The sequence below is a fragment of the Etheostoma cragini genome, chromosome 16 (genome assembly GCF_013103735.1).
Source record: "Etheostoma cragini isolate CJK2018 chromosome 16, CSU_Ecrag_1.0, whole genome shotgun sequence".
Lineage (NCBI taxonomy): Eukaryota > Metazoa > Chordata > Actinopteri > Perciformes > Percidae > Etheostoma > Etheostoma cragini.
In genome coordinates, this window is record NC_048422.1 from 10702050 (window position 1) to 10773543 (window position 71494).

The 71494-nt window shown below is 38.9% G+C and overlaps 5 protein-coding genes across 8 annotated transcripts in view; 1 reads left to right on the top strand and 4 right to left on the bottom strand.

Annotated features, from left to right (window-relative positions):
• Window positions 1-4785: 4785 nt before the first annotated feature.
• Window positions 4786-8527, top strand: LOC117959322 (T-box-containing protein TBX6L-like). Its single transcript, XM_034896385.1, has 9 exons — window positions 4786-4934; window positions 5319-5463; window positions 5638-5740; window positions 6414-6578; window positions 6698-6844; window positions 6949-7025; window positions 7720-7793; window positions 7942-8149; window positions 8272-8527. The coding sequence occupies exons 1-9, from the start codon at window positions 4919-4921 to the stop codon at window positions 8465-8467; spliced, it is 1131 nt and encodes a 376-aa protein (XP_034752276.1). The 5' UTR covers window positions 4786-4918; the 3' UTR covers window positions 8468-8527.
• Window positions 8528-15264: 6737 nt separating this feature from the next.
• Window positions 15265-26373, bottom strand: crkl (v-crk avian sarcoma virus CT10 oncogene homolog-like). Of its 2 annotated transcripts, none has more exons than XM_034896386.1 (4): window positions 25808-26373; window positions 25114-25426; window positions 23915-24389; window positions 15265-17951 (listed from the first exon to the last, which is right to left on the bottom strand). In XM_034896386.1, the coding sequence occupies exons 1-4, from the start codon at window positions 25818-25820 to the stop codon at window positions 17817-17819; spliced, it is 936 nt and encodes a 311-aa protein (XP_034752277.1). In that variant the 5' UTR covers window positions 25821-26373; the 3' UTR covers window positions 15265-17816. The 2 variants fall into 2 exon arrangements, with proteins under 2 accessions (XP_034752277.1, XP_034752278.1); XM_034896387.1 differs by having other exon boundaries at window positions 25114-25631; window positions 25808-26372.
• Window positions 26374-29298: 2925 nt separating this feature from the next.
• si:ch211-222n4.2 (uncharacterized protein LOC101885505 homolog) lies at window positions 29299-34349 on the bottom strand. Of its 2 annotated transcripts, none has more exons than XM_034895716.1 (7): window positions 33678-34349; window positions 32774-32821; window positions 32360-32477; window positions 30829-31021; window positions 30581-30681; window positions 30413-30472; window positions 29299-30084 (listed from the first exon to the last, which is right to left on the bottom strand). In XM_034895716.1, exons 1-7 carry the CDS (start codon window positions 33970-33972, stop codon window positions 29958-29960), a joined length of 942 nt encoding a protein of 313 aa, XP_034751607.1. In that variant the 5' UTR covers window positions 33973-34349; the 3' UTR covers window positions 29299-29957. The 2 variants fall into 2 exon arrangements, with proteins under 2 accessions (XP_034751607.1, XP_034751606.1); XM_034895715.1 differs by having other exon boundaries at window positions 30829-31024; window positions 33678-34347.
• A 717-nt stretch (window positions 34350-35066) lies between these two features.
• ulk1b (unc-51 like autophagy activating kinase 1) lies at window positions 35067-59587 on the bottom strand. 2 transcript variants are annotated; one of them, XM_034895713.1, is made up of 27 exons: window positions 58921-59587; window positions 57787-57879; window positions 57110-57151; window positions 53181-53213; window positions 52342-52378; window positions 50732-50905; window positions 49119-49192; window positions 48606-48707; window positions 47464-47522; window positions 46820-46902; window positions 45605-45655; window positions 45060-45151; window positions 44692-44857; window positions 44430-44481; window positions 44146-44232; window positions 43589-43732; window positions 43319-43467; window positions 42511-42770; window positions 42151-42356; window positions 41435-41556; window positions 41048-41173; window positions 40261-40445; window positions 39675-39859; window positions 39300-39418; window positions 39018-39175; window positions 38442-38577; window positions 35067-37939 (listed from the first exon to the last, which is right to left on the bottom strand). In XM_034895713.1, exons 1-27 carry the CDS (start codon window positions 59008-59010, stop codon window positions 37884-37886), a joined length of 3081 nt encoding a protein of 1026 aa, XP_034751604.1. In that variant the 5' UTR covers window positions 59011-59587; the 3' UTR covers window positions 35067-37883. The 2 variants fall into 2 exon arrangements, with proteins under 2 accessions (XP_034751604.1, XP_034751603.1); XM_034895712.1 differs by having other exon boundaries at window positions 44430-44484.
• A 10801-nt stretch (window positions 59588-70388) lies between these two features.
• mmp17a (matrix metallopeptidase 17a) overlaps window positions 70389-71494 on the bottom strand; it is a 75997-nt gene continuing 74891 nt past the window's right edge. Inside the window, exon 10 of the mRNA XM_034896992.1 lies at window positions 70389-71145. Within this exon, the coding sequence (XP_034752883.1) occupies window positions 70820-71145 (326 nt within the window). The 3' untranslated portion in view covers window positions 70389-70819. The remainder of the gene's footprint in view (window positions 71146-71494) is intronic.

Consider the following 71494-nt stretch of genomic DNA (forward strand, 5'->3'; position numbering starts at 1 on the left):
TGTGGCTTAGCTTTTAAAGTTATATTAGCTTAGACTGAAAAAGAATGTAGAAACATCTCATTTAAATTAGTCTTAAAACCATTGCAAAGTATGCATAAAAGTCAAACCTATTGTGCTAAACATATTTTTGCCTTTAGTATTTGTTGGCGCTCTGCTCCCCTCTGTTGGTGATGAAATATAATATTTTTACCTGACTTGGTGAACCAGCAGGAGTCGGAGTCTGGTTAAATGAAACATGATCCTAATAGTCTAATTCATTTTAAGGAATAAACAGTGTGTACTGTATTTTGTTTAATTTAATAGTCCATACTGAAAACAGTAACTGAAAAATGCATTGTTGGAATAGCTGCACCTTAACCCTGTTCAATGATTGATGAAAGACTTCTCTCTATCTGCTCAGACCAGCTATATGTGAACGAACAGTATTGGTGTACAATACAATGTTTTCCAAGTCATTTTAGACTCATATTCCATGATTATGTTGTAGACCATAAACTACTTGGGTTCAAGCAAGTTAAAGCCCTTTCAGTGTTTCGCTCATACATTCCTTCAGATGTTTCCCAAACCGACCGGTGCAGTGTAGGTAGCAGACGTATCTGCAGGAGTCTCAGCTCTGATTGCCTCTGTGTCTCATTAAATATGCCTGTGGGCTTCTTACAGTCTGCCCCCTGGGTCTTCCTCTGTCAGTTTTTCTTAGATCTACAGCCACTGACCTTCCACGTTTTATTATTGATAAATATATTATATATAGTATTATATATCATACTTTAGAAACATGCAGTATTTTTCAAACAAACATATTTGCTCTTAACTCTTTATCCTTACTTTGTAGGCCTCTTTTCTTTGTCATTGTCTTTTTCCAGTGTGAAATAATATCCTTTCGATTTCTGTCTACCTTTTTATCTGCCACTCCCAGTCTTAATATGTGTGTTCTCTCCTTCTGTCAAGGGTTTATTCCTCACCTTCAACCCTTTCCCCTCTGCCTTCACTTTTTCTTGCCCTTTCCTTTATCTTGCCTTTCCTCCTCTAATTTTGTCCGTTGAATTGTTCCATTAGCTTCTGTCTTTCCTCTCCTCGTCTCTTTTCATCACTTCCTTTTCAATTCCCTTAAATTTGTCACACTTTTCACGCTAAAAGTCAGAGTCATCATTCCCCTTCCATGAACAGTTTCAAGATGCCCTTGATTAGCCCTTTACAGCATTTAGAGTATATGTATTTTCCTCCATGTTAAAATCTTCCATGTATCAGTGTAGGTTTTAGGAATGTTATCAACATTTTAAATGCACAAGACAACATATGAGAATGCAAACAGCTCACGATATAGTAATATCGATACATGCAACACCATCAAAAGAGAGTTCCTCGGGCAGCATGATATTGAGCTGAATATTGTCAATTTGTCGCTAAATTTGTCTTTAGAGTCATTTAGAAACCTTTAGCCTTAAAGTCAATTGCATTAAACCCAATATTATCACAAAAGTGAGAATTAGTGGTGTAATTTGTGGTGTACTATGTTAGTTGTTTGCAGATGATTAGTGCATTCCTCATGCCTCTGACTAAACTCCTCTCTACGCTGAGACTAGAGTACAAGAGGGAAAAAAATGTAACTATGTCTTTATCCTTAGAGTTCGTTTTGGCATTAGTATTACCTTCCTCCTAATATTATTTTTGCTCCTGTAAAATAGCATTATGTGTTGTTAAAGCCCCTTCAGGGAGAGTACTTTGCGTTGTTATATTAGGTGAAAAAAAGCTTGTTTTCTCAACTGAATGTGTCAGCATGCTTAGCAGACCAGGGAATTACGTCTGCAGAAAGAGCTGCTTCCTACCACAGGCATTTTTAAAATCCTTATGTAATTTGTTTGAATATGTTTATATTGTACATGATTAAGTGTGTATTGGCTTAAATGTTGTTTTCCAATTGTTGTGTATCGTCATGTTGTCTCACATGACTCATTTTATATATATATATATATATATATATATATATATATATATATATATATATATATATATATATATATATATATATATACATATACATATAAATATATATACATCACACTCAGTTGTGATGGATCATGATCCATCAGTTGTGATGGATCATTAGTACTCAGTTGTGATGGATCATTAGTTCACTGCAATTGGAGTTTTTAAAGAAAACATCCAGTAGGTGGCAGTATTAGAAAATAAGAGCTTTGGTGAAACTGTAAAAATGTCTCCTCATCTCTATAGTTGTGGGGCAATGGTAAATATTAATACACCACAGATGTGTGTTGATTGTATCGTAAAACTAAAGTAAAAGCAAGTGTATATTGGCCTACATTTTAGATCTATTTTTGTGATCCTTATTACATAACAGCATTGGAACAACTTTAATGTCAATGCAGCTTCAAGATTCTCTCTTATCTTTGCACAGATCAGTTATCAGTTCTGTATCTTAGGCTGCCACTGCAGTTGTGGGTGTTGTTTCTGAGATGTTGTAGGAGATTGTTTCCACCCTCCTCACACAAACACACATCTCCTTCTCCCTGGATTTAAAATGACTTGCTTGGGGAGTACCTCAGATTATTCATCCCACACAACTCAGCCACTCACCATACCACTTTATCTGAAGCGGTGTACAGATCACAGACCCACATCTTCGAGCTGTCACATGCGCTGGTCATGCACTGCATCTTCCAGCTGCAGCGCCGATTAACTTTTCAAAACTGTTGAAACCACTACATTTCCTGTGCCATGAGTTATTTTTACTGCAGCAGCACTGTTGCATTACAGCAATGAGACACAAAACGAATGCAACGCAGGAGAGATGTTACTCACCTAACTCTAGGTCGCCTAACTCCCATGTGATTTCTGGTGAGCAGCAGTTCACTTTACTATTTTAATCATTGCAAATCGCTGTGTAAAACTGTGAAGCAAATGACCTAAAGTCCAATGCAAAATGTTGACAATACTTCATTTGCATTCCCATTTCAGCACTGCCCAATCATGCTGAAATACCATTAGCAGAAGCAGATGTTAGTGATGTCTTTTTCTACACAAATAGTTGCAGTTGTGACACATGCCGCGGGCCGGAACAGACTGAATTCCATCTTCAAGCCTGAAGTTGATTTAAGCAAAGGAGAAATGTTTCAACTTGTCTGCAGGTAGAGCAGGATAGCCTCACAAAGGCAGCGAGCCACTCTTTCTAAGTGTGCTGTAAAATCAGGAGAGGTGGATCTGGTGAATAATATGTTAACACATCCTTAGCCTCAACTTTCCCAACATACAACATACCCTCACACCATCTCATCTGAACCAAAAATTCAAAAGAAGGCATTATATCGAGTCATAAACAGAAAAACGGTGAGTAAAACCAACTAAAAACTATTTAAAGAATAAGAAAAATATTGCACATAATTCACTTCTTCCCAGTTTCATGGTCTTTCTGATGCCTGATGTCCAGTTTATTTTAGTTTATCTTGACAAAGAGTGCAGCTAATGGCAAAAGCGAGTCATAGCTGATCTGGATCTCTTCCCAAATCTGAGCTCCTGAGTTCTTAAAGGCCGATGAGACATTAAGGTCAAACAAATCTGTTTGAATGCTCAGAACAATTCAGCTGTAATGTTGGGTTTTAGTTAACTTAACCTTTATACTACGTTCTTCATTTTTTGAAGTAAGTAACCAATTATAAATATTTTTTTTAGATACTTGAATCTGTCTTGAGAATGGTAGAGTTTTAACCCCTCATCTAGTTTTTGTTCCTTTTTTTCAACGGTTGCATAATTCCACTCTGTCTGACAGTATGTTCTGTATCCGCTCATTCTAATTTTTCATTGAAGCTGTATGATGTTTACACTGATGAAAACATTCAAATCCTTAAGGTTCCACGTTTTATATGGCTGAATCGTTCCACCAATTGGAAACGTTTAGGATGTTTAGTGAATCATTTCGTAAACACATTTCCCCAAATCTCTTCCTAACACATCTGGTATCTTTGGAAACTTTGAGACCTCCACTAGAATTTTAAATTAAATTCTGTGGGAGAAATTGTCCATGATGAAATTCATGTCGGATTAATTCAGGGGCTGTACCTTATGAACATTGTATTCTAAAGTACCAAGCTGTTACTCTTCCCCTCCTCCCATCAGTCTTTCATGTTAACGGGCTGCTAACTGCTGGCTCCATCAGAGGGCCCGCTCTCCTCCCAGGGCACAGGAGGTAATACGGTGGAGAGGCTGAGGAGGGGGGTGGGGCCAAATGGCCTCATGGGATTAGCCGCATTCTCCCAACTCCAATCGCCTCGGTAATCTCCCGATTGGTTCTCAATACACAACCAGAGCTGCCAGGACGGGACCTGTTTGTCTGCTCTTCCATCCCCCCCGGGCACTTTGAAATTCAGCACACTGTCCTTCAACTTGGACTCAAAGAGAGAGAATATTTTATACATCACACATGCTTGCACAATGATAATAAAGATATTCTATTTATGTATTCTACCACTGAGTCCAAGGTAGAGAAGTATGTCTTTGGCAGCAGGAAGCAACAAAAAACATGTTGTTTTCAAGTCCAGAGAAGTCTGTTCAAGTTCGCTCATAGCAACAACAACCAACCCAAGGTATTGCAGTCTATGTTCCAATTTAAGGGATTATCTTTGACATCTCTGTAAAGATAGTTTTAGAATAAAATCTACACAGTCCCATTAAATGGCAACTGAACAACATCAGGTAATATTCTTACCTGCCCCCTCAGTCTGCTCCAACTACACACCCCTTGGCTGTTCAGACCCCACCCTTTCTTTGGTGACCAATCAAGTTCAATGCTCAGACTTTTCAAGGATAGGGACCCCTGGTGTATTTGACTTCAGTGTTAGATCATCTGAAAGCAGAACATTGTCTTAAGACTCCTACGTAAGTGTTGATAACAGGACACAGTACCATGCAACACATCTCTGGTAAGTTTGATCTTGTTAGATGAACTGTTATGTATGAGCATGCAAGTGCAATGTTACGCTGTGCTGTAATGACTTGTTGGCTTTGGTTTGATATTACATTGACCCAGATGCCATGCAGTATAATATAGGTTTTTGATTTTGTGTACTTTACTTTCAACCTCAAAAAAACACTTTTTCAATAATATATAACTGATTTGAAGAGGAATTAAGAACTGAAATAGCGTGTGCAAAACCAGCCAGACCTGATGATGTGGCAAGGTCTGCATGCTTTGTGGGATTGTTCCTATTTTTAGCATACCATAACTTAAACCCCTTACTGCTATAAACTAGTTTTGATGTCCATGTCTGATTTTGCCAAACTGTTTCATGTGTATTTCTCCATAGATTCCCAATCGCATCTGTGCATGCCCCGGTCCCCAGCAACTGACTCATACCAGCAGGGCTGCATCAGGATGACCTTAGAGAACGCTGATCTCTGGAAGTCTTTTCACAGCATGGGAACAGAGATGATTATAACAAAGCATGGAAGGTAACAGCACTGGCCACTGCTTTGTTTCACTAGTCACGTAGACCAAAACCTACAAGAATTTGCTTATGCTAACGTTGCTGAGCAAAGACTGTGACTTCACATATTTTACAAATTGTTGTAAAAACATGTAACAACCATTCAATGACTCATCGTGACTTTGTGTGTTTGTTTCAGGAGAATGTTTCCACACTGCAGCATCAGTCTATCCGGGCTCCAACCTTTTGCCAATTACGTCATTATGATGGATATGGTGCCTGCAGACAGCTTCAAATACAAGGTAAATTCATAATTCAACACACACTGAATACTGTATGCACTGTTGTTGACAACATTTGGGAATCAAATCCAGCAGATTGCAGAATCTGAAATGCAGCCAGGCATTGGACTGCCCTCTCTGGGCTGTTCCCCGCTGCATATCAAAGCCTTTCATTGCTTCCTGTTTGTGCACTCTCGGCTGGAGGCCCAATCAATTAGCATCCCTCCTTATTCAGAATGAGTGAATGAGGAGCAGTCAGCCATCCATACATTAAACGGCTCTTACACCTACTGCTGTGGCCCATTTGGTCACAGCTATTGCTTTTAGCACAGGCTTGGTAAAAAAGAGACACACAATAAAGGGAAAGTACTGTAATTGGGACAGTACATTGAGAGAGTTTGGGTTGTGGTGAATTCTTTTGAATTGTTTTTTTTACAATTTTACTTTATTCTATAATCATTTACATGATCAGAAAGATAGAACCCCTCTGTATATTGCAACAATGTGAATAATAACCCTGTAGCTTAATCAATTCTGCAAACAACAAAGTTTTATGCATCACTGCTCTCATGCATTTCATTTTGAGATGAAAAAAAGAGGTATTTAATGCTTCATGAAGACTTCTAATGGACCAGACATGTCCTCAGGTCTCTTACACTTTTGTTAACCTTGCATCCCCCCCATTTCTCTGTAGTGGAAAAAGGAGCAGTGGGAGGTGGCAGGTAAGTCAGAGCCTCAGCCGCCTTGTCGGACATACATGCACCCAGACTCGCCGGCCCCAGGATGTCACTGGATGAAGCAGTCTTTATCTTTTCTTAAGATGAAGCTCACCAACAACACCTTGGACCAGCATGGCCATGTAAGACATAGTCTTACATATAGAGTTAAAACAATTCAAATATATTGCTATGTAGTGTATGTTTTTGTATGTTTTTATTTTTTTTTACTGAATTCAGTTTTGCTCTTCTTACCCATCAGATCATCCTGCACTCCATGCATCGCTACTACCCCAGGTTTCACATCACCCAGGCAGACAGTCCTTACACTGTCCGCTGGGGGCCATTTCAGACCTTCTCCTTCCCAGAGACAACGTTCACTGCTGTGACCGCTTACCAAAACCCAAAGGTGATAAAACTCTACAGCAGTTTTACCAAACACTAATCCAACACAAATTTGATGGTCTTGATGAGAACTGCAACACCGACAACAATTTGTTTTTGCTTTTTAAGATCACCAAATTGAAGATCGACCACAACCCCTTTGCCAAGGGATTCAGAGAGGGAGGCACCCATTCCCACAGCAAAAGGTAAGAATACTGTGAATAAAAATAAATATTACTTTTCGATATACTGTACTAAGACTATTTATCCCTTTTTTTGAAAACAAATACTATGAATTTTGTCATGGTATAATTTTTCCACATACCATGCAGACTTCTTCTGACTTTTTTTGACAGAGTTTACCATGACTTTTTCAGATTTTTTTTCAACAAAATATACAATGACTTTTTTCGACATCCAAAACTATCACTATTTTCCACCAACTATGACTTATTTCAGATGTTTGTTACAATATTTTATAATTCCTTTTCCCATCATAATATACTATGACTTTTTATGACATACTATAACATGACATTTTCAGATTTTTTTATGACATACTGAACTTGACTTTTTATGACATTTTTCATGACTTACTATACTATGACTTTCTTATGACACACTGTGCTCACCTTTTTTGATTTTTTTTTTACATACATATTATTATAAGAAAGAAATTCTAAAAAGTTGGAATAGTTTGAGAATTGATCATTATGGCTGTTTCAACATACTGTAATATGATTTTTTTCATTACATTTATCAAGCGTAGCTAAAAATAAAAAATTCTGAATTTTTTTTACTATCGCTTTTAGCCAAAATAATTACAAACAACAGGGCGAAATTAAACCAGATTTGGCAATGAAGTGTTATAAATATTAAACGTTCTAATTTTTTCTAAAGGTGTCGTTCCAATAGAAGCCCTCCTGCAAAAAGAACTGCACTGGACAGAAACTCTCTTTGCAACAGTCATCAAGGTAAGTTTGTAATTATTAAGTCATTTTTAAGTTTTTTTTACTCATACAGCTTTTATGAAATCACACTACACAGCAGTTCAAATTCCTGCTAGTGTGCAAACTTTAGGTCAATGTACCAGACCTATTACACATTGTATTTCCCTTTTAGACCTGCAGAGGATGCCCTCCCTCTCTCAGTCAGTGGAAGCAGGGAAGGATCATGCTTCCACACAGCAGCCATTCAAGCGGGGTAGCCTCTCAGCCGTGGAGCAGGACCCATCTGAGAGTCTGCACGCTGAGCCCTTGGAGCTGCACGAGTATGACTACAGTTGTGAAGAACAGACGGTGCCTGCATCTGTGCCATATCAGCCCTACAGGTATGATTTAACATACCCAGGATGAGGTCAAATCCAATGACTCTTGGACAGTACAGAAAAGATAAAATGCAAATTGATGATCCACGAAATTTAACCTCCATGTCACTCTTACATTTCTATAGATCTCTAGAGTATTCCAGATATCCACTGCCTTCTAATGACGTAGATGCAGCGCACAACGTCGTTCACCCTCCACCTCATCCGCTCGCCACAGCTGAAAACAACCCCCAACAACATGGCTACTACCACCATCCTCACCACCACAACCATGCCGCAGATTGGAGCCAGTACCCTCTCTTCTCCTACTCCTGTTGGTGAACTTTGACCCACTGAAATATTCTCACCATTGACGGAGGATAAAACTACTAAAGCCTTGAAGGATTGTTGCTATTATGTGTGGACCAGCAACTGACTGACGGGCCACTCCAGCAGTTTATGTTTAAAGTGTATAATTGTGTATAATGTGTCATGTATTTCAACTGGGCTTTTACTGTATGTGGGGGTCACTTAATGTTTTGTCCGATTCACCGGGGGCTCATGATTTGACACACATGGTAGTTCAGTATGCATGTTTGTCTGTACTGGAACCCACCTTTAATTATACTGTTATGGTATCATATTGAGGCATCAAAGTATTTAAAAAAGTTGTTCTACTCATCTACAGCCAACAGATGGAATTGCTTATAATATTTAAATGACCAGAATATAATGCATAAATAATTTGCTTTTATTCAAACAAAATGAAAGAATATATTGTTTTAGAGACATATCAGCACCATATCATCATATCATCATATTATGTCAGAACAAGTATCTGAGTCAAAAAATGACAAAATTGTACATGGTTTAACTGCTGACAAATCTGATTTTTATTGAGATGGTCTGTGCTGAATACATTTGATCCAAATCCATAAACAAGATTAAAAGCACACAGCCTTGTGAGGCTGTAATGGGGCGTAGCGAGGCTATGGGCAAAAGGCATCACAACAACAATACTAACGTGCTGATGTTCAGCAGGTGTAATGTTTACTATGTTTTCCAACTTAGATTAGGGTTTAGGCATGCTATAATATTATTTTGACCATTAAACACAAGCTACCTGCTAATACTACAATCTCCAGTGTTCTTAGAATTCTTCCTGTGAATGTCTTTGCCAAACTTCATGGCAATGTATTCAAACGTATTTGACTCAAAACCACATATCATCCATTATGGTGGCAAAAGAGAAACAAGTTGTTCCTTTTCTGGGAATCGTGAAACTCCATCTTGTAGATGTTGAGATATTCCACTGTATGAGTGAATAATTTTATCTGCTGGTGGAGCTAGAGGAAAACTCAAGAGATCACAAATGTTGTTAGGATTCACCCTGTATAGACTAAAATGTCTTTACAAAGATTCATGTTAATGCATCCAATACATGTATTCGATATGTGACATTAAAATGCCCTGGAAATGTTGTATGAGTTTTGAAATTAAATGTGACAAACACACAAAGGATGTCTTTAAAGGCTGTGTTTTTTTGGGCAACCACTAACAAGCATTACACAACAAAATCATTTAGGGGTGAGAAATAGCACAAGAACAATGAGGAAATGAGAGACTATCCCACAGCAGCGAGTCTAGCATGTTAAAGCCATGAAAGACAGCTAGTGTGGGATTCCAATCATAGTCTGGCATAGCTTCCGCAGCAGAAGGCAGGAACTTCTGTGCTCTAAATGTTTTATGAGACAGCGAGAGAGAGAAATCGTGTCTAGGGACATGTACAAAGCTTCAGGGAGCAAACATGAAAAAAAAAATTCTAGACCACTTCCACTTTTGCGTTTTTTGTGTGGTTTACTTTTTATTGACAACATCACTGTAAAAGCAATACTAAGTTGTCAAAAAGTCATGGTATATTTTGTCAAAAAAAATCTGAAAAAGTCATGGGGAACTGTGTTGAGAAAAATTCATGGTTTACTAAGTCAACAAAAATCGTAGTATATTATTTTCAAAAAAGGGATAAAAAAGTCTTAGTATAGTACGTTGAAAAGGTCATAGTATATTATGTTGAAATAATTCATAGGATAGTATGTCGAAAATAATGATTAAACAATATATCATGTCAAAAAAGTGATAAAAAAGTCATAGTATAAGGTGTCAAAAAAAGTCATAGCATAATATGTCAATTTTTTTATAAAACAGTCATAGTACAGTATGTCTAAAAAGTGATAAAAAGTCCTATTATAGTATGTCTAAAAAAAGCATATTATGTTGAAAAAACTAATATTACAGTATGTCAAAAAAAGTGTTAAAAATGTCATAGTACAGAATGTTGAAAAAAGGCATAGTATAGTATGTTGAAAAAAGCAATATTACAGTTTGTCAAAAAAAGTGATTAAAAATTCGTAGAATATTTTGCCGAAAAAGTGATAAAAAAGTCATAGTATAGTATGTCTAAATATGTTGTAGTGTAGTATGTCAAAAAAAGTGATAAAAAAGTCATGGTATAATATCTCGAAAAAAGTGATTAAAAAGTCATAGTATAGTATGTCGAAAAAGTGATACAAAAGTCAAAATATGGTATATGTCCAAAAAGCCATAGTATAGCATGTCTAAGAAACTGATGTAAAAGCATGTTGAAAGACGTCATAGTATAGAATGTCAAAAAAGCAATGAAACATTCATTGTACAGTATGTCGAACTAATTCATAGTATAGTATGTCAAAAAATGTGTTAAACAGTCGTAGTAAATTATGTCAAAAAAGTGATAAAAAAAGTCATAGTACAGTATGTTGTCAAAGTCATAGTATAGGTTGTCAAAAAACTTGATAAAACATTCATAATATAGTGTGTCAAAAAAGTGATAAAAAGTCCTACTATAGTATGTCTCAAAAAATCATCAAAAAGTCATAGTATAGCATGTTGAACAAAGTGATACAAAAGTCCTAGTATAGTATGTTTAAAAAAGTCATAGTATGTCTAAAAAAAGCATCAAAAAGTCATAAGCATCAAAAAGCATGTTGAAAAAAGTGATGAAAAAGTCATGGCATGTTATGTAGAACAAAGTGATAAAAAAGTCATAGTACAGTATGTCGAAAAAAGTCATAAAAAATTAAACAAAAGCCGTGCTATAGTATGTCAAAGAAACTGATAAAAAAGTCACAGTATGGTATGTCAAAATAAGTTATGAAAAAGTCATAGTACAGAATGTTGAAAAAAGGCATAGTATAGTAAGTTGAAAAAAGCAATATTACAGTATGTCAAAAAAAGTGATTAAAAAGTCTGAGAATATTTTGTCGAAAAATTGATAAAAAGTCATAGTATAGTATGTCGAAATATGTCATAGCATAGTATGTCAAAAAAGTGATAAAACAGTCATGGTATAGTATGTCAAAAAAAGTGATGAAAAAGTCATAGTATAGTATGTCAAAAAAAGTGATAAAAAAGTCATAATATGGTATATGTCAAAAAAGCCATAGTATAGCATATCTAAGAAACTGATGAAAAAGCATGTTGAAAGACGTCATAGTATAGAATGTCAAAAAAGCAATAAAACATTCACAGTACGATATGTTGAAAACAATTATGAAAAAGTCAAAGTATAGTATGTCGAAATAATTCATAGTATAGTATGTAAAAAAAATGATTAAACAGTCATAGTATAGTGTGTCGGAAAAGTGATAAAAGGTCCTTGTATAGTATGTCTAAAAAAAACCATCAAAAAGTGATAGTAAAAAGCATGTTTAGAAAAATTGAGGAAAAAGTCATAGCATATTGTGTTGCAAAAAGTGATAAAAAAAGTCATAGTATAGAATGTCAAAAAAAAGTTATGAAAAAGTCATGGTATAGTATATATCAAAAAAGCCATAGTATAGCATATCTAAGAAACTGATGAAAAAGCATGTTGAAAGACGTCATAGTATATAATGTCAAAAAAGCAATAAAACATTCATAATACAGTACGTCGAAAAAAAGTGATAAAAAAGTTATAGTGTAGTATGTTGAAATAATTCATAGTATAGTACGTCAAAAAAATGATTAAACAGTCATAGTAAATATTGTCAAAAAAGTGATGAAAAAGTCATAGTATAGAATGTCGAAAAAATGATAAAACAGTCATAGTATAGTATGTCTAAAAGGTGATAAAAAGTCCTAGCATAGTATGTCTAAAAAAAGCATCAAAAAGTCATAGTGTAGTATGTTGAAAAAAGTGATGAAAAAGCCATAGTATAGCATGCCTAAGAAACTGATAAAAAAGCATGTTGAAATGAGTCACAGTATAGTATGTCAAAAACAATGATGAAAAAGTCATAGTATAGTAAGTCGGAAAAAGTCATTAAAAAGGTTAAAAAAAGCCATGCTATGGTATGTCAAAGAAACTGATAAAAAAGTCACTGTATAGTATTTCAAAAAAGTTATGAAAAAGTCATAGTAAAGTATGTAAAAATGTCTAAGAAACTGATGAAAAAGTATATTGAAATACGTCATAGTATGAAAAAACAACAACAAAAAAGTCATAGTATAGAATGTCAAAAAAGCAATGCAACAGTCACAGTACATTATGTCGAAAAAAGTGATAAAAAGTCATAGTATAGTACGGTGAAGAAAGTAATAAAAAAGTCGTAGTATAGTATGTCGAAAAAAGCCATGCTATATGTCAAAAAACGGAAAAAAAAAAGTTACAGTATAGTATGTCGAAGAAAGTGATAAGAAAAGTCATAGTATGGTATGTCAAAAATGATTAAAAAAAATCATAGTACAGAATGTCGAAAAAAGCCATAGTATAGAATGTCAAAAAAAGTGTTAAAAAAGTCAAAGTATAGTATGTCAAAAATAATGATTAAAAAGTTATAATATAGTATATTTAAAAAAGCCATAGCACAGTATGTCTAAGAAACTGATGAAAATGTATGTCGAAATACATTGTAGCATTAGTATGTTAAAATACAATAAAAACGTCATAGTATAGTATGTAGAAAAAAGTGATTAAAAGTCATAATAAAGTTAAGTGTTATAAAATTGTCATGTATAGTATGCATAGAAAAGTTAAATATAGTATGTCATAAACGTTTTGTGAAAGTACGTCATAGAAATGTCATAAAAAAAAATGTCATAGTATAGTAGGCCAAATCACAATGTCATAAGAAATCCATAGTATAGTATGGCATAAAAATATGTCAGAAAGAAAGTCAATATAATTTGCCATTGAAATGGCCTTGCTGTTGTTTGCTTTGCTGTAAAATCAATTGTGCTGGGAAGAGAAATACAGTTGTAAGTGAAAGTCATCTTATAGATGGCCGTGAAGAATGTCCTTAAAGAAGTCAGAGACTGTGTCATAAATAATGTCATAAGTCAAAGTATAGTTTGTCACAGAAATGTAATGATTGTATGTCATTAAACATAAATCATGAAAAAGTCCTACTAATGATGTCATACAAAATTGATATAATATGTCAAACAGAACCAAACGCCGTGCTTCGGACAAAAAAGCATGCATGTATCTGTCTTTTTGTATAGACACCGTTTTAGTCATGAATGTACGGTTTTATTATTATGGCCCTTCCTGTCTTTTTGCGTCCCATAGTGTCCTTTTTTCTGCTAGCAACATTGATGACAAAATTGATTTAACATCTTTTAATACTTTTTAAGAGCATGTTTAAAATTAATAATTTCTGCTAAATATTTGTTCTGCATTTAAATCAGCAACATTATTCATTGAGGTCTGAATGTTTGTTTACTAAAGTAAATCCTCTTTTTAATATGAATCAGTTATTCCCTATTTTTAAACAGCAAAGATTAACTACAGCAGGCCAGCTGCCATCACGTAGTTGGGGGGCGCTGGCGGTGCTAATGGATTGTAGGAAGGCTTTCATCGTCCATGCCACACACACGCGCACGCACAAATGTGCACGCACACACACACACACACACACACACACAAACACACACGCATACACACTGCCCCGAGGAGAGGTCAGACTCCGCTTGTTTGATTCATTATGGTCATTCTCACTGCAGCCACCGCCTAATACAGTCCGCCGCAAAACATCAATTGGCTTTAATGACAATTTAACATGGCACATGCACACAAAGCATCCAGGGGCCAGCGAGTGAATCAAATACACAGTCTCCCTGTGAGAAGAGCTGTAAAAGGCACAATTCAAGGCATACTTTTTTTCTGTTTGTACTGCCATCATGAGCATTAGCTGTGATTTAAACGTGATTGTATGTTTCTGTGACTTTACATAAGTTGTCCATGTTTCAGAAATTTAAAATGTTATAAAAGCCAATGGTAAAGCCAGGTCTTGATACAGTATGGTGCTGATGGATACGGAAGCATTTCTAGGCTGCTCAGTGAGTGACTAGTCGCAGACATGTTGTGCATGATGAAGATATGCTTTATGGCATTAGAACCATTGCTATGCGTATGGAATGATAGCATTCTAGAGGCATTACAGGTGCATGTATGCTCATGGCTACTACACTATGGAACAGTAGCATAACCTAGCATATGCTTCAACAACGTCCCCATCACTGTGAATGGTTTGAATCCTCTTACATTTAACTAAAGCCCCATTTCCCACAAGCCCGTCTATATAAGTCACCTTTTTCTTCACCAGAAGCATCTGATCTAGAGTCCATTACCTCGTAAGGCATATCGGGGCAATAAGGCTTTTCCCAAAACGATTTGAGACGTGCTTTTCTCTAGTGGTAAAAGTAATTGTAAAGCAATGCTAATTCTCAACTACATCTTTAGAAATTTTTGTGTACACGTCGTCAGGTTTTACATATTACTTCTTGCATACCTATTGAGTTATACTTGTTATTTTTTCCTGGTTTCAAAAGTGCTTAACGGTCACAGCCTATGCCCATCTGACATGCCCTTGAAAAGTTTTTCATTCCCCATCTCGAGGTCAGCTGACTTTCTTTTATTAGCACTTCATTAAAATTCATTAATTGCTTCCTTTCTCCTGGGTACAGCCAGAATCAAAACTGGAACTGTCAAAAATTAGAGCAAGAGCAACTGTCCTGTGCTCTAGATACACAACCTGTGACGCCAAGCTGCTGCAAACATCTCCACACCCACCTGTTAAAAAGACAACATGCAGAGGACAAAGACACCAGACAGAGCAAGCTAAAGAAGTAGACGTAAATTTTATTTACTTGTTCTGTACATAAAGGGTCAATACCAGCACAGGTGTTAACCATGGGAATATTAACACATGTAAATGGTATAAGAAAATAAAAGGCACAATTTTCAATTCTTAAGTAAAAGACAGGCTTTTCTAGAATATGAGAAGAGAGCACAGTAATACTGTTAATGCCATTACAAAACAACTCTAAAGCACGAGAAAAGCAAGTTCACCTCAAGAAAGGAAGTAATCAGGGTGTATTGCTTAATTAGTCATTTCATCAAGTTTGATGAGAAAAACCAACGCTGGTTTGTTTGCACAGACCAGGAGGGATTAAAATAAGAGAAACCTTTATTTAATAAGGAAATAAATGACATTAAGCAGCATTTGGCCAGGTAGAACCATCTCCTTGGCCAAGAGGCCATGCACAGAGGCAACCAGCAGGCATTTTCCCTTTTGTAAATGTCACCGTAGGTACTGTTTATTTAATAACATTATTAATTTTAACAGAAAAGCTTGATTTACTAGCCGACTATAAACTGACAAAATAAAAATAAAAAAGGGATGCAACTAAAAACTGCACAATATTACTCTGAGTGAACGGCTGAGCATTGATTTAAATGGAAAGCAATAGGCTGAGACACGGTGTGAAATGGTCATTACACCCCAATTTTACAGCAGAAGTCTATATGTCAGCACGGTTCGCATCACAGTAAGAACAAAGATGCTTTCCACAAATCTGATAGAGCCTGTTTGCATAAAGAGAGACAACAATTGTGCACAGACCAAATATTAGGTGAGAGAGGGGATTGCATGCGCTAAAATGTGCATTTAGCTTACTCTCTGAAAAAGGCATTGACGGGATTTTTACGGACTTGCTGAACCACTTCCTCCTTCCCTGACCTATGCCACTGAAATGGGAGTTTCTCACCTCAGTGGAAAGCCTGCAGTTCCCCATGCCCACACTGTGACAATGCATTTTCAGCTAGCCTTATGGTCAAATGCTTGTGGGAAGCGAGGGCCAGGGCAACGGGCGTTGCTATTTGACTTTTGAAAACCTGTTCAAAGCTTCGCACTACAATGTAGAAAGTTTAAATATATCGTCTAGTCCTCGGTGCTGTTGGCATTTAAAACCTGCTAATCTCTAAGCAATGTCCTTTAGTTCAAAATAATGTAAAAGGAGAGTAAAGAGGTACCAAGTGGACATGCAAAGTTATCCCTCTACCATACATCTTCTCCAAGCCACAAATATATATAAAAAAAAAAAAAACACTATCGTTGATCATGTGGCACAAATAGGAAAAAGATGAAATCACGGATGGCCATGTCTAATTAACAGATAAATAATTTTGAAGATTGGATTTGCTCATGGGATCTCTGTCACAGTACAACCTAGATCCTCAACAAACCCATCGCTCCTGCTTTTTCTTGACTCCAGTCACACATCACATAAACAATAAAAATAAACTGTCAACCTGAATAAGTCATGGCCAGTGTGTGTTTGCGTGTGAGAGATGGTTTAAGTACAACAGTGACTTGATTGTTTGGAGAAATAAAATTGGAGTGGCTGGTTATAATACGTTCCATTAGTACTCGGAAGTCAGATTTTTTTTAGGTCAAAGTCAGAAACAAGCCCCTGACCTCGGATATCCAAGCTCGGAACTCCAACAACCTCACACTACCTAGAGGTTAAAATCCAACATGGATGCTCTGCGTGTCAACAGTTGTGAAAGCTGTAGTCACATAGTTATCAGCACTTCTGTCTCATTAGTGTCTCACTAAATGAGTCGTGCACACAGTCCCGTCCGACTTCTTTCTGTGGACATTAGGCTGTTTGTATGCAAAAACAGAGTAATGTGCTGTTATTAACTGGTATCGCTAACAATGGCTAACCTGGCTAGAGCTAACCCCACAAACAAAATTGGACTTGTAAATGATAAATGTGTTTAACTCGGGTGTGATGTAACTCCCAGCTCCGGCTTCCGAGTTAAATGGAACACACTATTAGCTCCTCATCGCCTCAGTGCTCTTCCAACTCCATAGGGATATTGCTGATCCCCACTTTGTACAAAAGTACTCACATCAACAAAACAAACACACACACACCAACACTTTATGTCCCCAAGACTTCAAACGTAACAAATATTCAGAGAATTCAAATAATAATAATAAAAAAAGACATTTTGTGTGTTTTGTGGTAAATATCTTTTGTGAACACACATGCACTTATACATACGCACACACATACACACTCGCACTGATGCCCAGTGATCTGGAAAGGAAAAGGACACAAATGCAACAAATCCTGCCCAGTCTGGAACCAAGTCATAGGAAAGGGAACTGGGAGAAGTAGGGTCAGGTTTGGAGCCAAAGTCCAAAGCTGTAAACAGTCAGAAAGCCTTGCAACGGTTGGCAACAACAGAGGGGTCGCTATCATGGTACAGCCCCAAGCAGGCAAGCATGTAACCGTGGTGACACTGGCGGGAAAGGTGGAGGCAGCCAGCGGATACAGGTACAGGTTGATTCTGGCAAGAAGGTGCAGTCGCACTCTTGGGTCAGTCACTCTCATCTGGATTCTGGGGGTCTATGATTTTGACATGGGTGAATGGAAAGAGACCCCTGCGTCCATTCACCTCGCCCTCCCACTGACCGCTGATGTTCATCCGTAGAACCTTGACGATGTCACCAACCTGAGGGCAGAAAGACAGGAGGCTGAGTTACAGGAGGAGGGGGGCTTCTTTGCATAGAATCTAAGTGAGTTTTAAAATTACATAAAAATGCACTTCAGGCCAAATTAAAATACATTTGATTAACTACTTTAGACAGAGTGTAAAATTTCATACCACAATGGCTTTACAACAACCAAGGACCACATTCAATGCCTTACAGTGCAATAAGTGCATACACTTCTTGTTCATGATGTGCATGTACCTCAACCAGCAAAGGTTATTGCTGTGCAATGTCTGTACGACAACTTACTACAACCTCTTGAAAACCAAGGACACAAGAATATTTGGGTGTAAATTAGAACATGATGACCAAAAAATTCAATTCCGCATAGCCACTTATCAAATATCAATTTCTACTTTAAGATGAATACGCAACTCCTCAGCATGCTACACTACTGCATTTGCTATGACATAATCAATAAAGTTAGATTATGTGTCTTATTTGGTAAGTGTAATGTTTAACACTATCTGCAGGAAAAGGTCAAGTCAAAGGGTTAATTTAAATTTCAAGCTGGTGATTAACTGCTGCCTACTTAAAGATGCAGAGAAAAAAAGAATATAGCAATAGCCCAAATAAAAAACTAATTGCATTCAACACACGGCCAATAATTAGTTTTAAAAGCTGCTCCAACTACACTGTATGTGTGTATGAGCTTCAACAACATCCAGCACAACTGATTTACTAATACACACTTTACAAAAACGGTTTGAGAGATCTTTACACCCACAGAACACTGTGGTTTAAACAGAAGACAGCAGCACAGAGCAGTCGCTGGGCTTATGACACTGAACATGCCCCAATCTGTTCTTTATCTGGATTAGAAGGGAAAAGTGTTCATAGTCAAAACCATGATGAAAACATGAATGGGAGGGCATTTGTAGCTTTAACTTGAGAATGAGGCTTCAAGGACATCTAGTCCGAGACATCATCTGTAACACGAATCTTTTACGCCGTCCAGGAATGACAAGCATGCTACTTAGTCACATAAAGCTTAGTCATAAAAAGCTTCCATGGAATCTGTCGGGCAAAGAATTATAAACATCTTCAATCTGCCTGTTTGAACAAATCAGGATGTAGTGAAACTAGATCACTATCACTTAGTTAACCTAGTACTTAGAATTGTTTTTTTGTAACTAGAATTAAAACAAATCTTACAATATCAAAATTACTGTGAAAACGCAGAAGTTTGCGGTATAAAATTAGGTACAGCATAATCACAAAAAGAAAGAATCATATCAAATTATTAGGAATGCAGTAATGAAGAAGCAGACTGGTTCTATGCAAATAAACTAACAAACAAACAGTCCCAATATCAAACCCTTAAACAACAAGGACACAAACTAAACCCTTCTTGGGCTACAAGGGCTCCAAAATAGTCATAAGCCATGACCTATTCTGATGCAGAGACAGACAGAAGAGACATGATGAGACGCAGTTAGGTATGTGTCTTCAGTGCAGGGCACCAGTAAGTAAAAAAATACCACAGGAAATGATAGGAATTCTGCTAGCTTTTTTTCTAGTGACTGGTGTCTAGGGTTTCTGGTTCCTTAAAATCGTAAATAATTGTAATTACAACACCGATTACTCAATATTAAGTACAGTGATCAAAAAATAATTTTCTGGAAAACTAAGTTTTAAAAATATACAGTATGAAAAGGGCAAGTGCCAAGATAACATAACATCTTGTGAAGCAAGGAGTGCATTTTAACGTAGAATTGTTGGTTAAGACAGAGTAAGGAGTGTCCCTAGTGCTCCTGTTTTAAGCTAGGGTTACTGTGAAGGGAAGTGAGGAATATAGGCATCCCAGAAGAGCAGCAATGGTACCTGCACTGAAATTCAGTACTTGCGCATTTAGAAAACCCCTACCAATGCCTATAGCATATGTTTCCTAGTCATTAGGGACCTTTAGCATTCATTTATCTCAACTAAGTGAAACCTGCCAATGGTTGTGGGAAGGTCTGTCCATCTTTAGGCTGCCCCGGTAGTATCAAAACTAGGGGTGGAACGGTACACAGAGGTCAAGGTTCAGTACAAGTACGGTACAATGGAGGGAAAAGATAAACAAAAATTAAGAATGCAATATTTTTTTATTGTTTCTGTCTCAGGCTGTACCACCTAGTGACATACAGTCTCTCCACTGAGCTAGCTACAACAGCCTGAAGTATGTTAAGTAAAATGTAAACAGTAAAAAATAAGTACCCCACATCATCGCCAGACTCCATCTGTATACAAAATAGGACAATCAGCTATAGAACTTATGAAAAGCATCTTTGTTCCCTGCAAAGACAAACTTAATCACCCGATTAATGCAACGTTATCACGATGTCTCCAGGCCAATTTATCACAGCAGAAAGCTGCTCCCTGCCTGGCTAAAGCTAATATAGTTAGCCTGAAGAAACAAGGTGTCTGTGCCAACTAATGTTACAGTTTGTAGCTGTGACGCAGGAAACGTAACAATCTACAACAGCAGTCTTATCCTCCACTCTCTCGTCTGTACTACTGTAACTGACTGGAAGCACCCAAGCGTTCCCAAACTTGCCATGTTAAAAGAGGCCGGCAGGTCCTCTAACCCTTCCATCACTCACCCTTAGTGCTGCTATCTCTGACTCACAAAAACTGCATGCATGCATACACGGAGCTCTGCTACATACGGCACGCGAATCAGAGCTTCAGCGCTAAGGCGGGGCTACAGATTAGCTGTCCCTGAAGAACCCGCCTATCCAACAATAGTTCCACATTACAATAGTTCTGCATATCATTGTTAATTTGCACACAAGTTTTATTTATTTTCATACCGTGTAATCTCTGTGTAAATTCATGTGTTAAACCGTGATGCCCGTCATGTCTAGACGGGCCAAAACAGACATGTTTGGAAACGATGACGGAGACACCAGATTAGCCCCCCGATTGGGTCTCATCAATCATAATGTGGCCTTGCTGATTCCTTCTGTGATTCTGATGGTCTGTGATATGCGTCTTTATGCATGTCGGTATGGAGATTGCTTTTGTTTTAAAACAACGTTTAAAATGAAAACGTAGTACTGTGGATGAACCCTTAAGACCTAAAAAAAGATTTTTAGAATCAAAATGAACAATTCAAACTCAATCATGTAACCTATTAACAGTGGGCAAGCTAAGACTATGCGTTACAGTTTTCCTTCAGATGCACCCTATAGTCTTTTGTTCGTGCCTGTGGATAAGGTAGTAGCCTATTAGCCGGCCATCTACATTCCCTGGACTAGCAGATTATGAAAGTGCAGATGCAGTTTCCACAACAGCAGCCCAAGTAGCGGTGCAGATGTGTGGTAATGCAGGTCTGAAAAATTATGAAAAAGAGACAACGTGAATACTCTTGTCTCACAGCAGCTCTGGTCACAGATGAACACTGACGGGCTGGCACTGTTAGCTCTCATATTGAGAACAGATTCTAGTGATGGAACGGAATACTGGGCCTATTTTGGCAGGTAGCTTAGCCAGGGTGTAATGGCTAATTACATAAATTAACTGGGCTTACTTACTCACTATGATTAATAGTGATGTAATGACATAGTAATGACGTAAATAAATATCTTAAATCCACAAAAAAAAAAATGCTGGGGAACTTGGGACATCACTAAAGTGGAGCAGGCATCAGAGTTGATCAAAATAGGGCTTCGACGGGTCCCTGGTGTGACAATTATAAATGTTAATGTGAAACAGTGTTCAGAATAGTCTTTCATTTGGAGTAAAACTTCCACTTTTTCCCCCACGAGTTGACACTGTTTACACAAGTCTACTGAAGATGCAATGATGAACAGTGCTGTGTGTAATGTATCATGTTTTGGACTTAATTTGCAAATTAATAAAAATGCCAAAAAATAAAAATACACACACATTTAATTTGCCTATGACCCATTCATACAGTAAGAAACCCCAGTCACGGGTTCATCTTTAGTTGCCCATAAACAGAATCCAATCTGCAACTCTAGCCGCTCCACCATACACCATACGATTACACTGAATTGCATTAGTGCCAAATAAGTCATGTGTTAGTTTCAGTTCTCAAATGCTCGCCATTTGTGAGCACTATCTCCGTCTCTTTGTGGAGTTGGTTAAGTTAACCTGTTGACAAGGCCAGCCAACATGTCTTGTTGACCCATTAAACTCATCTCACAGCGTCAGTCTGAATGATGTATTAGGCATTTCCTGCAGTGATTGTTGATATCAATTGTAAAAAAGAACACAGGGAACAGAGTAGAGAAGTCAAGACTGATGTTAGAGAGATCTGTCTAACCTTTAGCATGAATACCATTCACTAAAGTTCAAAATGTACACCTCACTTCAGTCATAGGGACAACGTGTATCCTTGTACCCAGCTGTAGCAGCCTTTCTAAATTCACTGACAAACTGATGCCAGTGAATAGCAGCAGAAGTAGGCCTTCCTTTTTCCTCTCTCAGCTGTGGGCATCACTACGGTTTAGTCTGCTATCAGAGGGGAGCATTTTAGAGCCCCGTATATTCCTGAAGTGCACATTATGCAACATAACATGCACCAACATGTACATGCAACCAGAGTCCAAGCCGATTTGTATTAGCCAGAGTGCACTGCTGAGAAATGCAACCGAACATCGCTGCTGACCATTTAGCAGCTAGTTGGCTAGCAGGAAGATGGACTCTAAGCCCGAGTTGAGGCTATCAACAAGTATCATCACACCACCAATGAATCAGCATGCAGAATGCCGCCAGTGTCCAGAGCCACAAGTGTAAGTTGACCAGAGATCAACCGGCAGGTAGGGTCTAGAGAGGGTATACCCTACCCGTTCCAAACCTTTTGGTGTGACCATGATGAAACGTCTTAAATGTAAGGTGGATTCCAGAAGAGCAATCTTAAGGCACTTTCACACATATAACCAACAAGATTGCTATGGTAACTGTGTGAAGCACTGGTGTTTCCCCCTCTTCTCATTACTAGCTACATAATCCTACAATTGCAATGCAGAATGTAGTTAAACCTAACAAGAAATGGTGCAGTGCTATAAATATTCTGCTTTAGGAGTAAAATCGAAAATGTATATAATTTTCCTGTTACAACGCATGTGTTCTTTGAGGACGTTTTCGGATAATAAAAAAATTATAGAGCAAAAATAAATTATGTTGCCCCATTATCTATTATTGTCTCTTGGGTTGACTTTGTCCAAGCCAAAGCATACTGCTTAGTACTGTTAACAATGAGTACATGTTTGACATGGGAATCTAACAACATCTCCTACTAGAGATGCCAGTCAGGATGTGATGATTTGAAGAACTAAAAAATCTTTCAAACTTTAGTCTGTCAAACGGAAATATTGTAAACTTGACACCTCCTGAAAAGTTTGTTTTTTTTCGGGCCTCCTGTGGTTTGAATTCTCGCCTCGTGATGAACAGGTGGATTCTAAGACCCTGTACCATCACTGTTGGTTTAACACATCATACTTCTGACCACAACCAATGACAAAGGTCAGAGGCGAAAACTAGCCTGAATCTTTTAACCAGAGAATGCAGCAAAACACTGCTGTTCAGCCTGGTGTTAAGAAATGCTGAGTAGCCTACAGCAACTTGGCACAGAGATTTACTGCACAATGTTGCATTTTAATTCAAAAAGGTATCTCTCAAACAAATATCTGATACACTGGTTATGTGACAAACAAACTGGACTTCTCTTGTCTTGTATTCTAACTACATGTAAATTATCCCCAGAATTTATTATTTTACCTACTTTATAGAAAGCTATAAGTGTTAACAAGTGTCGTTAACAAAAAACAAAAATCCAATAAAGCATACATTAAAACAGCTGATGAAATCAATGGTATCTCCTAGCAAGGCAGGGAGGAAGAGAAGGGAAGGAAAGAAAAAAAGCACAAAAGAGGAAACACATTTTTTAGATAAGTGACATTTTTTACAATACCTCTAAAGCAAGAGCTGTTTTATCATAGGCACATGGCACTCGTTTCTGGATGGCCTTTGCCATGGCAGGGCCGTTCTGCAGGGACGGTAGAGGGGCGATAACTGCTCCAGGTGTGCCAGGGGGTAATGGCGATGGTGTCTGGGGCTGGGCATAGGCGTGGACAAGGGCGTGGGAGGGCTCAGGGATCCCATAGCTGTTGGAGTTGCGAGATCCATAGGAAGGCTGGCCAGGATGAGGTGATGGTCGTACCAATTTTTCCACATAGGGCACAGGGATCATCCCAACACGTCCCTCTTTATTCTTGGCACTCCACCACTGCTCCTCAGGCTTCTCCAGGATAATAAGGATCTCCCCCTTCTTGAAGGGAAGGTCTTCTGCATCGCTGCCAGTGAAGTCATATAGAGTCCGCACATACTCCAAGTTCTCCTCTGGGCCACCAACAGGCTGGATGGGACCGCTCACTGTGCTTGGATACCTTGAGAGATTATTATAATTAAATTAATAATGAGGCAAAGTAAGAAGACCTAAGGTTACCATTAAAAGAAGACCACTCTCAAGTGGATATTATGAAATGGTTGGACATGTGAAATCAGGAAAAGGTTGCCTTCTAGCATAAGAGATATTTTTGTTCTATAAAAGTGGATTTTAGGTGAAAGGGCACATTTTATATTTCTGAAATGGTAATCAACATGGGTCTCTCAAAGAAACACTTGCACATGAGAGTTTACTAATGTAGAGTATATAAGTAGTTGGCAAAAATGTTTAAATAGAATATCCATGGTATTAATATCCAATGAGAAACTGCCACATTCAGAGTGATTTAAAAACACTCATCTGGACGGATGTCGCAAAATGACTCGGTTTAAGCAAAGATTGCTAAAAGAAGCACATAAATATGCAAAACAAAAACTTAACCAGCATCTTGGCTTACTCAACCCTTAGTAAAAACAGTAAACTGGATGTGTGGTGATACTGCTAGTGTTCCCACCAGTTTCAAATTTGAGTTTTGTCAGAATACCTCATTATATATATATATATATTAGCAGTGCACTGAAGTCTGACTGAAAGTGGGTTAGTTCTGATAAAAATAGACAACCGAGCTACTTAACCTAGATCACCCAGTTTCGTGGTAATACATATCCATGAGGCCCAAATGGTACTGCATTTTATCATGGTGGTTTATCATGGTGTATTCCTACCTGGGGGCTGGCTCTATCAGCGTGGTCGTGTCCAGGTAGTGGATTTTGTAGAACTCCAGGAGAGCAGGGAGGTGCTCAAACTCTTGGTCACCTATCTTAAACCTCTTGCTGGGCAAAGAGTTGATGATATAGTGAGATACTTTGGAGTTTTCAGATACTGACAGCACGTAGTCGCCAGGGCAGGTCGAAGAGTCTCGAACAAGAAACATGCCATGTCTCTGTCCTTGTAACCTATTCTGTGCCTCTTGTCGTGACACGGGTCCAAAATACCAGGCGGACCGATCAGCTGAATCAAACCGAGCAGTTGACATTTCTGTTCAAAATAAGTTAATATTAGTCTAACGGTACAAATAATAAAAAATTACAAAAAGTCAAGACAATAAGTTAAAACGTGTATGCTGGTTGGAATTGTCCAATCACAGCAAATATAAGGGTTTGGAAGATGCAGGGCAGGGCATTCGTCGTCCAGTGAGGTTTTCGAGTGATTGCTGCACGAACGCTGCAGGCTCCGAAGACCTCTGATGAAAAAAAAAAAGAACTTAAAAAAAAGGAGAAAACAAAAACAACCTGACGTTTTCAGAGACAGGCTGCGACAGGCTTGATCCAACTTTGGAACATAATGTGGTTCCTGTGTTCAGCAGTCAATAGCTGAGTGATTGTTTGAGCGGCCAAAATAGAAAAACTAAAAACTTACGACAGACAAACATCGACGGAGAGCGGAGCAACAACTGATCAATGAAGCTTCCCTTTTTCGTTCCGCCTTCCGAGAAAAACACCGGGCTTCTCTTCAAATAATGTATCTCCTCCAGTCAGTGCCAGTAATGAGAACGGAAAAGGTGGCCTCAGTTTTTCATCTGTTTCTCGGCAAAGAGGCCGCCAGTAGCCGCGGGTCGGAAATGAAATGATAGTTTGTATCTTCTTTATCTTACGGTGAGGCACACGTCATGGAAATGCGTTTTTGAATCCCCTTTCTCGAGTCGGAGCAGACTTTTAAGGCAGCACAGCAAAAAAATGGCGGCCCGCAACACGTCTTCACACACCAACAATTATTTTACAGCCGCGACCTGCGCGTGCATCTCAGGTGCCAGTACGTTATGCTGTAGCTCTCGCGCGCATTCCTGACTTCTTGAGAGGGATCCCGTTTTACCGATTCTAAATGTTATACTTTCCCTTATTTCTGCTCTTCCCCCCCCTCACCCGAGCCACTACAAGTGCGAGTACGAGACCGAAAAATGGCGACGGGAGGGCAGGTCCCGCTTTCTATCCGCACGTCACGCCTGGAGGGGGAGGTGGGAGGAAGAAAGGGGGTGGTTGGGTGACGAGTCCACGTCCCAGTCCCCCTCCCTCTCCCCCGACCGCAAAGTGTCAATCATCTTTCCGTGACACAGCTACAGAACATTTTGTATGACAAAACGATAACGTTTTAGCAGCGATGTCATCATCACAGGGCAAACAAGCAGCAACAGAAGAAAATACATTACAGGCCTATTTGTAACAGTAGCACGACCCTATATTGTTGCTGCTGTTTTTTTTTAGTCTTCTGCTTTTTTTAAACAGTGTGTAAATGCAGTTTAAAAATGTGCAAACACGCATATTGTATAACGAACTTTATCATGAACATGTTCCCCGGGCTTAATAAACAGAGTTTAATTTCACTTTAATTACTGAATAATGACGAATCAGTGACTGCAGACATAATGCTTAACACTGATGTGTTTTGTACCTAAACATATCTGACAATTCATGAACAATTCATGAATTGTCAGACATGTTAATAAATAACCAGTAGGGACGTTCCCTAAACGTTAGTTTCTGGTTTGGTTCGAACTAACCTTTAGAGAACCAAAAACTAACGTTCCCTAAACATTCTGTGTTAGTGGGGCAATCATCTCAAATTGGTTCCCTGATGACACATGGCTGTCCTGTAAACAAGTCACATGTCTTAATTTGGATATATCATTTAATGATGCATTTCTTTGTAGCCTATGATATTGTATATCTGTAGCGTACTGTGGTTTCATTAGTAGATCTTACTGTATGTTCAAGTTACAGTATATTTGCTCAGTCGACACGTATTTAATGCTAGTTAATGCCATACATTTTGACATTTCTAATTTCCGGTTGTTCTTTAACTTCCCTTCCATTTATTCTCATATTAAGTAGGATCTGGCACAGAACTGTGACACATTAATGTGGATCTCCCCAACTTACAACAAATTATGTTGAAGGGAAAGAAATAATTTAAACGGAGGGTGTAGTGTCTAAAAAATGATACAATCCAAAGAATGGGACAGAAAACACTGGTTGAGCATGAAAAGCTGTCCAATGTGGCGAGCCGAATACTGCTCATTGATGAAAGTTAAATATATGAAGATGTAGTCCTGTTCCTTTGGTTATTGAGGTTTTAATGACAATTCCATAGAGGCTGCAGATGGCACATACCAGCCCTCATCACTGCAGCTCTGTCTGAATGTTAATAGATTCGCACCCACTGGGTCTTTATAGCTAATGCCTGCCAATTCCCACATTTCCACAAAGACGCAGTGATGTAACAAATTGGAAAGACCAAAACAAACAGAGCTTTTTCCTCCTCAGAAGTAAAACATGTGGATATTTAGAACAACACATGCTGCTAAACCTCAACTGCTGTTATGTATTTTCACAAAGTACCTTTGCAAAAACCATATATTCTGATTTTGTTACCTAAAGGTAATACCAGCCATTCATTAAAAGAGATTTTTTGGGGATGTCATAATTTGGACATACATATATATATTGCCGTTTTGGAAAAGAGGCTAAGGTAAGTTAAGTCATACCTGTATGTCAGCTGATGTCAAACATAGGGTTTGACTGAATGGACGCTCACTGAGAGTTTTTCACAAACAACACCATCTAGTGGGTGCACGCAAGAGAGTCTTTTTTTATTTTTTTAAAACAAACATTCTCACTTCAGACTGTTGCAAGGAGATAAAAATGTTATACAAGTTGACAGGCACAGAGCTGTCGAGCTCAATGGAAGGCTTGAGCACAAATGAATACAAAGGTAATGGGTATGGGTACATAAGGGTATCTGACTCACTTCTCTGATTTAACAAATGTCTAGGAGCAGAATCAGTGCCCCTCAGGCACAGGATTGCTTTTGTAACCATTACCCCCTGGCTGTCCCTGCTGTAATAATAATATGACTTATGGTATGTAACTATCCACCAACAGACAGCACATGCCCTCTCAGGAATTGCAACGATGAATTGTTCTGCATTGGAACCATATTCTTGATTGTACTATTATTAATCAATGTTAAATATGTATTGTCAAAGATCATAATACTATACTTTCTTTAGAAGATATTCTTTATATTTCAGAGGGAAAATAAATAATGGCAAATGTAGCTTTTTATCATTTTGTTTCCCACTTAATGAAACACGTGTCGTTAAACGTTCCTAAATTGTGCAAGGCACATGACAGTTGAAGGACTTCATTTGAAAGGTATAGGCAAAACTACACATTAAAGCTATGGGTTCACATCGTGGATGCTTCATTAAGTGGATTTGTAGAATGTGTGGTAGTTGAGCTTTGAACTGAGTTACTTAAACCTGCTGGGTCAGCCATCCCTACTCTATTGTTGTTGAGATTAAGGGTAAAGACAGAGTTACTGCACGAGATGTTGCTGACAACATCTAGATGAACATAGGAGGCATTGTGAGATGTAGTTTGAGATATGGTTTACTGTGGAGCCTTGTCAAGAACTGAATTCAGTAACTTCCTTCTTATTCATTGTGTGAATACACCAGATTGCAGTAAAATCATTTGATTATGGATTTCCTCTGAAAACTTTTAGAGGGGGAGTATGCTACTTCTAGCCCGGCTCCGCCCTCCTACGCACTTCCGCACAATTTTCATTTTCCTTCTGGGTGCAAGAGTCTGGTAGGACCCGGCTATGCTACTTCAGGTTAATTCCGGGATTTGTCTGCCCCGCCTGGCTGCTTGCAGTTCTTATCCTGCCCTACATTGTTGCACAACTACAAGCTAAGGTTTGATCAATGTAATGAAAATAAACCAGCTGCATTTACCCGGCTGTGTACCATGTAACTGATAAATGTTTTCACGATTGCCAAAGCTGATGTTATTTAGTTAAAAGAAAAAAAAAAGGCATCAGTCTAGGAGGAAAGAAAATAGGACAGAACTATTTTGTGTCAAGACAATTTAATAGAGTTATGTATTTCTGCACTTAGTTTACCTGTAGGTTCACTGGCCCGTTAACACGACACTGTTCCATACAATGTAAATAAAAAACCAATACAAAAAAGTGCCTGAGAAATTAGCCAGGTAGTTTCTTCTGTCTCATTTACTGCATGTGCTTTTAAAAAGGGATTACCTTTGGTTGTTTGCACTGACAAAAGTGTTGAATACTAAGCTGTTTTAAAAGTAACAGGTGTCTAGTTCTTTACAGTTATATGAAACACAACACTTCCACCATAATTTTGGCAGAATGACAACAAATGTGCAGTGAAAACTAAACTAAAACTCACTCAAATCTGACTCAGTTTGGTGGAAATAAGCAGTCAGTGTTAAGTTAAGTTAGAGATGCTGAACTTTAACAGTCCTAAAATGCATTGTTTGGTAAAAAATAAATAAATAAATTTACCATTCATAGTACGAAGCTAGATTTGAGATGTGCAAAATTAAAAGCTTTTAAGTTTCTAGATCTTTTTGATGAAAGAAGAACAAAAATCAAGTCATAGGATATAAATATTTTATATGGATATCCATACCTGCACACCCAGTTTTTGTGAGTAAGGTTTTTCAGAACAATTGTGAAAAGCTGTGTGGTAGTTTGGATTCTATCAATGCACCGTCCTTTTGAAACGGTCTCTCTGCACAGCACGGGTCCTCCTCTGTCTCTCTGCAATGGTGGAGCTGAGGCTCTGTTTGAGGGCTGGGAGGACCACCCCAGACTGAGAGGGTCCAGACCTGGGAAATGATATATGTGTACATTTAACTGAGAGGACCAAGATAGCTATTTCTACATGGAAATCATCCTGAAAAGCCTCTGCGTTGGTTACAAGAGACAGTAAGTAAGTAAGTAAGTAATTCAACTTTATTTATAAAGCACCTTTCACAGACAAGAAGGGTCACAAAGTGATTTACAGTAAAAACAAAACAGCAACACATAAAATACTAAGCCATATTGCCAGTTAAAAGCTTGTCTAAAAAGATGTGTCTTGAAGTGTTAATTTGATATTATTGAAGTTTCAGCAATCTTTTACATAGAGGCACAGGGAAAGACAGATTTACATACATTCTTTCTGGAAATGTTTGAAGACCAAGTTTTGGAAATTTGTTTTCTTCTGAAGATTTGCTGAGGAGTAACAAAAAAAAAAAAAACTAATCATAACAGTGCTAGTTGTTTCACGAAATACTGTATATTGGTGATAATAAAAATGATAAACAAATTGTGTTACTTTACCGAGTGCCATCAACAAGAAAAGCCTTGGTCAGAATGTAGTTTTCTGGGGTGATTTTCTTGCTCAAAACAATATCTCTCAGCAATGCCTTAACACGTATAATCTAAATGACACGGAGTTAAGGTTAGGGTACAGAGTTGTAAAGTTATGAAACATTTCCACAGAAATTAATATATTCTGTATTTCCAAATTCCATAACTTTGTAAAGCAAATGTATTCAGAGTAATACTTTCTAATGGTGGGCACTTACCTCTCGGGACTGTAAACTGTTAGCATTGTAGAGCTGCCGGATGATGACCTCACACTCCTGTAGAGTGGGGGCACGCGGTGGATGGGCGGGATTGCTGTGAATTCGTAGAGGCTGTAACGAGGTGATGAGGCCCCCCTTCCCCTCTGGGCCATGGTCCTGTCTGGCAGATCCCAGAATGTTGTTGTCCTCTTCAAAGCTTTTCCCCCAGCAGTCAGTGAGTAACATACAAACTGTTAGTTTTGGTTGTAAATGCCTAGGTGCTACACCTACAGGTATGGACCAAGATTGAAATCGGTATCTGGTTTTTACAACAAGACAAGATGTGCAATAGAGCTTTTCCTGCCTGGGCTCTACTGAGCTTTGGGAATATTAAAAACTTACAATCTAAACCTGATCAACCAACGACAAAAATTTGATTGTGTGACTCTTAGCAGCTGTACACAAAATGTCTCATATTTTGCACTGAAAAAAAAAAGATTGTGACATTTCTTCAAGCCACATGAGGAAATGTTGCTGGAAAGTGGTCCGACATTTCAGTGGTGACAAATCGAATGTAGTCTTTACATGACTGTTTTACAAAACTAACTACACTACAGTAAAACCAGTCGGATCTTTGCATAAACACACACTAAAGACCCAAGGTAAACATTATTTTAAAACAATTAGAACTCTTTGAGCTGGGAACACCCAATTAACTATTAAAATAATAATGTAGTAATAATGTATCTGTTTTTATGAAATAATACATGGTGTGAGTCCTTCCATATGCCCCTTTTGTTAAAATAAGAAGAGAAGGCACTCATTACTATATAATCAGAGAGTCAACAAGGTTAGGACTGACAAAGAATTAAAGATATACTTGCCATCTTTACATTGGAAACATAAAACTTCTGTAACTTTCTATCTATAGATTTTATCAACATGAAAACTATATGCTTCACACGTTGTGAATGTGTCTTGTGCTTCTTTGCATGCTGTGGCTGTGGTGTATCACTGCATGTAGATATTACTGTGTGTTTGCTTTATTTCTTCTTAATGTGAATATTGCCATTGTCAATATAATTTTACATGAATATTACACTTGCGTTATGTGCCACAGTATATTATTCAGTACTGCACAGTGTGTTTCACCTAAAATGTGCTTAATGTTGCTGAATTTTCCCATTTAACACATCTTAACCAACATATTAATTCCTATCAGTGTTTTGCTATAATTTCATCCACAGCTGAACAGTAATATCGTGAGATGAGATATTGTCTGAAATATTTGTACGATCATAACACAACTCAGGTTAGCGTTTTCTTAAATTTGAATTACAGTTGAGTGACACAAATGTCTGAGCTGACCTAGCTGCGTAAAATTAACAATGAGTGACGCTACCTGTTTTGTCATCATATACATTTCACAAATGATTTTGTCTTTAAATCATTTGTTTGTGTTAATATCTTCTAAAAAAAGAATTCCTAAAATCTAATCACACTATGTCAGTATTGAGGTAGTAAGGCAGGTGAAGGCTGCACGGAAATCCACCTTTTTGCTTGGTCCTGTGCGGGCCGCGTGTCCTGTAGGGGCTCCTCCAGGTAGAGTCCTGTACGGGCTTCACTTCCCTGAGTAGGTGGTCTTATGCCTCGTCGACTGTGTGTCATTCCTAGAAAAAAAGAGGATCCGAGACTTTTGATAGATGCATTTGTACTAAAGATGGGCAATATAATGATATACTGTACATTGTGAGAACTGTCCTCTTTCAGAGACTTTGCCACACTATCTACACCAAGGTAGCATTGCTTGTTTTATCTCAGTATCAATGTCATGAAATAAAATTGCATATACTGTGATATAAGATTGTGTTTATATTGTCCACTACTAAATGATCCCGCTCTAAAAGAACATTGGCTGTGCATAGCAGGAAAAAAACAAGAACAGTAAATCAGAATTACATCTTACCTTTTCTACTTGACTTGGGAGGCTCCATTATCAGCTTATACTGCAACTCTGCAATATCCATAATAAGAGAATTTTAGTGTGCGACACACTGTAGGGAGGCACAATAGAGGTACAGTCTTGTAACACAGTCCCCACAAACAGCCCATGTTTCCATTTGGGCCGGACTGCTGTGACGGCGCGAAGACAGATGACTGAGGAGTCTCCTGGTGGGTGGTGAGATGCATTTAAATGAAACAGCATGTGACCTGTTCAGTAAAGTGACACTGGATCTCTGTCCACCTCCCACTGAGAGACCATCAAAACCCTGTAGTTGCTATGAGACCACGGTAGATTGAATGTCTCTCTTTTCAGCACCAGTCGTGGACAGTCAGGTCTTTGTCATTAATTTAAATTTATTCCAGAAAGGGTGTGGACACAACAGGTTACGAAGTTCACCCCTTATGGATTCCATACAGTACCCAATTAATTGATGAACACTATAACAATGCAATTTTCTCTTGGGAACAATAAGGTACAGTTTACATCAAACTATGAAACAGAATATTGACCACTAAGCATTCTTTGCTGTTTTACTCCTTAATTCAAAAAAACTTCCTGAAAAGAGAGAGGCCAAATCACATCTCTTTTTTAAACTTTCATATAGTGCGTTGTTTTTTGAATTTTCTCTAATTTCTGTTTTTCTTTTCTCCCTTTCTGTAACGTACTTTGTTACTACAGTTTTGAACTTATTTCTTTACGTTATACTCTTCTGATATGAGCATGGTATAGCTGGTATTAATCCAAATGATTAAATATTCAGGTGACCTCAATTATAGTCTTCATTAGGTTACTGGGTAACGTTAGAAATGACGTTCATTCTCTAACAATAATGGCATTTTTTAAACTACCATACTGGTTCCTTCACCTTTATTATCCCGCCTGAGATACTCTATCTCTGCATGAAGTTTCTCAAGAGTTTCCTTGTGTTGTTGCTGAAGGAACTGGATATTTCTCTGCAGTGATGCGACGCGGGGGTCCATGTCGCTGTGAAAGGACACCTCTGCTGCTCTCCACATTCCTGTATCCGCTGGCGGGGCGACAGACAGCGGCTGCAGATGGTTCGCCGCCGGTAAACGCCGAGGGGAGCAGGGCTTCCCGAGGCGCCCAACCCGTGTCCATTGTGGCAAATGCCGCACCGGTGGAAGGTTATGACTTGACATTGCTTTGGTTCATTCAGCTAGCCAATGAACCATTCTAGCCTCATCTGCTAGCAAGCAGGCGACGAATTGTTTCTGCACAAACTCACTGTTAACTAGCTAACTAGCTAGCTAACAAACTAGCACCATTAGCTAACTGTTTTTTCTCTTACCGTTGTATTCCAGTAAAGACAGGTCAACCTAACATCACATTGTTATCCGACATAAGCCGACTGACTAGTTTGCTAGTGTGGCCCGGGGCTTGTAAACACCTCAAGTACCATATAACCTTAGCACTCGTTTGACATGCGCTCCACACACACACACAACGTTGCCGTGACAACCAACATTTAACGATGCTAGTTTTCGCCCAGAGTTGAGGAAGCTCAAACTCAGTGAGCTGCCGTGAAGTCCCGCCTCCTTGGTTAGGATTGGCTGCGGCATGGTTGAACCATTTAAACATAGCCGTTTGATTGGTGGAGTTTGTTAGGTCAATTTAAGATTTCAGTAGTTACACAACTAAAAGAGAAAGTGTATAAAAATGTAAGTTATCCACTCGCAAAAGGGGAAACGGTCCCAGTACTAGGGGTTCTCAGATATTCCCCAATAGCCACACGTGTTGGAGGCCACCCTTTTCATTACTGTACATACAATTTGCTATATGAAATAAAAGGAAATCACTCACTTATTGTGAGAAACAAAATACACAACAGTTTGTTTTAGGAAATGACCAGCAGTAATGGTGAGTACATGTGACTTTTAATGAATGTTCTAAACTATGCCAAACACACTGGCATGCTCCTTTAATTAGACTTAACGTTAAATCCCCAAGTTTAATTGGTTAATTGGCGAGTTTACTAGGTCAGCAGCAGGACAGTAGCTGTACCCGCATTAATGCTAGCCTACTACTACCTACAACTATTCCATAGCTATGGGGGCTTATGAGAAATGTGGTTGTTAAATTGTAATCTGCGGTCTTAAAAAGCCAAACTGACTCAGTATGGTTAGGATTATGATGAGTAAATTCAGGCTCAGGCATATGGGATAATAAAACGTCTACCTCCATAACTGAGATGTCAGGACAGCAGAGAAAACTAATGTCATCTAAAGACAAACTACCTTTCCTTTCACTTTATTCATGTTGCAACTCAAACAGTAAAGGTTACATCACACACAGGGACACTGAGATAGTGTATCGGTCATAGATATGACAACATTAAAATGCTTTTCAACAGTGAGAGACAAAATGGAAGATCAGCAATAGAAGCTTATTCTTTGGAAATGTATAGGTGGTATGGTACTGTTTTCTCCATGCCTGCAGCGTAATATGTACAATAACAACAATAACTTAATTTACAATATTTACAGGTAATACAGAATTTGTAAAGTCAAAACACAAAATGAAAACATTCGGGTATGTTCTTAGCAAACAAAAAGAATAATCCAAATCAACGACAGATCTATTATGTGAGTGAACACATACTTCATTTGATCTTTATGGGATCAGAACAGTTGCATTAAAGCTGTGCTCAAGGACACTTCAGCAGAGTAGATACCAGCTTGTCAAAGGGCACCGTCTCCACACTTCCTACACCATCCTGCTGTACTCTTTAATTACTTCAACTGCTACACACATTATTTTATGACTCCTACCCCAGAATACTCATTAAAAGGATGGCCAATAGCAATGATTGTAAAGGACAATTAAAAGTGACACATGCATCAGTTTTTTAAAAGTAAGATGTCATCGCTTTCTGCTATCTGTATCAGCATGTATCAGCAACAGCATGTGTAACAGACAGAGAGGCTGTGGATGAGTTGATATAAGGAATGTACAAACAAACATTACATTACACATACAGAATGCTCTAGGTAGAGATACCTATGGAAAAAATAAAAAGTTATCTGACAATGGACAAAAGGCCACAAAGCAAATACACATTATGTATATTTAGGGAAATCTTCACTGAGACAAAGCCATTCTGTTGTGCTGACAGTGCTACTGTAGCCTTCAAAGTTCTCAGTGTAAACTATTTTCAGCACTGACCATACATCCACACCCTATTCTAAACCATCTTTAATAACTTAAAATAAAAAGGCAGAGGAAAATACACCTCAGGAAAAAAGAAAGTTGTACTGGGTCCTGGCAGTGGGTTACACCAGAGGAACCCTTGCTTTTCAGCGGATGTTGTTGAACTACATCCACACCTGGAGTGAAAATCATTAGTTCTGAACCGAACAAATCCACTATCCATTAAAAGATCAATCACCATCACTTCACCCATGCATGCACACACATTTCTCTTTGACAGCAACCAGAACAGACGTTGACCCTTCCCATTGACCTTATTCCAGACCAATTTAGGAGAGTATAAGTATCCTGTTAGGACACATGTTTAAGATCAATATTGACAATACACAAACTTTTCAGGCAAAACACACTAGCACTCCAAATCAACCGGTCACTTTTCAAATTCAAACACAATCGCCACCCGTTGACTACTCTGAAACAGAACACAACCAATGCAAATTATATTTCAGTGTAAAGCAAATTTTTCTTTCTAAGGTTTCCTAGCTTATACCATCTCTTTGTCAGCATTCTCACATCTAACACACATATTTGGACAGCAACTGTAGTAGAACTTAAACTGCAATAAAAGCATGGAATACAAATCTCTAAGTAAGCTTATCTTTCTTGGTATCTACAAAAACTGGACATGTTCAGCATGTTCCACCCATGATCGTTCTATACAGTACTTCAACAGTGCAAAAACAATCAGACGTTAACCCTGGGAGGACCCTAAACTTGATTAACATTTGGCTAACATTAGCGCTGTTTCCCTCCCGTCAGCCCTCAAATTTGATTAAACTTGCTAAACTCCTACGTGATTTACTGATGACATATAATCAGACAGAATATGGAATTGGTGAAGAAATAACAAGCAACATCAGTACATAAGCTGAAGAATACATGCCAGGTTATTGCAGCATCTATAACATGATTGGGATCAAGGATGTTAACAGGCCAGTTTCAGTCCCTCTTGAATTAAATGCTATATTTGTTATGTAGAAGTGGGGTAATGACTGTTTCCTGGACCCATTTTCTGTCTGTTGGTGCTGCCATTAAAAAAATAAATAAATTCCTATTACATTATTGTTTCAATGATTAAACATCCGACATTTTTTCTTCTTCTCCAAACCAGCATAGTTACCTGCAGTGAGTTTAAAATAAGTCATTTTGGCAACAGTTTTGTAATAGTGCTTGTATGCGCTTCTAGCCACCCACTGTAGCATTGCTACTGAAATTTTTCTTCAGCAGAGCAAGTAACAATTAGATAAATACCAGAAAAATAAACACAGGAAAGCAAACAAGGAGTATACCACAAACATACATTTGATGAGAATGATACTTGGCCGTTCCCTATCTTCCTCAGAACATATCCTTACTGTATTTGTAGGTGTACAGCAGATACTGTGCTTTCCATCCAGCTACTGATCTTGGTAAAAGATAACATTTTGTCTATAAAGTCTACTGCAAATTCGTAGCACGAATATTTGTCCATCATAAAAACGCTATCTGTTTATGTATAGATAAGTCATGTATGTATGTGGGTATGTGAATACTTAGCAAAATTTGCTCCTGCAGGTGTTGCTCCTAGTAAAGGGGTTCTTCTTCCTGGCAACACATCCGATTATCGGTGCCAGAAGCCATGTACTCTCACATAGTTTCTAGAGCAGACATTCTCCCGAACTTGAGATGAATGGCAAGCCATTTAAAAAGCACAAACCCTTTAGGTTCTGTGAAAACTAAAGCCTTGTGGTTTTCTTGTGAAAACGAAAGCATTCCTAAGTGAAGACAATGAGGTTTGGTTCATTGGCGATGTGCAGGGTGCAAATGTCATCATATGCACAGTCCAAGAGGCAGTGCAGGGCTCTCAAACACAGAGTCCTGACTGCAAAGCTGTGAGGCGCCGTTCAATGCATTCCTTACCTGCGGACACAGGGAAAAAAAAACATTGAGTGTGTCAACAGGGTTAGTTTTTCAGTTTATAGATGAGACTTTCAAAATAAAGGGATGATCTAAATAGATGGTAATGGTTAATGGTTTAAAAATATAATCAATAACATTGATTGTAATTGTTTGTATCTGTATCATATAGCTCACATTTCTTCAATCATACAAACAAACAACAAAACAAACAAAAATTATAATAAATACGCACTATAAACAGAAACAATATAGACAGTTACGGCAATAGTGCATACTCTAATGAAGAGTGCAAAGTATGCAGGAGTAAATCATTAATATGATAGCTATGGTTAATTTCATTATGGAGCATAGTGCAAAGGAAACTGGAATAAATACTATTATGTTATTATATAAGTATTACATTACATATATATGTGCATGGACACCACACAACAAACTATAGTGCTGATGCTGAATGGAGACATCCCTTTTCTTTGTGTGAGGAGCTGACAGCCATTCTTACATTTGCTAACACTGAGGATGTCGTCCTGTTCAGTTAGCAGCAGAGACAGGCCTTCCATCAGCAGGAGAGCTTTATGGTAGCGCAAGACTGATGCTTCCCCCTGGTGGAACATCTCGTCCAGCGCAGCAGTCTGAACCTGATGCAAAAACAAAGATGCTTAAGTTAATATACTTACAATTTTAGTCTTGATTAAAATATGAATATGGGACATGCAAAAAAAACAGTAATTCTGTTGTTTACCAACATTTGTTTTGTTATTCTTTCCCGAGCAAATATACAAACATATACATATGGCATTGCCTTTTAACCATTTATATAACAATCTAATGAGCATCCAGTTACTTAAGTGGCTTTAAAATATTCATGTGATCATAAAGCAATCATTTTAGAGTACATACTTGAATCCTGTGTGTGTTTTTTGGCCATACATGCACTTATGTTTGTAACATACATTAGGGTTAACTATTTCTTGGATGCCCACACATACAGTATCTGAGTGATTAAGCGGTGGCCTGCTGGTCAATAGCCCCCATCTCCTTCTTTGCTTACCAACTGCCTAATTCCCCCCTGGCTTACCATCTGCACAGTGTGGCTGAAAAGCAGGCGCTCAGCTGTGATGGAGGTGATTTGGTCCATTAGACGGTGTTTCCTGGAAAAGAAGCGCTCCAGACGGGTGCTGAGTGAGCGACAGGACGCCACACTGGACTTGTACAGCTCATTCAGCCTCCTCACTACTGTATATGGACAGAAATTATTTTAATATCCTGCTAAGATGCTCACTGTACATTCTGTTTAATATACATGTCAGACGCCTTAACAAGACCCTCCCCCTCACAAAATAAAAATAGCAGCTCATACTTTGTTTGACTGTAGACGATGGGTAGAGTTTGCCCTGTTTAACTCGCTCCATGGCTGTGTGTAAGGCAGTGGATAAGAGTTCTGCAGTCTTCAGGAAGAGAACCAGCTGTTCTGCATGACTACACATCCGCACACACAAATGAACACACACACACACACACACACACACACACACACACACACACACACATTTTGACATATGTAAGTCAATACTCCTGAATAGGCCCTAATAATCCACAAACTGCAACATTGAAGTCAAACATGGTGCAGAGGCAGGATAACCGTGTGAAAATTACTTTCTATTTTCTATCCAAACTGGATAAACAGTATCACCGCAATCAACAAAACTTGCAGCCGTAGTTGATACGGCCTTACCTCCACTCTCGGCTCAGTGAGCTTATCTGATCTGCTACCAGGCTCTGCTGCTGAAGGAGAGAGGGATGAGAAATTTGGCCCTGCTCCCCCCACACCGCGACGCCACGGGCTCCAGCCACCTCCATCAGACAGCGGGTGAAATCCAAAGTGAAACGCAGGCTTTGCACGGTGTCTGTATGCTCCTGCTGCAGTCCGACAGAGACGTGAGAAAAGAAATGATTGTGTGATCGAATTTTAAACGGAGGCAAATTTCACATTCAGTCTGCATTGGGTTAATGAACCCGAGCATTAACAGGAGACAGGTCATTTAATCCATTTCATTATTCCATTTTCAGACACAACCTTAGGTTATTGTGCCATGATGACCTGAGCTAAAGAAACTTCAACTACATTATGCTCACTATTTTTTTCACTGACACACTTTCTAGAGGGAGTATTATTTCAAAAGGTTCTTGAGAATGAACCCCTGATTGATGTACAAAACATAAGTAGTCATTGCTGCGTAAAATACAAAGAATACACAGGATCCAAGGGATGACTCTTTTTTTCCTACTTTCCAGAGATGAGAATAAAACCCTCTTCTCACCTCCATCAGCGTTTCCTCGGGCAGCTCAGGAGCTTCGAAAGTTACATGACCGCCCATGTTGGCTGTGATAGGATCTGTGAAACTGTAGCGAGGACTGGAAGGAGCCTCAAAGCCATCCAGATAGGTTCCTGTCTGGGGGTAGCGGCTTGTAAAGGAGCCAGCGGGGCTGATTGAAGTGAAGGAGCCTGTATGAGTCAGAAAAAGTAATGCCAAAAATAAATTTACCTCATTTTATTTAAATAAACACATATTTTTTCATCAAATACATTTTTATTGCTGTACCATAAACAGCTAAATCTACCAAGACAAGAATGTATAAATACATTGTAATGGCAGTGTGTGGATTACAACTACCAACTATATTACTTGTTGTTTTTGGCATTCACACTGACCCATGTATTGAGTGGAGATGCATTTACGTTAATGATCATGCTAGAAGCTATATTAATTTTTCTCTTACTAAATACTAATAGTAAGTGCCAATTACCTTTTCAAATTTTTTGTGTTTTTCATTTGGGTTATTCCTCTCTAAATGTTTTTAAATCTCTCCAAAGTTAGTCTTAATGAAAAATAAAATAAAATCAACCTTTAATGCTTAACTCTATGACATTTAATTAAGTTTCCACATCCTGGAAAATAAAAAGTAATACCTTGCCAGTGCTCTATGTTGCATGCTGTGCAAAGCATAATACTAATGCTGCTGCTCAAGTTGAATTTTAATTCCCACTAGCAGCAATAGGGATGTGGAGGAAAAGGTTTTTAGCTGTTTTGGAGGTGCATGTACTACCTGAATATTTCCTCTGTCTGGATGCATGAGGTGGGGTGTTGCCACTGGGAGGAGAGCCCACAGTGAAAACCACCTGTGCTGGGCTGATGGAGCCGGGTGCAAGGACTCCCCCACCACCGGGGGGCACTAGATGGCAAAACAAAGCAATGATTGAAGGTATGCCTGGGTATATCATAGAACATTTTCATTTTCCAATAAATACTAAAAACTGCATGAAATTACTTTAAAAAAAGCTCACCCTGTAAATTAAAGGGTTAAAAGTTTGCATTGCAATTGCATTGTATCACATTCTATTACTTTGCAATATATATTATAGACACACGTAAATAAAAGAAATGTTCCATTGCATACATATGTTTGTAAATGTGAATGGACAAGAGTTCCTACCTGTTATGTCTATGGCTTTTTCAGAGGTTAGGTTCTCTGTGCTGCCTCGGTCACCCACAGGTCCACCTGGTCCAAATGCAGCCATCAGCAGCATGTCAGACAGACGACCTGCACTCTGAGACCTGCACCAGACAGACAAGAGACAGGGAATGATGGAAGGAAAGATGAAAGGAAAGAAAGTGATTTGAAATATACATGTATTTTGTTGTTGTTGCCATTTTAGGCCTTTGATTGACAGGCCAGCTGAAGACTTGAAAGGGGAGAGAGGAGAATGACATGCAGAAAGGGCCGCAGGCCAACATGGGAGTAAAACCTCTATATATGGGCGTCCACACCACCAACTGAGCCCTCCGGGCGCTCATGAATTATATATGTTTTTCACAGCCGCCTATTTCCTTCCTTCATTTAATTACTTCTTTCCTGCTAGCTACAGTATGTTTAACCTTTTACGAGCTTAATTAGGTATATTATCCCAGTGTTTTTTCTCCATATATGAGAAGAATGAATGAAAGGGGCTATTATAAATACTACAGATCTCCAGCTTCTACAATGTTATGTAATTGATGTATTGCAAAAAATTAAATAATACATAATACCACTTATAAGTAGTTTGTTTTAAACTTCAGAAGCACTGCTGTATATCCTGTATCTGTAGATATGCAATTCCTCCTAGATACACATCACTTGCGTGGGAATAATACAAATAAAAATCTAACCTTCCAAAGCCTTTGGTATCATCATTCAGTCTGTGGATGCAGTGGGCAGGCTGGGGGACCTGTGCAAGCGCTTGTTGCCCTGCGTTTCTGGGCTCTGCTGGGACAGTCCTGCTGCACGGAGAGCCTATGATCAAACCCTGTTGTGTCAGGAAGGTCACGAGGTTCGTAGAGCTTGGAGGCTTGGGGAATTCAAAAGGAGGGATAGCCTGAGGAGAGAGACAAGAGGGAGAGGGTGGGGGTACCAGAGGTTTGTTTGGTAGTCTTTTCTCGACCTGTGTATCTCCACAGAATTAAACACACACATTAGTCTCTCTCTCTCTCTCTCTCTCTCTCTCTCTAACACACACAGAGCTGACTCACCCTGGAAGGGGAGCCCAGGATGGTGGGGAGGGGGCTACGCTGCATCAGCTCACTGAGTCTGGGGGACGAGTGTAGAGGGCGGACAGTCTTCAGACCTGTTGAGGGTGCCACCATCGGGTCTGAGTGCTGCTTCCTGATCTTTTGCCGGACACCGCCACTGGCACATTCCAACAAACAGGGAGCACTGTGGAGCCGTGTGCCCAGTCCTGTCGTCTGTGGGTGTTGCTGAGAAGTCGGCCGGGGTTCAATGTGCTGAAGAGCTGTGGGACAAAAGGAGGAGGTCAGAATGTTTCTGCTTTTAAACGGCAGGTGGCATCGCAAAAAAAAAAATGAGACGGCAAAACAAGAAAACCACCAAGAGACAGCAGAGATTGACAAAGCTTGCCTAACTGCCCCGCAGCCAAGTTGGATGTCCAGACAGATAAGGGACTGTGCCAGCATGAGGCACAGACAAGTAGAAAGCTACTGGTGGTGAGAAGGAGAGTGTTTGTGTACGTAAGAGATTTTAATATTTTCTCAACCAACAACTTTCAAAACTGACCATGTTGCCTTGGAAAAACATTGGCAAATGCTAACCACAACTGTATTTCCTTTTATCCGTAGCTTATTATATGGGCAACAATCGCATGCAACAGGCCAATCGCCTTTATAAGGCTGCACCTGTTTTTAACCTTATAATGAACTGCTCTGTTATTTTTTGACAAATCAATTTTAGCAGTCTATAAAAAAATAAAAATGTATATATCGAAAGTAGTTTAGAGAATACTGGGGAAGTGGTACACAAAACAAAGCAAAGCCTCTGAGCTACCTTGAGGGGATAGCTGGAAAGGTCTGGCACCTCCCAGAGAAAATCTGCGATTGGTGGTGACTGCTCCTTGCCCATATGGTGGTGAAGGCCCGGTTCGAGCAAAACCCAGCAAGCTTCCACTGCTGCAACGACGTACTGGTGTTGACATCCTAATAACACAAAGTTCATGAGTCTCTTTAGTCAGTTCAAGATGTGTAATAAGAAATTTACATAAGAAGCATACACATGTCCCACACATGTGTATGTGTGTTTGTCTTTGTGGATACAGACCGTGGTGAGCAATCCTGTTTGGTAGAATGGAGGTTCTGCTCCATGCGCTGGAAGTTCTGGACCTGGGTGGGGACTGGGATAGGTAATGACTGACCATGGTTTCCATCACTACCAATATAGTTACTTCCCAAGAACTCACTGGGTCTGCCAACAACAATGAGAAGAACAGAGAGTGCAGAGGGAAACAGAAAAGAAATAAGAGTCAGAGTGTGTGTGTGTGTGTCTGTGTGTGTTTGTTTGTGTGTGTGTACACAGACATGTTTAACGATTTTAACAGTTATGAGACCAACTATTTTTGAGAAGAGATTCTCTTAGTGACAATGCTACCAATCTAGTACAATATATGTACAAAATAAAAATTATATTGTGTCCAAAGATGACATGAAATTCATTAAGTTACCAGATAATAGGGAATTTATTATACTCCCCCCCGCTTAATTGGCAATTGCGGCTGCTTCTTATTCTTCTTCTTCTTCTTCTCTTTCTTCTTCTTCTTCTACTACTAACCATTTCCATATCTTACCGCCACACCCAAACATCTAGCTCTATGTTGTTACCTGACAGGACTTGGAGACCCACTGCAGGAAGGTGAGTGTGGAGGACTTTTGGCTTGGCCACACAGACCAGCAGAAGCCAGAAGAGAGCTGAAATAAAAGGGACACAGGAAGACTTTATCAAGGTGCCATTTTGAATAAGGAATACAACATATGCTCTCACTTTGATTTAAATTCCAGTAGGGATAGTCAATTATGCTGTTATATTCCGCAACACTGTCCACAACTACTTTGCATTTAAGCAGTGTCATACAGATGTCTATGAAGAACCAATCCTTGCATCTTACCCGCTGTTCATCAGGCTGTCCTGCAGCACTTTACCCTCACATGTCAGCTCACCTGCTGGAAAAACAGCAAAAACATTAGGAACAGAAATTAAAGAATTGATATTTAGATAGAGTTGGGCTCCATTGTAAGAGTAGTATGAAGAGTAAATACAATATTACTTAAAATACTTCAGCAGTAATACTATAGAGCATGAGGTTAGGGTGATGCACAGCTGCAGTAGACATTTAGGTAGGGATCCCATTTAGAATAAAAAATACTTACTGGTGAATTGAGCAGGCACCATGACAAAGTCATCTGTGTCACAGGAGGAGGAGTTCTTGCTGCTGCCGCCCCCTCCAGACGAGTCCTTGAGGAGAAAACCAGTGGCCTCCTGGGTAGGGGAGGCCAGAGCTTTGGCACGCAAATGCTGGACCTCAGCAAGAGACTGCTGCAGAGACAAGGAGACAGAAACTAATACATCAACTAAGAAAGAAAGCCCCGAATAAACCATAAGTGAGCAAACTGTGTAAAAAGGCCAAATAGGTGTTGACTTGGTTGGTTTCTATGACTGCACATGAAAACACAGCGTCTATACTTCGGTACAGAGAGAGAAACAAAGAGGAGATAATACAGGAATAATAAATGCAAACCGGTGGTGAGGCGAGGTGAGAGGTGGAAGAGCTGCTACAAGAGCTGGCTGATGCAGAGCTTGGGAAGCAGGTCATGGACACAGTAGGAGTTGCTGTAACAAAATGCAACACATTTCTTAGACAAACCGAAGGATACCACAAGGTAGTTCGGTGAGAAACTTGGGCACATATTATGGCATACCATTTTGGTGTTTTGCTGACAAATAATTGCTTTTTTCTCTCATGTTGGTGTCACTATGTGGCTGTCTCTATTACTACATATAGTCTTTGAATGAAATAAAAGTATAACTTGGATGAAAAGGTCAGTCTTGACAGCATTTCAACCTTGCATTACTCAAAAAAGGGATGTGAAGTTTTGCACTTATTGCTTTAAGAAAATGTCGTATATCTTGTCAGAAAATGTGTAATGTTTGTTACAGTCAAGGTACGAGTAATTTCGATGTATATACAGTAAATCATACAATACTAATGTGGTCCTGCACTTGTATTACTGATGGTTATCCAACCAAGCTCTATTGAGAATTGCATTGTTTGTTCTTACTTACTCTTTTTCATGGATGAGCTAGCCTCCAGGAAAGGATGACAAAAAAACTCTTCTACCAAAAACACAAGAAGAATTACAATTAATAGGAGGTAGTGAAGCGTGGCCACATTTCAGCAACACACAGCACATAGATACAAACCTACACAGGGATATCTGGACATCTGTTGTTCGGCTGTGATTAGCTAAGTCAGGGCTGTAGTCAAGTCCAACTTTGTTGAGTCCAAGACAAATCTAAGACCAGGACTTGTTGAGCCAAAGTCCAAAGAGGTTCAAGTCCAAGTCAAGATCAAGACAGAAAATAAGAATCCTCTTAAAGACCACTTACTTGCTTGCTTGTTCATAATGCAGGCTATGTGTGAGACTTTATATCTTCTATTTTAAGATGATACTTTTGCTTGATTAGATGTAAAAATCAAAAAGTGCAGAGTAACACACTATAGGATCAAATTAGGCCATAGCATTTACTGTAAGCATAAAATGGAAATGCTCCCACTATTATTGCTTGTCCTGAAGAATCAATAATACAAAGTTCTTACTGACATTGTGTGTGTGACCCAAAAGAAAATGATTAATGTCTAATGATTGAGAAAGCCTACTGTATATAATGCAGCCAGGCATATACAAGGCGACCAATGTCAATGCATGTTCCAGATTGATTTTTAATTCAACTAATACCTGTTTTCTGAATGAGTGCACCTTATCAATGGTTTTGTTTTTAAGAAGGAAGTTACTTCAGAAAAATAGCATATAGTGTTGGACTTGGTCGAGACCAACTACAACATTGGGCAAGACAGAGTCCAAATACCAACAAGTCCAAGACAAGTCTAAGACAACAGAAAAGCGTCTTGAGTCCAGACTCACGTGCTACAGCCCTGAGTTAAGAATTGAAGGAAGTGGTTGCAATCGGTCAGTTTAAACTCTTGCTCAAAGGTTTGGAAATTAAATCTATGGTCTGTAAATGTTTTAAATAGTTTTTAGGAAATTGTTATGAAATTGTCTGTAATGTATGGAATTGTTGTTGTGATCTGTGCCGCTGTCTTGGCCAGGACTCCCTTGAAAAAGAGATTAGTAATCTCAATGGGATTTTCCTGGTTAAATAAAGGTTAAATAAAAAAAATAAAAAAAACGCTATATTAGTAGGTTAGTAGTGTAGGTCTAAAACCCCACCATATAGTCAACTATTTCATTCATTCTTCTGGACTCAATGTTCACTAACCAAAGTCCATGCGGTCCTTGTGGTTGCGCTGCAGCAGACCCCGCAACAGGTGCCTCAGATGGCTTGACGTCTCTCTGGGGATGCTGCAAATAAATGATACCAACATCAATCTGTGCTGATTTGCTGTAAAAAAATTAATTAAAGATTAAATAACACAAAAGAAAACTTTAATACAGATACAGCACCAATTTTAGTGATACTGCCAGAAACAATCTGTTTTATCGAAAGAAAATGTCATTAACATCTTTTCAGAAAGATCTGGGTTGTTGGAGATTTGCAAGGGACTTGTCATTTCGGAAAATTTTGTAAATCAACTGCTGTTCAACTGTGAAAAAATGACCCAGCTGGCATTGCCGTAATTGGCAGAATCTCTGTAGATGACGTGTTTTTTTAACAGCACTGTAGCAACACTGACACATTTCAAAGACAAAGGGTCCTTTCTAAAAAGTCAGAGCTTCACTTTTCATTGGTTAGTCTATCCTTAAGATGTAGGATGGCAAAGTTTCTCATTTCTTGTAAGCAACATTTATAAAAAGCAAATGCAAAAAAACTAAATCAGCGTCACTATGTCTGTTGTCTTTTGCCAGAACTTCTTTTAATCACATAAAAAATAAACATGCTGTCATCTCACTGTAACTCCTTACTTTGGGCTGAGGGTCTTGTGTTTTTCATAGAAGAGCCGGAGTTCCTGGGGACTACTAGCCTAGGGATGACAGGGTCAGAGAAGTAGATAAAAACAAGTATATGTCTGCTGATTTATGTGTGTACACAGTCATACACATTTATGGCACAGTTTGCTGGACATTGCACACATTAAACCTTAAGCCAGCTGCTTTAATCACGTGTGTAACGACACAATACCACATGTCTTAACAAGCTTGTTAATGAAGCAAAGAATGAAGCTACTCGTATAGTGTCAGAAATCCTATTGGACCAATTTAAATAAGGTACTTTGTAAGATGGTATGTGTTTCATCTTTCATTGCATCAGTGGGTTTATGCTCATTTTTCACATGATCCGGAGAGAGGAGACAGTCTGTTTAAAAACTTTCAACAAATAGACTCAAGTGTATTTTGGGTGAAAATATTTTAAAACATAATTCGATATAGTGTTATCAACATGTGTTAATGCACTTCATTGTGTTACTATTTCTGTTACTGTTAAATGTCTGCATAGGTTTTCAATCACTTTAATTACATTAAAATATTTGCTTTAAGTTCATTCTCTTGTGCAAAATGACAAGCCAACGTCTGTGCATACTGTGTTCCCACACTCTTATTTCGGTAAAATAGATATGCAAAATATAAAGATAAGCAGCAGAAAATGACGTAGATACAACAAATACAACCATTACAAAACTGTGAATATTTAAAAAGTTGTTTTTCACAGAGATGAAGGTTAAAGGCACATTTACATAGTCTTTAGCCTGAAGCCAATCTGAAAACACAGCAAACAGTGTGTGGCGTGGTTTAAGAAAAGTCAAGAGAGAGATGAGGAACTTAGTGGAGAGGAAGTACTGCAGTAACTGCAGTACTAAAGCTAGCAGGGAGAATGAGGCTGTTGATGAATACATATACATACTTTTCACTTATCTGTAGACACACTTATGACTAAGTCTAAAAGCCAGTGACAACAGAAAATATTACATAACATAATGGTTGTTGTTAATTTGGGCTTATAATAATGATGGAGTTTTGATATGGCTCATCCCAAAATGGCAGTGTAGGTAACTATGTGTGAAGCAGGTCATATTACAAAAAAACATGAATTGTAAGCGTATGTTTACCTGAAAAGGAGCCTTCCCAGTCAGGCACTGAAACACTATGGTTCCTATACTCCACAAGTCAGCCTTGGCATCATAGCTTTGGGACATAATGACCTCAGGAGCCTGGTGATTATCAAAAATCATTGAGATTACTTTGATGACACTCTTTGATGAACGGTTAATGAGATGATTAAGTTACACATGCCGTGTCATGTTTTTGAGACCGTGTTCAGCTAACACTGTAAAATTCAAAGAACTAGCTCTGACCTCTGCTTTTTTCACGTGAACAATGATCACAGAGGCAATCAAGCCATCATCCAAGTTTAACCAATAATGATCAAAATATGTTTTTGTTGTGTTTACATGACACCTTCTCAGACATCATCAAAGCATCCTTAAATATTTACTTTCTCTTTCTTATAACCTTTGGTCTGAGTTTAAAAAACAGTAGTCATCAAATCTGATTTGTGGCGGCAAAACATTTGAGTATGCTGGCTATTATTTACCATCATATCTATGAAAAAGAGTGCTTACCATGTACATAGGGGACCCGCAGAGTGTTGCTGCCATCATGTTGTTCTGAAGGTACCTGGCAAAGCCAAAGTCCGCTGTGTAGAGAAAATTTTCAGATGCCATGACTCATAAACTGAATAAATTAGGGGAAAAACCGAAAAGCACTTCCCAAAGAAAAACTGCAGATAGCTGCAAAACAACTCTATAGTGAGCTCAAAAATAATTTTGTGTCTGCTACATATTCCAAATTGAACACTCAACCTATTTTTAAAACCAATAAAACTATATATTTTTACACCACTAATGGTTGAGAGGGAGATCGTCATTATCTTCACTGTGAGATTACCATGTCACTGTGAGTATAAGGACAATGCAGCATTATCACATTGGAGTTAAAAGTACTGTTGAGTTTTCTCTGCAGTAGAGCACATAGATCATTAAAAAATAGTCTAAACTATGTCTGTGCAGCTCATTACATTGCTCAAGTTATTACATTTTAAAACAAATCCACAAATGATACCTGCTATCCTTGAGCACACAGCCAATTTAACAAGTCAACAAAATATATTTCAATAATCTCTTTGTCAGCCTGCATGTGTTTGTGTGTCAGTTACACCTTCTATGTAGGCACGATGAGTGTATGTGTGTGTGTGTGAACAGTGTGTCTGTTAGTGTGACTGTGCGAGTTTTCCCAGAATAGTGAGGATTATAACATTCTGCAGTGACTGGGAACCTCAAGCAATAACTTCACTCTAGAGGAACACAAATTAATAGGCTTAAGGATAAGTAGTTTCCAAACAGCTAAACAACACACACTCACTGTCTGTACTTGGTCATCATGACACTTTATATTAAGGTGAATACTTGTTGGTTAACATATGTCATCGTTTATGGTCTTACCAGCCAAACTTGAAACGGATGAGACACACACACATCATGTATCTGCAAATATAGTTTTTTTTCTTTCCCGGTATTTTATGTTCAGTGTTTTATGTAGAGGAAGACTACCAACATTGCTGAGGGAAAAATGTTAAATTCTATATTCAATTCAATTCAATTCAACTTTATTGTCATTGCACTGTCACAAGTACAAGCAACGAAATGTGATTTACATCTATCCACAATTGCTATACAGGGTATAAATATTGTATATAATTTTTTTGTATAAGCAGATGTAATAGTAAGGAACTTTAAGATGTTGTGTAAAAATATATATATATATATATATATATTTATTTATATATATAATCTAATCAATTTACTGTAAGCAGTTTAGTCTTATTATCTTGGTGGAATCAATTACCTTTGGGAAATCATTGTTAGGTCCTGTTGAAATATAACTGTCTGTAAAGAGCTTAGTGATTTCCATGTGCTGCTTCATGAGATTCAATTAGTTTCTTGCTCCTGTAGAGGGTTCTAGTGCTTTCCTCTTAGTTCCCAATGTGGTCGAGCTGTAATCTCATGTCTGAAATGTTTTTGCTCTTTTTATTTTCGGACTATCTTTAAACACATGTTTGTCCACATTAATTAATAGATACTACTGGTTAGACCAAGCATGGCTACATGTACAAACAATCTCAAATAGTTAACAAATCTAGCAAAAGGCCTGCAGACGTTCACACCATCGAACCTACCAATCTTGATGCAGGTGTTGTTAGAGTGTGACTTGCGTCCTGGTGGGTAGGAGAGCAGAATGTTCTGGGGCTTGAGGTCCCTGTGGATTATGCCTTTGCCCTGTAGGACCCTCATGGCTCCTGCAATCTGCTGCAGGAAAACCCGAATAGTGTCCTCACTCAGGGTGCCTTTGGCTGCAGAGAAACAAGGTTATGACTACAAGTTAACTTTGGCATGCTGGGTGTATGATTACTGACTGAGGTGGAGGTAGAGTAGACTGATAGAAACTGAATGACCCTTCCTATCTAGATTTACTGATCTATGCAAATCATACTACTTTTCCTAAAAAATCTGGAGTCAGATCATGTTACACAACATGATTTCATTTCACCTTGAAAAATGATGTGCAATATGTTTTTTTCCCTCTCTGTTCTCTCACATCTCCCCACTGCCACCTCCTGATCCCCGTCTCTTCCTTCCCTCCAATCATCTCCCTCATCTCACGGTGGTACAGCATGGTTCTATGTGAGAGTCCCTCCCTTGCCTTGAATTTCTCTCTAGCTCCACCTACCTTTCCAACCGATTTTTAAAAGCCAGACTCAGGCTTGGCTTGGGCCAGGAAAGAAGGTTTGTTCATTGACCACAGTGGGTAGTGATCCAAAACCCCGTTTTTAACCAGGCAGGCAAAGACTAAATTACTGGAATAGGTCCTCTATTCATTCTCTGGGAACATGGCAGACAAAGTTAACCGCCAGAGCTATACCTCAAACGTCTAGAGGCTGATGTCTTATTTCCCACCCTGCCAGACAAAGGCCCACCTCAGATGGCTAGAGTGCTCTGGCAATTGAGAGACCCGCAATTTTGAGATGTGGCAAAACTGGACAGAATTGTAGACTTTCTGTAAATGACGTGATGGTCCCAGTTTGTTATCATAGTGTTGACTCAAAAGCATATTTTGCAGGAGTTGGTGTACTGTATGTGTATGATGTGATGTTTGTCATACTGTTTGTGTGATGACAGAAGAATACAGAAGGGACTTTTCAATGTGGTTTGATAATGTTGCATGCCGAAGTGTATTTTAAGCCTTAGGTCCTCCGAAGCTGTTCTTAGAAGCCCCAAATCTGTCTCTCTGTCTTCAGGGTTTCAGATAAAATGGCAGGTTCCTGCGGTCATAAAGGAAGCCGGGTGACACAAAGCCAGTTGTGGGGCATATAATTGAATGTAAAGTTGTTCCCTTTTATTTGCAGTCTTTCGGTTTTCTTGACATGTCTAACACAGCTGAAAAATAATTATTGCAATTCTTCTACTGTCTTAACTGGCAGTCCCTATCCAAAGGTCATTGTTTTAGGACTCCTAAGAATATTTGCAAATTGTTTCCAAAGTCAATCTTGGGATTTAGACGCTTTTATTGTTTGCTTGTAGCAATGATTCTACTGTTGAACATTGTGCATGTTATGATTTATGATCTTTGCTTTTAGACAATAGAGAGAGCCATTGACAGACAGTTTTTCATAGAGCAAGAACTCCCACTTTCTTGTCATCAGGCATCAAAGATGACATTTCACCAACTTGATTGATTTTTCTACTGAGAAGCACCTGGAGCTAACAGTAGATGAATTGTTGCACTTACAGTGTAAGTAGTCAGCAAGGTCGCCGCCATTGCAGTACTGGGATTAGAAAGAGGGACAGGAAAGGGGAGAGGGAGAGAGGAAAAGAAAGAGAGGGAGATGAAAAGGAATATTAGGAAACACAGGTTACATGAAGGGCTGATCTGTAACTATAGTGCAGTGAGTGTCTGACATCACCTGTTCTCTAAAAAGACTAGAAGGCAAAAGAGATCAGAGCAGTGATTTAATGAAGAGTGATGTGTTTACAGATTTATCCCCTTGCTCTCATTCCTAGCATCAATTATGAATGAACCCCGGAAAAGGCAAGGTGTTCTCTGAAAGGTGGGGATCTAAAAGGGTGCTTCACAAGTAATTTCCTTTTCTAACACACAGATAAGAGATAAGCAGGAAACAATGAAGATCATAACGAATCAAACAAGTTCAAGAAATGTTTTGGCTGTCCCCTTTAAAGCTACTTCACATCTGCGTCCTGCTTCTGTAACACTGAACACTGTAACACTGAACTAAACCATTATAAAACACTAACACTGTTAAACCTTCCTGAACAATCTGAGTTGTGTCCATCTGCCTAGATGAACAACCTAAAAAGGGCCAAAGTATTTGTAAAGTTGTAGTTAAAAGATTCGCAAACATTATTCTACCTGTGGATCATCATCAAAGGAATAGTATCAAGCCACAGCAATAAACTAGCAACATTTGGATGTCGACTGGCAGCAATTACCCTATCCCCCTTGATGGTGAGGACACAGCTAATTATAGCCTAGGCTCAGTCAGAGCTGCCTGCAAAGGCTGAGACAACACAGCGCTGAGCAAACAAAGCCAAACATCACAGCGAGCTTACCTCCATTACCAGGTACACTGAGCTGGCAGTTTCCTAAAGAGAAAAGAGATAAGAGTAGGGGTAAACAAACATGTCAGTGACAGAAAAAGGAAAGAACAAGTTGGTTCTTGTGCTCACCCATAATGTTCGAGCAAGCTAAGCTGGTAATTTGGGCTGGAGAAATACATAACTGCAAAAAAAATTGAGGACTATCTGCTAAGACAAAAAACTGTTTGAGTCTTGAGAAAGAAGGACGTGGAACTAAAAAAGAACAAATCAAAGCAGTTAGTAGTAGTCTACATGAACAGATTCATTTAGTAGAACTGGATCTATCCCAGACTCCACTGGACTGTGTTGCCTGCTCTTTCATACATTTCAACAAAAGCTAATTAAAAAAGTAAAGGAGTGCCTGGCATCAGTGAGACATTTTGAAAACAATTTACTCTGCAACATTTATAATGAGCCAAAAACAATTAGTTAATAAGATGGTTGGCTCTGCTGCCAAAAGCATTATAAACACTGGGTAAATCACATGCAAACTGTCTAAAACTTTGAACTCATAAGCTCATACAACAACAACACCAATCAACAATATATAGCTATTAATTTACCAACCACTTGGATCATTTTTTTTTTATATTGCACATTTGTGAGACTTGTAGTTCCATTAGAGTTATTATCTGTTATCTACTTTCCCTCGACTATCCTCTCTCTCAGACAACCAGTTTTTCTCGCCCTTTTCTCACACGGCAAAAGATGACTGCAGTCTTTCAAATCTGACATCATCTCAGTGTCTTGTTGAATTCACCAGTCAAAGGTCAGGCTGTTTTCTATAGTTCAGCTGAGTCAGGCCTTTTAAAAGTGGCTTTGTTGAAGCTGTATGGCGACCAACCAGCCAACCAGTGGGTTTCATTTGGAGAGACAACCATCTGGTTTCTACCATCTGGCTGTCTCTCAGACAGAAGTGTGGTACTGCACCATCAAACTTCTCTTAGATAAAACGTTTGCCGTTGCACTGAAGGTTTATTGTCAGCTCATACTATGACTTGCTATAAATTACAGCGTCACTTCTGTTGTTGCAACTATTTCCCATTCCCAAAGTGGATTTTCCTATAGACAGCCCAAGCATCCCCCGTTTCTCTCAGAGTAAAACAACTAGTGATTACTGGTGATTACTTGCATTATATTTGCACTAACTGCCAATTCCTTTCTTAGGTGTCATTACATGTAAATGTGCTTTACAATTAACAGTGATATAAGAGAAAAGCAGCAACTCCTTACATTTGCGAAGAGAATGTTAGTTTGTTTTTTCTTGGAAAAAGACTTTGATCATCAATCAATTACCATCTCTGGTCAATCTATCAAATTTACTATTTGCTCTTGCTCAAAACATGGTAAGAAATAGAAATACATATATTGTATGTTAAATATAGTATATAGAAATGTGTTGGTGCTGTGACTAAACCACCAGTATCTGCCTGTAACTCTTAGACAATCTAGAACCTAGAATGATCAGTCGACTCTCAAACTAATTTTTTTGAGTCACTTAGGATAAGACAATCAGATACAATGTGAAAAGCAAAGTAAATGCATTCTCTGGTGTCCAGTGTCTGCTTTGGTTTCAGTTTCCTCCTGACCTAATTAGATAGCTGGACAGTAGGATCCCCTGCTCAGAACATATACACTGTCTGCTGTGCAACAACAAACCGGTAATCTTAGAGCCCAGCTTGGACTTTTCTCAATGCACAGAGGGAGGTGCCACTGTGTGTCAATGTAAAGATAAGACACGGAATATTTTTGAATTCTACCTAGGCTGAAGCATTATAACCAGTCACAAATAGATTTATTAAAGCTACTGATGAAGAGCTATTGGGCAAAGAAGTTAAATCCCTATTTGCCATCAAAAGAACAAAGTGCTGTGTTACTGTGCCGGGCTATTTGAGCAGCAGCAGTGTCCAACATATGACAGCATGCTTCATTTGCCTGGACTTCTTTGTAACTTGTTTTGCATAACGACTAAGAACCCCATTATTAAAAAAAGAGGATGCTAGCTCAACTTAAGTGAAAGAAACAAATCAAGCTCTGGTAATAAAGCCTACAGTATATGTTGTTATCCATGAGATTGCATGTGGGATAAAAGCAATGCCTCAAAACTAAAGAGCACAGTGAGTCCAGAAACATGTCTGTGGATTTATGACAAGAAACACAGTAATGCAACAGGATGTGTGTTAACTTTCCTTCAACACACTCTGCAACACACATCATTGTGCAATATAGTAGTCTTGTCAGATGTTACAATAAGAATAATGTGCACATGAAATGTTTTAATCCGATGACAGTGTTTTCTGTGAACCAGAAAGACAAAAGTAAATTAGACTACTTTTGTGTCGGGGGAAGGCGGTTGTTGTCTCAGTGACCTTCAGACTGGTTAGTAAGCTACAGGCAAGACCATCACTGTGACTGTGGATTATTATGCATCACCTTACAATTCAACAACTGTCCAGTATGGCACTGAGCTAAGTGCTGGTATTTCTATCTGCACATGAGGTTTACATGTACAGGCTGTATGGGAGCATAACACCTAGTCTACACCCTAGGAATCAGGCCTGCATCTTAAAAAGGTGGAGACACATCTCTTCTATTAAGCAGAGATACTTGAGGCAAGCAAAAAGTTAAGTAGTTAAATATAAAAAATAAAAAAAATGCAGTTATAGAGTGCTTTTCAAAAATAAAATCACAAATAAAATCACAAAGTACTTTGCATAAAAAACATACAAGAGAACACAATACATATTAAGAAACCACACAGAATTAAAATAACGTTATCACACATAAAGTGCAGACAGGTCAACCTGACTAAAAAGGTAGGTTTTCATTTGTTTTTTGAAAGAGTCCACAGAAACAGCCGACCTTAAAGGTGGAGGCAGAGCATTCCAAAGTTTATGTGCTACGGACTCAAAAAAACACTAAACTTCCCAGAAAGCCTTAAAGTGCTATGCAGTTTGGGCCATTTCTCTGCTGTTTCCCACTTTTTGCTCACAGGTTTCTCTATAGAGCTCCCCCTAAAGCTTTGGAATAGATATTTGGCAGCTCCTCTGTTTACTTGTGTCTGACTCCTTGCTCGGTTAATCTGCCACTTCTTCTTTCTCTGTTCCTCCGACAATGCTTTCCTAGCTTTCTGCTTCTTTTTAGCAGACTCAGCCACAGTGATAGTGTGAAAATCTCCATCGCTACTTTGTTAGCCGGTTCCGGAATGGGCTTATGTGTGCAGTGCCTTGAAGCAATTTGTTACATCGCAAGACCTGATATCATGTGATTCTTCGTGATGCTAAGGCCGGCGGCTTGCCACCCGAAAGGGTGAAGGGGTTGAAAGGGTGTTTTTTCCGCTCACAGGCGCTAGAGGGGAGCAAGACAACCACCATTCAACTCCAAATAGTCATAAAACCATTCCAATGACTCCAAAGCTATTGAGTTGAGGTAAATTAAGCTAAAAGCTCATCCATAGTTCCCCTTTAATCAAGTAGCAGGAACAGCCCATTTGACTGTAGACTTCTGCATATTTGCAATCACAAGAGATGCATAAACTCAACAGAACACAAAGGCAGAAGTATTTACTGAAAATATAAAAAGATTTGCTTTACGTGGAAAAGCAGAGAAAAACACGCCTGAACAAGATGAAAGAGAAACATTTGTTGAACAAACAAATGTGGCAAAGCCTCATTTAACAAGTAGGGAAAACAAAAGTGTTCAAGCTGCATGAAACAGAAGTGGGGCATGTAGAACAGACACATCCTACAACCCATCTGCTCTCTTTTGCACGCCGAGACTGATGGAGGAAACTGGGACAATGAGAGGTGTGATAAGTATGTATTTTACGGGGCCCTGACATTGTACAATCAGCCTGTTCCTACCACCATCTGCATACCATCTGCGGGTGTAGTATTACATACCTGAAAGTCCAGTAATGCAACGATGTTCTCATGTTTCAGTTCCTGCAGAAATGACAAGAGATAAGCAATATTTGGACGGTATATGCTGGATGTATTTTGACATATTTGAACTTTCAACAGATGTCCATCTAAGGCCCCCTGTCATCTGCAGGAAAGTTAACCCTTTTTACTTTCACTATGACATCTGCATGTTCCACAAGATGATTATCAAGATCAAGAATAACTTTATTGTCCCACATTGTGGGAAATTTGTCTTGGACACTTAAACCGTGCTGCAGCCATAGTAAAAACAAACCAACACGGACAGTATGTAACACAACAGATACTGTACGATACCATAAAACAGACCTAGTTGATCATCTTCAGATAATCCTTGCTCATATTTCACTCTAACATATGGCACCTTTCCAGCTCTTTATAATCAAAATGTTCACTACAGCAAACATGTTTAGCAAGATGATCTAATAAATACTTTATAAGACTTTAAAATGTCAAGGTGACACATTTTAACAGAGTAACCAGCTGAGTAATTCTGAGATTTACCACTGCAGGATTGTTAATGCACAAATATAAGATATACATAAATAAAGAAATGTGTAATAATGTTTTATGTACATACTGTATAATAATGTGATAACTTATGGAAAATAGTACTTTCCTGAGAGCTTTGTGTTTACCTTGAGTATTTTGATCTCTTTCCCCAACAGTGTCTGGGACTTGGCCAAGTTCTTCTTGTTGATGCACTTCACTGCCACCTCCCAGTCATGTTTCTAGAAGGAAACATTGAAGGCAAAATCATTTTTGGACAGATAAAACAAATGCAACGCAGCAAGTGTAGTAATACTGTATGTTATATGAAGATCTACTGTCTTTGCACTACAGCACAAGTGCCGGTATAAGCAAATGAGTTCCATTTTCAAAATGCCTCTGCACGGTCTATTTGTCAAAACACAGATTCTAGCACGTTTATAACATTTTTTATTAGCTGACACACTACCTGATAGTCCATAATATGCTTCCCCCTGTTGGTTACACAGGTTTCCTAATGCAATTTGGTAGAGATTAGGTCTACTGGTCACCTGCTAAGACTTTAACCAGCCAGGACTGGTTGCTGAGGTAGGTTTGAAGAGCAGTATTTGCTTTTCAGTGCATTTTTCTGAATTTACATCCTATTTGAATGTATTGGAGGCCCTAATTCTCTATTATAGATAGATGAAATTAATCTATTTGGCAATTTACAAATAAGGCAACAAAGATGCTAAAGGCCCACATTACCTTTCGCCTTGGATATTATTTGTGTCAGCAGATGTGTTACATTATATCACCGAAGTGTAATCAAATTACTGCAAAGCCATTTATAATTCATACTCTTTCTTTCACTCCTGGTGCAGGACATGTTTCAACATGTTCATTAATGGTGTCAGTATGGAGCCTTCTAATGGAAAAGATACATGTCTGCTGCTCTACATTTAAAGTCGCCAGGATTGTGGACGTGCTTCATCTGCCGAGCCAGCCGAAATATAAAGACCATCACAAAGTCACTTTCCATGCATTAAGAAAAGGTGTCACATGTATTTAAAAAAATACTTGAGTATTTAATCCATTAACTGCCTGTTATTTAAAGGAAGTGCTGTTTGTGCTCCGGGCCCCTTAAGGCCGTACAATGAAAACAAATGCACCAGATGGGCAATAAAAGGCGATTCGTGCATGACAATCCAACTAAACCATTTATGCGACCTTTAATTTTGTCTATTTTTGCAACAGTATATATATTTTTAAAGTAACACATAGAAAACGTGGAAAATACTCACCTCTCGGTGTCTGCCTTTGAAGACGACAGCAAATGCGCCATGTCCTATCAGGTCCTTCCGACTGAACTCAAATTTCCCCACCGTCTCCATATCGTGCCAAAGTCAGATTTTCTAGGCGGACAAATGACCAGGAGGCCTCAGGTCACTCTTCTGGACAGCAAGTGCTCCTTTCTCCTCTGTCAAGTAGGGACAGCAGCAGGGACGTCCACCCCCTCTTTTACTTGCCATGGGCTGCCTTCCTGTCAACAAACTGTACTCTTCTCTCATGTTCACACGCACACGTTTTGGAGTTTAACTCCTAACAAAGCTGTATGGTGATGTCCATCGCTAACAAACCTGCTAAAAAGTTAGCTAACTTAACAAAGGAGGATCGGCTGAGTCTTGTTGTTGCAGCTGTCTCGTGCCACCTTAAAAAGCTGCTCGCTGCGTTTTGTTTATTTACAGGGGATGGGACTCCTCACTTCTGTTTTCTGACGCGTACACAAGGCGACACAAGCGCTGACTGGGAATTTAAAACGAGCTAACAACGGCTAATAACCGGAAAATGCTGTAAATATCCCTCTGAATCTGTTGCTATTCGCAGCTGACTCTCCGAAAGTCGTTGCATCGATGGTGCCATCAGTCCAAACAAAGCAGACTGGCGTCTAGCCTCTGACACAAAGCGCATGCGCAGAGCAACTACAGCTGTAGATGACGTCAGAGGACCAGGGTCATTGGTCGTAAAATGAAAGTGTTTAGACGTCACAACACCTGTTTTGGCTTTGTCAAACAACTCGAGTTTAGACCTGAAAATGAAAATGTGTGTTTTAATATGAAATGTGAAACACAATACATTATGAGGCAGTATATGTGCATGTGGGTTATGTGTATTTGAGTGCAAGCTAACGAGGGAAAAACTAATTTAAAAAAAAACAAAACAGTAAATGCAGTGCAGTGATCGAGCATTTTCAATAGAAACAACATGGTAATGTCTTCAGAATTCTATGACAATTTTATAATTTTGTGAAAACTTGACAAATACAATAAAGGGCCTTTGTATAAAATAATACAGAGACATTTGGCAGCAGGCCTATACAATGTCTATGTGTTTTAGACAGCCTTGGCTTTCTATAAATAATACATGCAATTAGGCAATTGACAGAAAGTAGCTTTTAAAATGGTTTAAAGTTAGTTGAATTCATCCCACAATATTAATGAAAGCCAATCGCTTTTTAATGGGAGGAAACAATCCCTACATTTTTGGTGAAATCACAATAAAATTAATAATCACAACATTATTAGTTAATGTAAACTCCCAACTGTGTGAATAGGACTACAATCATCATAATTATCTTCATCATTGTCGTCAGCCTGTGAAGGGAAGTTCCCAACACCAGGTAAAAAAAATGTTATGTCGCTACAAAGGCTGAAGGAGTGTCAACATTACACAACTACTGTGTGGTTTGTCTCGCTGTGAACTAAAAGCAGTAGAACACAGAAGAGTGGAGGGGAAAGGGATGGAGGAGAATAAGCAATTGACCAAAAGGTCTCCACCGTTATGTAACATACGTAATGATCTTTTAGTTCTCTTATTGACAACTTTTCAATGGCTCTTTCAAGGCTGGAGAACATCTGAGTGCATATTACATGTTGAGGCCCTTTAAAGCAGACAGAAAAGAAGAAAAAGGCTGATGTGTCAGAGACTTCTGACGTGTCTAAATTGTCAAAATGATGGGACCACTATATTCTGTGAAGGAAATAAAAACAAAAAAAATGCAACCACTGAAAAAAAACTCACAAAAGACAGAATGTTACTGCTTATTACAATATTTCACTTCCCTTTGTATGGATCATAGACATATTTAAATAAGTGCATTAACATTTTCTCATTGAAGATGGCAGCCAATACGCAAGTAAAGGAGTAGCAGTGGTGATTAAAGAGACTGTTAAATTATTACTAGAGTCATGCTTACAATATCACTGCATGTTGCAGTAATGCACTATAGAATATATAATGCCTTTTATTGTCATTATACACATGTACAATGATATTAAAAGCAACTCCTTATTCTAGTGCAACAACTCAGATCACAAGCCTGCTATAAACACGGAACACTTCATTCATTTTATGGATTTCTAAGAAAAGCTAAATCCAATGTTACTGGGTATTCCTGTTTCTATTTGAATAAGAGAAACGTCTTTGCACATTCAGGTGCAGATGATAAATGTGCTAATAACTTAATGAAACATAAGGCTGTTCATCTGTTTACACTTCATTCAACACTTTCTGCACCTGAGGAGGGCGGTAGAGGACTGTGAAAGAGTGGGATCACGCTATTCACCGTTTTTGAGCACTGGTGTGTAAATGTCTTTGCCTGGAATAATCCCCAACAACATTCACTCAGGAAATAATAATGTAATAAGTGACAGTATCATAAAAAGTTTACCTGGAAACATTGTCTGAAATTATTAAAAAAACCAAACATCTTCACTACTTGAGGCAAATAATGACAGTAAACTGTTAAAATTCACATGTGAGTGGGTGCGGAGAATGTGAGTTGTAGTGGAAGCATTGTCATACATCAGTTCTTTAAGGAAGATGATATTTTTCAGATGTCCGGAGAAATTGTGGAAGGACCAGTAAAATCACCTTAAAACATTCCACTCCCAGCCCACCCTTCACTGGCAATCTCACATCAAATTACCATTGTATCTTAGCTGATAACCAGTGAGATGGCAGTCATTTGTTGTGTAATACTGGTGCAGTATTGTCCAACAATCCTGGTGCTTGCTATTATGAATTAGTCATAGTAGTTATCTGAGCCAAGAATCTGACTACATTCCTAGTGCTGTGCCAAGCCAAAGACAGCTCGGTTGATGCTGTGATGTGTTCATGTACATAAAAAAAAAATGGAGCTTTTACTTTACTACTCTTGGGTGTGTTTCACTGCGTCAGAACGTTTGGCTAAATAGGCCAGTTGGTGTGATCTGCTGTAAGCCCACCAGCCACCATCACAGGTGTGCACTCTGCATGGGGTTTGTTCTGCTTTTTAATATTTTAGCTCTGCTCTGTGGTTCCCTCAAAATGATTGATTGCTTCTTCCTGGCCCACATTAGATGTCTGCTGGTGACTGTTGGTACAAAACGCCTTCATGTATTCACTCTAGTTTGAGGATAAGACTCCATAGCCAGCAGTGTCCCAAGATATCCTCAGAGCCGCCAAGAAAAAGTTCTCCGGTGAACAGTTAACAAATTCTAAAAGCAATATTAAGTTAAAATTATTAATCAGTTACTTCAAAGAATAAAAGGCCTCTCCCAACTTTCTTCGACCTTTACAGATGGAAATTCTTCTTTCACTGATCCCTTTGATATAGCTTGAGGGTTTAATAATTTATTTACAAGTGTTTGTGCATCTCTTGCCAAAAAGAAAGTTGATGCAAAAGGGAATCCATTAGATTGGATTATATAATGTGTTCTTTTCCATCTTTTGGTCTTTTTGATTGGCCTGACATTAAGAAGGTGAAGGATATTGTATTTGAATAAAAAAAAGAATCTCCTCCAGTCAGGATGGAATGGGTACTTCCCTCATCAAAGAGGTCATAACTCCTATTATCAAGCCTTTAACATTCATTTTTGCAATATGGAAACTGGAATTATACCTTCTTACCTAAACATGGTTTAAGTTATTCCACTAGTTAAAAGAAGTGATCCAGGATTTGTTTGTGCCTTTACACTTACTTTATGTGAAATGTATTAACACTAATGTCCTTGGGTGTTTTTTTTTTTTAAATATGTTTTGTATAAGCCATTAGTTTTCTACCAGACCCTCACATGCACTTTATAATTATTTCATGTGATTTGTATCTATGTGTGTAAAACAAATAAACAAACAATACAAAAATATACTTACGACTGCATACACATTTTAATGTAAGTTTTACATTAATTACAGTTTAAATGGCATATCATAACACACATCATATAAAATGTTACCTACAACTTCTGTATATATGTAATAAGCCATCCGTGCAATGAATGAATGAATGAATGAGATGGCGTTTGTGTGTGTTTGCATTTTTCTAAATATGGGAGAGTGGGGGCAGTTGCAACACTTTTTACATTTCCTTTACTTCCTTTACGGTTTAAATTAGAAAGACAAATAAATTATATATGAAACCCATATATGTCACCTACCTGTGCATACTGCTGCAGCATGTGAACATATGATAATATGGAAGTAATTTGTACTTAAATGGACCCTGAAAAATGTTTCAAGCGTCCCCATGTACAAAGGGGCAGTTGCAACAGTGATTTATATGTAATAAAACTCATACTTTGGAATCATTTTATCAAATCATTTTTTAGTTTATTTGAAACCAGAGTTACCACAGAGTGGCCTTTTATATCAATTTGATCAAATTGTCATTATCATTGCCATGAGGGACAGTTGCAACAACATGTGTGGAGTGTTGCGCGTGGGGATGATGCGTTGCAACTGCCCCCCCCCCAAAAAAAAACAAACATACTAGTGAGCCAAGCCTAACACATGGTACCTAAGTCTGTTAAGAGCTAAGAAACTGCATATTTAAACTATATAACTATAAAGACCAAAACTTAAACAGTTCCGATGACAGTAAAAATCTCTTTGAATTTCAGTTCTTCCAGAAGGAATGATGTCACATGGCTTCCATTATGAAGGAGGGGCCTACTGAGCATGTGCAGTAGGAGTGTCATGACTCTAGCTTATTCCTGATTAGAGAAATCAGCCATGTTGCATCTTCCACACGTCCCCACTCTCTCCTACTATTTATCTTGGCTTCTCCTGTGGCTTTAATTGTAAGCCATTTGATCAAATTCTGTCCGTTTACTTTTTCTTTTTTCAGACAAACCAATGCAACAATTCTACAATAATTAATGCACTAATGATATAAAGAACTTTATCTCCTTGACCAAAGACTCTAGGGCAGTTGCCTCCTCCAATGCCACTTGCTTCCACTTAGCTAATATCAAGTGTTGTGGCATTGTGCCTTGCTCATCTGTTCTGCCTACACAAGCCTTTCATTACCCACTTGGTGAAAAAAAGTTGCACAGCTGAATGGTTGCCAACTTTTTCATGTAGATGGATAGCTATAAATCTTTTGATGAAGGTCACTGATTTTCCAAATCCATTTCCGCACTGAATTAAACTTTGACTTGATCAGCATAATAGTTTTGTCTGCATACTGCATTGCAATGCTCAAGCGTGTGATCCTCGCCAATAGGTCATGCCAGATAATTAAACTGCTAAGCTGAGGAAAATACAATAGGCCTACGCTCTATTACAACTGAGGGAGCCTTGGTCTCAGGGGAGGCATTGGTATTCAGAGACTGGATGGAAAGCTTTTCTAAAGGATCAAGCATCTCTAACTCCCGCTGGAAAGACAAATCATAACGTCACATCACAGACCAGTACATATGCGTACATTCATAAAAATCTAAAACTTCTGATCATTCTTGTTAACCCTTAAATCACTGTAATTTCTATGACCGTAAAGAAGGCTTGATTTCTAATCAGTATTCTGCTACTGGAGGATGAAAGCAGCTAGCGCTTTTCTTCTGGAGTCAGGGACGTGGTCATGTTCTACAGTATTAAGGACCTTTGTTAAATATTCTCATCCATCCATCTTTGTCCGCTTGTCCAGTGTCAGGTTGCGGGGGGGGGGGGAGGGGAGTAGATCCAACAGGTTACCCCAAACTTCCCTTTCCCACGCGACATTAACCAGCTCCGACTGAGGGATCTCGAGGCGTTCCCAGGCCAGGTTGGAGATGTAATCCCTCCACCAAGTCCTGGGTCTTCCCCTGGGCCTCCTCCCAGCTGGACGTGCATGGAACACCTCCCTAGGAGGCATCCTCCTTAGATGCCCAAACCACCTCAACTGACTCCTTTTGACGCGATGGAGCAGCGTCTCTACTCCGAGCTCCTCTCAAATGACTGAGCTTCTCACCCTATCTCTAAGGGAGACGCCAGCCCCCCTCCTGAGGAAACCCATTTCAACCGCTTGTACCCTGGATCTTGTGTTTTCTGTCATGACCCAACCTTCATGACCATTGGTAGGTGAGGGTAGGATTGAAAATTGACTGGTAGATCAAGAGCTTTGCCTCAACATTGGTGTGATATTGAAATTGAATGCAATACCACCCCCGCTGCGCCGATTCTCCGACCTCCATCTCCGACCTCCATCTCCGGCTCCATTGTCCCCTCACTCGCAAACAGGACCGCGAGGTATTTACACTCTTTTACTTGGAATAAGGACTCATTACAAATATTCTCAATATCATCTCATTTTAAGGGCTCCACAAAGAGTACTTCACAGATTTTGCAATGCACTCCTGTAACAATGACGGACTCAAGATGGACAAAATGAAGATCAAAATCATTGAAGCTGAACAAAACACATCTTTTTTTTCTTTTACACACAATTTCTTCCTTTTCAAAACATGGCACCTACATTACCCATAATGCAGCTCCACCAACGACTGTTTGTTTGAAGATTCGGGTGTGTTATTCAAGTAGCCTAATGGCCAATGAAGCCTAAATCATTAACTCTATTATGATCTCTTCTATGATTGTTCACATTTTCAAACTTCAGTCTTTAGTCCCAACCGATGCTGACTCAAGTGACATCACTGAAGGCAATTTATAAGACTGGGAGCAGCTCTCTCTGGAGTCCTAACTAGGCTGTATCCATCTTTTTGTTTTACACATGCAGTACAACACTCCTTAAGAGCTGCAAATTATAATTTCCAGCTGAAGCAACATGTATCTACATGCTTGCAAATCTATAAATTGTTTACATGCAAAGCAGCACCCCTTGCTTGATTTTAATGCATTAAAGAGTTGTGTTCAACTTGTTACCTTGTGGATATTAAATGAGAACAGTAGGCTTTAGTAAATCACTTGTTGCTGTTTTATCTCAACCGGATTAGGAGCCTCTGGGGCATTTCACAGTTATCACCTAATAAAATGTGTCAGTTTATTCACCAGATAAGGCCAGACTGACAGTCCAGCAAGATCAGAAGGGTCTCTGCTCTCATCAGTTGTGCTGTGTGCTGCCTTTTTTCTTTTTTTTTAAATCTGTTGCTCACTTTGCCTGTGTCATAATAACATCAACCACTCTACTCTTCAGTGTGGCTGCAGCAGAATAATAATGAACTTAGATGTAAGCTATACTATTTAATTTGACAGTCTACCTGATACACATACTTATACGTTTTACTTTTGCTTTGACTACCCACATTACATGGTAGCTGTACCCTGTGTGTCATTTTTGCAGCATTAGTGCATTTTCCATCACGGTGAGCCTTCCCGTGTCCAACACTGTCAATTTGTCACACCAGACGTCAAGAGTGGAGGCAATGGTGCAGCTTAAACTTTGGACTGAGTAGAAACGATAGGGTACACCCTTCCTTCCTTCCTGCCGAATCGCCCAGCTTGTGCGGGCAAGAGTTGAATTCCACATCACCATGTGAGGACTGTGACGGCAGAGGGCTGCCAGAGTCCAGGCTGACAAGTCTGCCAAATGATTGTCTTGCCGTGCAAGCTCAAATCGGGTCCTTCCGCGGACCCACCTCTCCAACTCCCTGCCATGCATCCATTTGGAAGCGGGCTCTCAACAGCATCCCTTCTCTACAGGGCAGTGGTTATTTGTATTACATCTCATGTCGGTCACTGTGGTACTGGTACGTTTGTGAGTTTGGCATGTTTCTGCCAAGGGAGCACAGACATCAGACGGATATTGTTGTTGTTACATAAACTTTCCCTCCGTTTCCGGTCATCAATTCTTTTGTAATTACATTAAAAAAAATACCAAAATTACACCGCGGTTACTTACTTGCCTCCAGATTTTTCCCATAGCTGTACACATTTTTAAACAGGTTTGTCGATTATGCTAAAACACAACCGTCATCATCAGAGCTGTATCAGCAGTTTGAATATGTTCATTGGATAACAAGATGATTATCAAATCAATTTCTTATGAAATGAAATGTACCAGGATAAAAGTAAAACGCCTTATATCTTATTTGTATATTCTGTGTGTATATGTAATATTTGGAGTCAGTTTGGATTATGCTGTAGGCCCTTAAACCCAAAACAATCACAGTTCACGGCCTCAGGAGAAATATAAGTCTTAATTTTAATGATGCAAACCTGCCTGGCTGGAACTATTTAACACAGCTGTTAGACTGCAGTGCCAATGCAGATAAGTCAGGTTCTGACATTAAATTCTGTGAATGTGGAACTGCTGATTAAAATAAAAAGGCTTTCTGAAAAAGCAATAACTTTAAATTGAACTGTTCCATTAAAAAAAAAAAAAAAAAAGCTTATATAATGCTCAGTACACTGCCCTGATCAAATACCTGTTAACAGATATTTACATTTTTAGCAATTCAGTTCTCTTAAAGTACTAGCTCCAAAAGAAGTTGGACCAACTGCTGAAAAGTGACCCTCCGTGCTGCATTCGCCCCCCCAGGGAGTAGGGGCTGTCCCGGTGGCTGCCAAGACACACCGGTTAATTAACACCACTCGAGTGTGTCAAGAGGAAGGAAGAGAAATTGCTGCTGTTGGTGGTGTCACACCCCGGCCTGCAAGGCGTGACAAAAGGGGGGGGCAGGGGGAATAAAACTGGATTCATTTTAAACTAAAATAATAATAAATTACACAAATAAAAAAAAAAAGTATATCGAAAAGCACAACAGTTCAACCTATTACAACGAAACACAATTGTGCGTGCGCATTTAACCTCAGAATGCAGAGTAGCAAACGCAATTGTAAACAGAATAATGAACAATCGAGCCAGAGTGTAGCAGACGTTATGGTGAAGTTTGGTGGAGGTTATCTCTACAGCCTCTTTAAGTTAATTCAGGTGCTTTCCTTTTTAAAAATTCGGACTGACATGGGGTTCTTGTGGCACGCAATGCAACTAAGCACTTTCTTAGTTGTTTACCCCCAATTCAGCTCCGTCTGATCTCCAACTAAGCAGCGTCTGAGTTGCTGAATATCTCTTGGATCAGGTGGCTGATGTGCTTCATTGAAAGAAGTGCTGATATATAATCCTCTGCCAGCCAATCTGATCATGAAGCCACTCATAGTAAGTGTGTGTTGTGATTGACATGATGTGGCTTGCATTCCCGATGAGCAGCAGTGACCATTACACGAGGAAACATAAAGATCAGAGAGACATCTCACAGCTGGTGTCTGCAAGCTGTCATGTTACCTTCATCTTCGTCTTCAAGGGCCGGGTTCCTTTTTAATGACGCTAAACAACTAAACACGCCCAATCAGCCGCAACGCTGACTACTAAAATATTCTGTCTGCAAACAAATGCATGTCAGTTAGGCAATGAAGACATTCATATTTATTTTATTTTTCTACAAAAATATTTTACATTAGAAAACACACCTTGAAATAAACACAGTCCACTTGGTTTAGAAGTAACCATGGAACATCTCAACTCTAATATATCTGTGTCTATATTTAAACTGAAGGTAAATATATCAGCAAGAAGAAATCTGGTTGCTATCTTGTGAGGTCTGCTAACGGCGTCATCAGAAGGAGTTTGGACTGATGGAGGAAATTTTCCAGCTGAGAGGGAAAAACAGGCTCCATAAAGTATAATCCGATCCAGGCATTATGGAATCACAATCTATCCATATTTATATAAAACAATACAACAAAACCAATATGTCTCTCATAAAGGCCGGGAATGCTTCTGTACTAGGGTTGAAAATGATGAGTTTCATGGAGAAACATAAGCAGCAGTTTCTCAAAGAGCGAAGGAGTACAGGTGAGTGTGGTAAGCTAGGATAATGGCTTTATGTAATGCTGAGAAACTCTGAAGATTTTTGCTTTCTGGAAGTTTTCTTTTGTCCTTTCCACAGCACAAGTTGCCCTTTTCTTCACGTAGCTGTACTGGATGGTATTCACCTGTCTATCTGCTTAGAGCCCTGGGTGCCATCTATCTACCTGTCGACATCCCAGCATGCCATTCATTTGGATTCCTGTCAACATCCCATGGGGCCATTCATCTGTAAACCTAACTATCTATCTGCACTACATTTCAGGGTACTCTTCACCTGTCTGCCTAGATACATGCCGGGGTGTCAGTCACCTGTCTAACTACAGTATCTATATCCCAGGTGTCATTTTTTTGTTTTTTTTACCTCTGTTCAATTCTAGCAGGCAGCTTTTCTTGTCAGAGGCCTGTACTAAGACGCAAGATTAGGCGTTAACGAGGTAACTTCAGGTTCAACCAAGAGTTTTTGTGTCACATCGGTGGATCACTTGTTACCTGGTTAAATCGCCATGGTAACTTATGCTGAACACCTAACATAACCTAACCTAATCAATACTTGGTTGATAACGACCGACAACCCCGTTAACATTCCCCAACGGGTATCTTTATGAAAGATATAGATTTTAATCGGAGGGAAATACGTATAGGCTATTTGTGTTTTACAATATAAAAGGTACTATAAAAGATTATTTCAATAGAGTCTGGTGGGTTTGGTGATGGTGATTTTGCCCTTAAATGAATAAGTATAAAAACACATTCAAATTGTTGGCCGAGTAAGTTTAGCCTACGTGGTTTCCTACAGGTCGGCTTCATGAGCCGTGTGTTGCCAATGCGCACATCGGTTTGAAATATGTTTTTATATTTTTTATTTGCTCTCACAATTGCTTACCACTGCCAGAGTTGCAACTGAAATAAAAGGCTAAAGCAACAACAGTTTATGAAAAGGACAAGTGTAATCATGGTCAGATCTTGTGCCTGACTGATGAGGAAGTGATCTTGATAAGCGTTTGATTCACGCATTTACAAGGTCAGCTGTTTTTTTTGACAGCTTTCCTTCCTGTTTTAGGAAGTAGCAACAGTATTGCGTTTTGCTTGTATACCCGTGTCTGTTTTCTTCATATTTATGTAGTATTATAGTTTGGTCTTCTTATGTAAAATATCTTGTAGATGTTTGAGATTGGTCATGCTGTGCAAACACCGATTGGGAAGATTGATTAGAAAGCCCTGGGTCGATTGAACTAGTTGTTAACCACCGTTGTGACACAGCTCATGCGTGACCACGGTTGTTAGGTTAACTGAAATAAATCCAGGGCGTGTTGATCTTGATACGTATTACAGGCCTCAGGTTGAGTTAAAATAAACATAACCATTGCCGATTGATGGAAAGTGCTGGAAGGCAGTAATCATCCTGGTAGGAAGTTCTACTTGCCAGGCACTATTTAAAGCAATAGTTCAGACATTTTGGGAAAAAAATTTTTTGCCGAGATTTAAGCAAGAAGATTGATTTCACTGACATATCTGTACAAAAAATATGAGGCTAAAGCTAGGGCTTGGTTAGTTTAGCTTAGCATAAGCACTGAAAGGGGGGGAACTGACATGCCTACATCCCAGGATGTCATTCATTATTGCTGTAAACTTGTTTTACATTAAAAAAAAAAAAGGTTTTATGAGTGCTGTTGGAATACTGGTGTATTTCATGTGAAGATAATTCTGAAGAATCCCACTCAATTCCTTGCAAAGATGAGATAGTTTAGTCATTTAAGAGGAAACCAAGAGATAGAAACTTATGGTTCTGTGTAGCACGGTACAAGCATTATCAATGTCAGTGAATTGATGCCCACTAGATATACCCTAGTACAATCAGTGGTATGGTACTACTCATACTGCAAGGCGCTTCAGTTGACCCCATCCAACGGCATGTGAAATAAATAATCGCAACTAAATAAAATAGCAAAAACATACCAATTGATATTTATATGAACAAAATGTTTCAGTTTGTATTTAGACTGAGTGTCTGAGTGACTGGCCCTCCACCAAAGAGTTTCTTTCCGGCACCCAGCTCGAGAACTTTGTCCCATGCTTTGGCATCATAGCAGTTCAGAGCGGAGGGCCAGCGAGAGCGTCCAGAGAGGTGGCAGCAGCCACAGGGGAGATGGGGAGGGGCGAGCACCCAAAGGCGAGGCGGTGTCAGAGGTGCAGGAGCACACCTCGTATCCATTCTCTGCGTGGTCTGGGTGATGGTGCACGTTGACTCTTGTCTCCGTGCTTTTGGGCTCTGTGTCCGGAGAGTCCGACTGCATCTGGGTGCACAGCAGCCAGTCTTTAGCGATGAGGCGGGGGTATCCTGCCTCCACCTCCATGTCGCTGCTCGGCACTCGCCAATACTCCTTCCCCTTGAAGAAATAGGACGAGCCTTCGGAGAGAAAAAGCAAAGGGTTGCTATTGGTGTAAGTTTTAAAATACAGTGAAATATAAGAATAGAACAACACAGAACAGAAGTAATTACTAACTGTACATTCTATTTGCCCTTGAGGCAGATGAAAGTGCAAGAAGGCAAATGAAGTATTAAAATACAGAAAACAATTATATTAGCAGGATTATTGAGACGGACAAATGTAAAACTAACAATATGGATGGTTTTTTGCTGCTACCTATAACCTACTGTTGCTTGTCCTGCGGCAGTGTTCTCATCATAACATCCTATCCTCTCTCCTGCTTATTTTTAATCTTATTATAGTACATGGAAGCTAAGCAATGTAGTG

Excerpts from the sequence above, each read along its gene's own strand:
- LOC117959322 (XM_034896385.1), top strand. Across the intron at positions 5,741-6,413 it reads CAGACAGCTTCAAATACAAG|TGGAAAAAGGAGCAGTGGGA; the intron begins GTAAATTCATAA and ends ATTTCTCTGTAG. Across the intron at positions 7,026-7,719 it reads ACCCATTCCCACAGCAAAAG|GTGTCGTTCCAATAGAAGCC; the intron begins GTAAGAATACTG and ends TTTTTTCTAAAG.
- crkl (XM_034896386.1), bottom strand. Across the intron at positions 24,390-25,113 it reads CTGATAGAGCCAGCCCCCAG|GTATCCAAGCACAGTGAGCG; the intron begins GTAGGAATACAC and ends TAATCTCTCAAG. Across the intron at positions 17,952-23,914 it reads AAACAGCTCTTGCTTTAGAG|GTTGGTGACATCGTCAAGGT; the intron begins GTATTGTAAAAA and ends TTCTGCCCTCAG.
- si:ch211-222n4.2 (XM_034895715.1), bottom strand. The coding sequence starts at position 33,972 with ATGTCAAGTCATAACCTTCCACCGGTGCGGCATTTGCCACAATGGACA. Across the intron at positions 32,478-32,773 it reads TCCCAAGTCAAGTAGAAAAG|GAATGACACACAGTCGACGA; the intron begins GTAAGATGTAAT and ends CTTTTTTTCTAG. Across the intron at positions 31,025-32,359 it reads GCACAGGACCAAGCAAAAAG|CTTTGAAGAGGACAACAACA; the intron begins GTGGATTTCCGT and ends CTGGGGGAAAAG.
- ulk1b (XM_034895712.1), bottom strand. The coding sequence starts at position 59,010 with ATGGAGACGGTGGGGAAATTTGAGTTCAGTCGGAAGGACCTGATAGGA. Across the intron at positions 53,214-57,109 it reads TTGCATTACTGGACTTTCAG|GAAACTGCCAGCTCAGTGTA; the intron begins GTATGTAATACT and ends TTTTCTCTTTAG. Across the intron at positions 50,906-52,341 it reads CCTTGCTGACTACTTACACT|CCAAAGGCACCCTGAGTGAG; the intron begins GTAAGTGCAACA and ends GTTTCTCTGCAG.